Source organism: Sinohyriopsis cumingii, unplaced genomic scaffold (genome assembly GCF_028554795.1).
Source record: "Sinohyriopsis cumingii isolate HCF-2022 unplaced genomic scaffold, ASM2855479v2 utg001727l, whole genome shotgun sequence".
Taxonomy (NCBI): Eukaryota; Metazoa; Mollusca; class Bivalvia; order Unionida; family Unionidae; genus Sinohyriopsis; species Sinohyriopsis cumingii.
In genome coordinates this window covers 296,821-368,909 of record NW_028316040.1, presented here as the reverse complement: position 1 = coordinate 368,909, position 72,089 = coordinate 296,821, and the positions used below count along the sequence as shown (strand labels likewise).

Genomic DNA, 72,089 nt, shown 5'->3' with positions numbered 1-72,089 from the left:
TAAGAGAACTGATTCGTCAGAAATTCTTTCAATGGTCAGACATTGTTCAAAACTTTGAGGTCGCTAATGATCGACATGTTCATGATTATGGTTACTTCGAGATTCACCTAGTGCAACGCATTGAGGAAGACAAGTTAAAGGATTACCAACATTTGTTACGTGGAATCTACTTAGCGGAAGAGGAAACTTCTAAACGAACTCTGACGTTTCGGTTACAGTATGCAAGATTTAGATTCCCTACTGGAGAACGAAGATCTCTGGCTAGAAAGTACGTGTATTGCATCCGAAAAAAAGAGAATATAAAAACAGGCTGCCATGCCACGGTTTATGTCACATGTCATTCAACAGATTCCGTTTAAGGAACTCAATGACCATATTCAAACCGTGGATCATTACCATCGATTATTACAAGAACTGTATCCATTCAATTTGGGACGACAAGTGGTGTGTGTCTTAGTGACTTGTTTTCTGGGATTTCGTTTACCAGCCGATTCTTTGTGGACTCTTTACGATCAGTACTTACCACCTCCATGGCCTTAAATGGTCACGAAAAACTCCTTTTACTCAAAGCCTTGCGTTTTCATCTGGATACTTCTCGACCTCAACAGGAAAAAAAGATTCGTCAACTTTTAGCTACCCAAGACGTGTATGACGATGTGTGTGTAGCTTGTGACTTACATCCCCATTGGACAGATGTCCGTGCCTGGAAAGAATGGGGTTTTGAGGCTTGGACCCAAGAAGTGGCTCAGTATGCATGAGAGTTGTTCAAGGAAAAAAGTTACTTTTCAACCCGTGTTAGTGACGGTGCCAGAAGAACCCGTCACCCAGGACAGGACTGTCGTGGACAGACCTGAAAGACCCTTTCGGGAGGACACTTGTGTGACCTTACCCCCTACTATAGAACTGGTTAGAACATTACCCAAAACATGTGGTTGTTGTACAGACACTTGTGTTTATTCCACGTTCATCGTTATCATGTGCCTTTTATCCTTGTACTTAAGCCTTTGGCTTTTATGTATTTTTGTCTTTCGTATTCATGTTTGAAAAAAAACATTCAATAAACGTGTTCTGAAAAAGTATATAAACTCTTGTCTTGTTTGTTTTCGTGTCACAAGTGACATTTTTCACACCATGGCTACCTCTACTGTCTCTGCTCCCTCTTCCTCCACTGTCAAAGTCATCGACGAACACTTAGATCGTGCCAGTTGGGAGGCTTTGTATCTTCGCCATCCCTTTAACATGCTCATTGCTGGACCTAGCGGTTCAGGCAAAACCGAATTCGTCAAACGTTTGATCGAACATAAACATCATTTGATCGATCGGCCCCCTCAACGGATCGTGTGGTGTTACAAAGAGTGGCAATCGGCGTACAGCCTCTTGCGAGAAAGTCAAGGCGATTCCATCGTGTTTGTGGAAGGCATTCCTAAAGAAGACGACGGCATCGTCTCTGACTCCCGTCAAACCCATTTGGTCATTTTCGACGACATGTTAGGAGAAGACGATGAAGAAATTAAATTGTGGTTCACGCGCAAAGGGCATCACCGTAATGCCAGTGTCGTTTACATCGCCCAAAATTTGTTTCAACAAAGTAAAGCCCATCGTACCATCAGTCTCAATGCGCATTACGTGGTCTTGTTTAAAAGCCCTTGAGATAAATCGCAAGTGCAAGTCTTAGCCAAACAGTTAGGAACGCCTTGGCTGACTCAGGCGTACGACGATGCCACTCAAACGCCACACGCCTATTTACTCGTCGATTTGAAACCTACGACCCCCGAGGATTTGCGATTTCGTACCCACTTGTTTCACCACTGGTGCCAAGACGGAGGGCCTGTCCTGTACACGTCTCCGTCCTCGACTTCATTTCACTCCCCATAAAAAAAAATCTATAAAAACCTCAGACCCTTTTTCGTCTGTCTCACACAGTGTGAACATGACGTCCCTTCAGTCCCATCTTCCCGTCAAATTGATTCGTGCCTTATATGGCATCAGTCGAGAAAAAGATCCACAAACACGAGCTCGTGTCTTAGAAGCTAGTCTCAAAGAAGTCTTACGATGGTTCACGGTGACGGCACGTCAATTACTCCAAGGAATCATTCAGATTCCTCATCAAACCAAACGCTTTTTCGATCGAAACAAAGTCGCTTTGGTCCAACTGGCCGATCCCCGCATCGACACTCAAACCAAAAAACAAATCATTTTGAAACCTGGAGGGAGCGGTACTCTAGGAGGGGTCATCATTCGCTCACTCTTAAGATGGGATCCTAATGCCCCCAAAGTTATCCCCAAGACAAAAGTCCAACGAAGCCCCAAGAAGAAAAAGAAAAAGACCAGGTCCCCAAGAAGAATAACTTCTCCAGTGGCAGGACCCTCCTCTTACCAGACACCACCCCGGAAAAAGAAAAGAAGCCCCCAGAAAAAGAAACAGAGAAAAAGTCCCCAGAAAAAGAAAAGTCCACAGAAGAAAGCTAGTCGCAAGAGAGGCACTTCGGCCAGGACGCAACCTTACACTCGCAAGCCACGACCTGCCACGGCAGTGACTGCGTCTCCGGCAGCCTCACGTTTGTCCACTTCTCCGTTGATGTCACCAGGAACTGAAGAGTACTTGGAGACGTTGATCACACCAAGAACTTCTCCGTTGATGACCCCCAAAAGAACTTCCCCAGTGGCAGGACCTTCCCATTTAGCGGCAGTGGCTGCTGCTCACAAAGTACCTTCTCCCAAAATCAAAGTCCATGAAAGATCGGGCATGTTACAAAGTTTACTGGATTTGTCCAAGCAAGAACTGGCTCGATTTAGTCCGTTACGTACCCCTGCACGACGTGTCATGCCTGTCCTCAAATTGATACGCCGTAAAGACAATCAGTGGCGACGCGTTCCAGTATAAAAAAGGCCTGTGACCGAGTAGGGTATCAGTGTTTTTAGGTGCTCCTAAAGACTCAAAGATGTCACCCTCCAGAAAACCCCAAGGAAAGAAAAGGAAAGGACTGCCACCACGTTTAGCCAAACATGGGGACCTGTTATCTGTCCTGTCCAAAGCTTCTCCACCCCTACGAAAAAAACTCATTCAAACGGCCTCCAAAGAGGTCATCGATACCGTGTGCGAATGTTGTTTGAACGTTTTGAAAGGCACGATCCCTTTGTCCAAACACCAGAAACAATGCTTAAGCAAACATCGTCACGTTCTTCGCCAAATGGTTCAAAAGAAAATTCCCATTCGTCAAAAAAAGAAGATGTTGGTCCAACGTGGAGGCATTTTACCTCTCTTGTTAGGCCCCATACTGAAAGGAGTCTTGGGAACCATGTTGGGAGGACTGGTGGGAGCAAGATAAAAAGGCCTTCGGAAGTCCCAAGATCTCAGAATCGACCCCTGACAACCCCATGGAAGGACGAAAACTAGCTTTAGTGCCTTACAAACGATGGATGGAATACCATCGGTGGCAAGAACAACACACCCCGCATTTACCTCCCAATCCCCATTTGAGCGAGATGTCCCAGTTACAACACGAATTGCAGTCCTTGATGGATCGCCATTATTTGTCCGAAACAGAAAAATCGCAAAAGTACGGTCAACTCTTGCAACGACTGCAACTCTTTCACCAGAAAGCTTTAGACGAAACAGCTTTACCCACTCTGAAAGATTTTAAGACCTTGATGAAAAGTCCAGCACCATCATCATCATTACCACCACCGCCACTACCATCCCCAAGGGTCACCAGAGATGCTACCCCACAAAGACCTGAGGAAGAAGAGATGCGCGAAGTGTTTCAAACACCGTCAGCAGCTCCCATTTCGAGTAAGATTGCAGCATCCTTGTTGACCCCGTCCCCCACACCCCAACGAGAAGAAATGAAAGCTTGGGTTAAAAAGATGATGTCCACGCCTCCTTCGACAGAAGTGAAAAAGAAAGAAGGGAAACCAGAAGCGAAAAAAGAAAAGAAAACCAAAGCCATTCCATTGCCACCTCCACCACCAGCACCACTACCTTCGACTTCTACTCCCGTAGCCCATCGGACACGTAAATCCGTTTCCAAACCACCCTTTCGACCCACCCAAAGTAGCATCACCGAAGAGTGGGTGACTTATTAACACACCAACACAAAAAATGGGAAAAGTCTTAGCCAGCATTTACTACGATCCCTCGCATCCTGCAGGTTACGCAGGAGTTCAAAAATTGTATCGTGCTGCCAAAACTCGACTGAAAAGTCTCCGTTTACCTCAAGTGCAACGATGGTTACAAGAACAAGCTACCTACACTTTACACAAACCCATTCGACGCAAGTTTGCCAGAAGTCGCACCCGAGTGGAAGGCATCGATCATCAATGGCAAGCCGATTTAGCCGATGTCTCTCATTTGGCCAGCTACAATCGTGGCTACAAATATTTGTTTTGTGTCATCGACGTCTTTTCCAAATTTGCCTGGGTCGTGCCCTTGACTTCCAAATCGAGCAACGAGTTAGTGCAAGCCCTGCAACGGGTGTTGAAACAAAGCGGTCGTCACCCTCTTCGATGGCAAACGGACAAAGGCACCGAATTTCTGAACCAAGCTTTCCAAAAAGAATTAAAGAAACGTGACATTCATTTTTTTACCACCGAGAATCCCGAAACCAAAGCCAGCATCGTGGAACGTTTTCAACGCACTTTGAAAGAACGCATGTGGAAATATTTTACGCATCACCACACTCTGAAGTACATCGACATCTTACCACACCTGGTGCAAGCGTACAACCAATCTTACCATCGAAGCATCGTACGTGCCCCGCAAGACGTGACTCCCGAGAACGAAGTGCTGGTGTTCGAGCGTCTGTTTGGTACGTCCCCGACGAGGGCTGTCCCCGAGAAAAGTGGAGAGTTGACCGTAGGAGATTGGGTGCGCATTGGCAAAACCAAACGCACTTTCGACAAAGGTTACTTACCTAACTGGACGACCGAATTGTTTCGCGTCACTGGACGAGTGCATGGCCGTCATCCTACCGTCTATAAATTGGAAGACATGAACGGAGAAGTACTAAAGGAACGTTTTATTTGCCCGAGTTCCAACGTGTCACCAAAAAAGAAGACGACGTGTACGACATCGAAAGCATTCTCGAACGCAGAACCCGTAAAGTGGGCAAACGACGTGTCAAAGAAGTCAAAGTACGCTGGAAAGGATATCCACCCAGTTTCGATTCTTGGATCGACGCTTCGCAAGTCATCGACTATAAAAAGAAGAAGTGACCATCATGCCCTTTCACACAGCAGACGCAGCTACGTCGACCACTCCTTCTTCACCTAGTTCTTCTGTGCAAGATTTACAAAAACAACCCTTGTGGGTGTGGTGTGGAGAACGTGTGCCTAAAACGCAAATCGTCTTTTTCTGCCAAATCTTCGTGGTGTATTGTGTCATCGGGGCAGCCATTGCCAATTTGAGTTTTCAACAAGGAGACAAACAATTGTGGACCATTTTATTGAGCAGTTGCATCGGTTACCTGCTTCCCAATCCCTCCCTGAAATTCTCCTCGAACGGGAACCACGGGAACCTTGTGTCCAGTGCCAGTCACCACTCCAACCACAATCAGAACCCCATTTTAGACGGAGACACGCCTCTGACGTCCAGTAACTCCTCGGAGAGCCACAGAACTCTGGAATTATGAGTCACGAAAACCAATTTTACTTAACCTTACCCAGTGACAGTTCCATGGAGGTGTTTCCCCACAACACGTTGTGCTGTTACACGGCTAAATTACCTCAAGCCATCCAGTTAGATCACGAAGCCCATTGGGAAGTGGCTTTAGTGGAAATGATTCACCCTACACAAATCCAAAACATCACCGAAAATCAAAACACTTTTGAGGTCGAAATCCTGAACCAACAATTACAAGAAGCCATGAATGACATCGGGTTTTCAGGGATCACAACAACATCCACCAGCAATCCAGCCTTCAAAATCTACACCGTGAAAATTCCAGCAGGGTTTTATTTTAGTGGCCAACATTTGGTGGACACCATTGCGGACAGGTTCGAGTTCGCCTTTGGCAAAGCCCTGAACAGAGTCAAAAAAAGTGTCACCCTGGAGTACCATAAAGTGGCTCGTCGCTTACTGATGAAATTTCAGGATACCCAAACGTTGTCCATCAGTTTTAATCGTGACTTGTTTGATATTTTAGGTGGAGACACAAAAATGGCTCCAAATTTTAAACCGAAGATCAACAGCAATACGGAATTTTACAAGTATTTTCGATTCCCTGTAGAACTGAACCAAGGACTGAATTTGATGTTCGTGTACTCCGATGTGGTGGAATACAACGTGGTGGGACACACCTCCGTGCCATTACTGCGTGTCATTCCTTTCAAAGTGGATAGTACCACGACCAGTGACCAGGAAGGTGGAAACACTTACCACGTCCACCGCGAATTTGTACATCCTCATTATTTACCCGTCAGCAAGTCGTATTTGGACACAGTCAACATTGCTATAAAAGGAGATCTGGGACAAAATATTCCATTCACCAAAGGAAAAGTCACGGTGAAACTCCATTTTCGAAAACGGTTCTCTCACGACTCGTAAGTAAGTCATGTATCCAGTGTACCAAGGGGTTGCACGACAGCGAGGACACGGTTTAGGAGACATGTTAAAATCGGCCTTTCGTTCGGTGGCCCCGGTGTTGAAACCGATGGTGACACGCGGATTGCACGCCTTGAAAGATGCGGCACTGACGCAAGGCAAAGAATTTCTCCAAAATGTCATCATCGACAAACAAAACCCTAAAGAAGCCTTCATGAGGGCAGGTAAAAATGTCTTGCTGCAAACGGGCAAAGACATTTTAGGCCGACGAGACACACCTATAAATGCCCTGCATGCTACCGAGTCAAGCATTCAGCAAGGACAAGGCAGAAAGAGACGACGACGAAGAAAACACCCTTTCACCAGACTTCAAGCTAGAAAGGCCAAGAAAAGAAGAACCGTTCGAGACTTAGACGTTTTCGATTATTGAGAAAGAACAGAACAAAAAAAAAAAAAAAAAAAAATGATGCACCGAGAGTCTTGCGCTTGTTCCAAGACGGAACTGGATCTGTTTGCCATGCCCCCTACCATGATGACCATGCAAGAATCCCAATGGGTGGAATTTCACCCCGTCTCCTCATTGACCGATTCCGCTCCCATCGAGTTTGAAATCAAAGGACAGCCCGAAGATTACATCGATCTGAATAGCAGTTACTTGTACCTGAAAGTCCAAGTTGTAGATAAGACAGGAGGTGCTATAGACACTGAAGCAGTAGCTCCCGTCAACAATTTCATGCATTCCTTGTTCAGTGGAGTGGACTTGTACTTGAACAACAAACTGGTCAGCAGCAGCATGGATACTTACCCTTATCGGGCCTACCTGGAAAATCTCTTGACGTACGGAATAGACGCCAAGAACACTCATCTCAATGCCTGTGTGGTATGGGAAGCTGACAATGCAGGCCAGTTTGAAGAATTGGTAACTGATAAAACTAAATCAACAAATGATGGATTTGTAGAACGAAGAGACAGAATCAAAGATGGAAAGAGTTTAGAACTGATGGACCGTTTGCATTTGGACATGTGGTTGCAAGAGAAATATTTGCTGAACGGAGTGGATGTCCGCCTGAGACTGAATCGGAGCAGTACCGCTTTCCACTTATTGGCTAATGATGACGATTACAAAACCAAAATCCAAGAAGCCAAACTCTACGTACGCCGTGTGGAAGTGTTACCCAAAGTAGGTAACGACATCAGTCAGACGTTGAGCAGAACAACGGCCAAGTATCCCATACGACGCGTGGAAGTGAAAACTTTCACCATTCCCAAGGGACAGCGATCCATGATCCAAGATCATCTGTTCCAAGGACAGCTACCCAAACGTTTAATCATTGGTATCGTCGAGAATGAAGCCTTCAACGGAGCTATCAATAAAAATCCGTTCAACTTTAAACACTTTGACGTGACCAAGATCGAAGTCAGTCGCGATGGCAAGACCTTGTGTACCCGACCTTTTGAACCTGACTTTAAAAACAAGAATTACTTGAGATCGTACTTGTCCCTGTACGAAGCCACGGGACAGTTAGGAACCAACACCAGTCACGGCATTACGTACGACGATTATGCAGGAGGCTACGCTTTGTGGGCTTTCGATTTCACTCCAGACCAAGGCAGCGACGAGGGACATTTCCACCCTATAAAATCCGGCCAGATTCGTGTGGAAATTCAGTTTGCAATCCAACCAGACCCCGCTACTGCTAATCCAACGTTGAACGTCATCCTGTATGCAGAATTCGATAATACCATAGAAATCAACAGTTTGAGAGAAGTCATTCTAGACTATTAGAAGCCATGGAAGACTGTTATCCCTCTTTACCTAGTGGAGAAACTTTGGACATGAAATGTGAGGAGACCGTGGAAAAAGAAGAAGTGATCATGATGAAGTCGAGATGGCCAGAACAAGAAGCCCATTTAGTCTCCTGTTTTGCCAAACACTTGGTCGACAAAATGACGGAATTGATCAAGAAAAATTGCTATGGATGTCAAAACGATCATCCCAGTCAAATTCAACACGATAAATGCCTAATGTTAAGTCAAGAAGAAAAATTGGACGAGTATCTGGACGAAGCTTGGAGTCTCATCTCGAACAAAGACGTGTTGCACCAGTGGTATAAAGACTTGCGTGAACATTCTTGTCCACCATTAACCACTCAAGAGATCCATCGTATCGAAGCTCTCCTGAATCAGAGTGAGGAAACAGAACGAATAACCGTTTATTCGTCAGACATTTTCAAGCAAAAAGTCAGGATCGAATTGACGACTTATTATTACCTGTGAAGAAGAAAAAAAGCACACACAAATCAATGGATACCTGGGAACTTTATTACCTTTTGAACCACAGTTCGTATACGGCTTCTTGGAATCCCGTCGTCTGTGCTAAAGATGAACTCCCTCATCGCAAACCTAAAGACCATCAAGCTTACGTGATCAACACGGACGACAGTCATCTCCCAGGAACCCACTGGGTAGCCGTTTACTTTCCTCAAGAAGGATGTGTGGAATATTTCGATTCGTACGGATTGCCCCCTTTGGAAGACGATATCATCGACTTTATGAGAAGAAATGCTCAAACCACCCGATTCAATAATGTGAAATTACAAGGCACAGATTCCTTGGTGTGTGGACAGTACTGTGTGTATTTTCTGCATCATCGCAGTCTGGGCTATTCCTTAGAACATTTAGTGACTCATTTCGATCCTCGTTCTTCTGCTAGAAACGATGTGAAAGTAGATCGATGGTTTTGTGACCATTATGCTTATCTTTTGTCTCAAGCTAGGAAACGTAGTGTCCATCAATGGCCTAATGATTTCCAACAGTGGAAATCACAATTTCATTCACAACGTTGTCAGCCCTGTTCAAAGTAGATTGTGCATTGAGAAAAATGTTTGTGATTTGAAAAAAATTGTTTGATGTTATAGTGTTGGATTATTGTTAAAAATGTTAGAGTTGTTGTTTAGTGTTAAGTGATTTTTGAATAAAAAATGTTGTGTTTTGAAAAAAATGCCTTTGTGGTTTGTTTAGCTATAAGAATGTTGGATTGATGCTCTTTCATTTCTTACTATCCCTCTCATGACACTCACTGAACGTTGCGACTCGAAAACCGTGTGGGGATGTTTTCCTTCACGTCCGCGCTTTGACTTTAAGAACCGGGGTTGTTTCCAGTCTAACCATCCATTGTCGACTCATCCTCCTACGAAGATGTGCTCCAAACTAGCTAAGCTCAACGAAGCCTACGTGAATTTGCATAGGGTCAGACACAGTCTGATACCGAAGCCAGAAGAAATAGAGAATGTGAGAATGTTAAAAATCACTGAAGACCTGATAGAAGAGCTCTTCAGAGAAGAAATGAACAGGGAAAAAGAAGAATGGACAGAGAAGTACAGACTTCAGAGACAGCAGCAACAGCAACAGCAACAGCAGCAGCAGCAGCAGCAACCTGAAGCTGACAGAGGCTTTGTCGATTGTCGTATCGACACCAAAGAGTTCTTCTTCTCTTTCCGAAGAAGCAGACCTATCGCCAGAAAGTCTATCCTCAGAGGACATCGCATTCTTAGAAACTAAAAAAGAATGCCATAGCAAACAAAAAAACAGCCCTTTTCAGGGCTACCCAATACTCTAGAAAAGAAATAACCATCAATTTGCCAATGTGTGTAGGTAGAGTAGTGTGAAAATAAACACTAACTCTTTTTCAAAAAATGTGAGGGTATGTGTTTGTGTATAGGATTGTGTGTTTGTGTGTTTGTAAGTGATAAAGTAGGTTGGTGTGGATAGTAGATTAAAATTATGTCTTTTCGGTGTGTGAGGTGTATATTTGGGGTTAGATTGGATTGCTTTGCTTATGTGATAGTCTATTGAAGTGATTTATAAAAAATTTTACAATAGTGATGGGTAGCATAAAAAGTGAGTGAGTGTTTCTTTTAGGTCCGCGCGTTGTTGTTCTTTGGTCATGATCTAGGTAAGATCAATTTTATGTTATTAGGGGATGTTTTCCATCACGTCCGCGCTTTCACTATAAATTGAAACTCGCTGGGCAGTCTAGCTACCCTTGTTGATTGATCAACACAGCCAGAAGAATGACTAGCAGAATAATGAAACTGTTAGAACTCCAGATGCACCTGGAATATGCCAGGCGCATAGTAAACGAACTATCAGCGGAGGCTATAGTAGAAGAAGCAAGAGTAAAGAAGGAAGAGGAGGAGAGAAGAGAGAGGGAAGAAGAGGAAAAGAAAAGAGAAGAGAGGATGTCGTTCAATATTCCCGAGACAGAGGATTGGGGTGTTGAAGCGAATCATCCTCCCTATGCGCTCCCCAGAAGAAAGGTGAAAGAAGACTGGGGAAGAAGATGCGTGTGTGGCGCCAGGCCAGGAAGGTGCAACCATTAGATAGGTGCATCAGGAGATAAAAAAAAAAACAGCCCTTTTCAGGGCTACCCAATACTCTAGAAAAGAAATAACGATCAATTTGCCAATGTGTGTAGGTAGAGTAGTGTGAAAATAAACACTAACTCTTTATTAATAGTGGAAGTGTGTGTGTTTGTGTGTTTGTGTTTGTAAATGATGAAGTAAGTTTGTGTTGGTGTTTGTAAATGCTGAAGTAAGTTTGTGTGAATAGTAGATTAAGGGTTTATTTATTGATTCTTAGCGTATGTAGAGAGTATAGTTAGGGTTATATTATATGAAATGAGAAAGTAGGGGGATGTTTTCCTTCACGTCCGCGCTTTCACTATAATAACCCACCACGTTTGTCGTTCGAACCATTCTACGGAATAATAAAAACGAAGATGGTGGTTGCAAGTGACTTGTTCAACAATTTGGTACATATATACAACTGGATAATAGATGGTATCTATGTAGTGGAGAGACTGGAAAAAGAATGGAAGATAGCAGAGTACCTGGACTACGCTAAATGTCTAAACATAGCAAAAGAAGTGATAGCAGGAATGATTGAAGAGGAGGAAAAAAGATTGAGAGGTATGATAAATCCCACCTATGTCAGAGTGGGAAGCCTAAAGGAAGCACTTGACAATGCAAGCAAAGTCAGGTGCTTTCTTGAAAAAATGTCACATGGGACAGAGTGCTCTTATGTGGAGAGAGGCCAGGAAAGACTGAGGAAAGGAGAGGAGTTGATGAGAAAAGTGATGGAGGTAGAAGTCAAGAAGATTAAAGAGAGATGGTATAAAGAAAGAAAAGAAGAAGAAAAAATAGAAAAAAAGGGATGAATTTGAAAAACTGAACACAAACTGGATGAAAATCCAAGAGAAGTTCAGGGCCATGGGCCACCCGGACTGGCTGCCGGAAACAGAAAAGAAAAAGAAGAAAGGAATGATGGACAAAATAAGAGGATGGTGGAAGAAGTTAAGAAGTTAAGAAGTTAAAAAGAAGAAGAAGAAAAAAACCCAAAGGCCCTTTTCAGGGCCCCCATATTTCTCGAAAACAGATAGCCTTTCCATTGCCTACCCCTTTTTTATTTTTTTTTTTTTATTTTTTTTTTTTTAAAAAAAAATAGAGACCCTCCCTGTTTCAATTTTACATAGACCCTATACAGTCCCACGATTTTTGGCCATGTTAAATATACATAGACCCTATATTGTCCCAAGGTTTTTGGCCATGTTAATTCCCATAGACCCTATATGTTCCCACGATTTTTCTCCATGTTAAATTTACATAGACCCTATATGTTCCCAAGGGTGTTTTTAATGATAAATCCCATAGACCCTATAATATCCCCCTTCACTACTGAGAAGTATAAGACACAATTAAACTCTTAAGAACTAACATATTATTCTTAGTTGTATCAGCAATGAAGTCTTACAGGAAAATAATTGCATCCAGCAATAAAGTTTTATAGAAGAAAAAAATAGATTGGAAAATACTCTTCAAACTTTTCTAAATGATGAAGTTCGACCTCTCGAATTATTCAAATTTTGTCTCGTACACTATCATCTCTTTCTTAAAAGATGATTTATAATTGTTTAAACAAATGTTTTCACTGGATTTCCTATCTTTGTTTTGTTTGTCGAGAAAGAGCATTTTCTTCGTCGCTCAGAATCAGACAATTCAAATAAGGAAATCAACATGAAGGTCATCTCCAGCAAAAATATATTTATGGTACACCGACTATTTTCCAAAAGTTACATCTGATTAATAATTCTGCCCGAGCGCTTCGAAATTTTATATTTTGTTATGTGACTTAATCTAATCTTTCATCACCATGGTATTTTGTCTCTTGCATTCACTTACACACTGTGTTTTTGTCTGAACTTTGTCATGTTAGTTTTACCATATTGTTTTTGCGATCCTTTTTTTTTAAATCACATCACGTTCTTTTTGTTTGCTTAATGACAACATTATCAATAATTTCTTTTTTTGCTACATTCAATGATGTCTATGTCTTTCACTTCCTTACATGCTGAATATTCGTTTTTATCCAATGTTTTAATTTGCCCAATTAAATTTTTAATTAATTTCAGTACTCAGAGTAACGTTACACGTGACCTTTTCAACATCTTGAAACCATCGCCGAAAGCGAGATATTTAGGAGAAATAATTTGTCTGATATATTGTGTACCATCTAAACAACTTTGTTTTATTTATGTTTCCGGAATTAATTACACAAAAATGGAAGGTGACTGTCGTATGATCAAAAGATCCAGAGACGTGCACTTGACAGCCAACTTGACAAACGTTCTAGAAATGTAAAAAATTATAGGCTGAGAGAGTAAAAACGCAGCAAGAAAACAGTGACACATTGAAAACTATGAAAAGTAAAAGTCACAATATGCTGCAAGCACAACAACGTGAAACAAATGATACGAGTTCACAAGTTAGACTTTGTCCCGTGTCGAAAGTTCTAGCAAGATACGTTATTTGATAAGGGTTTTTTTCTTCAGTTTGAAACATATTGTTCATTTGGTCAAAAACAATGTGAATTCTGCTTTTTAAGCTGCAGAAATTACAAGCTCTGTATACAACATAATGCTAGAAATAACGGGAATCAACAAAAATACAGAACAACCGAATTATGTAGTACAACATGAAATATCATGTATGCTTACAATAAATCCCATAAATGCTTGAACGTTTGCCGGGAATATATAGTCTGTGCAATAGTCAGACATAAATATTGAACATGTTGACTGGTACACCGTCAGGCATAGAAATCACACCGTCAAACAAAGATATCAAAGATAATTTGTACACCGTCAGACATAGATATGGAAGATGTTGACTGATACACTGTCAGATATAGACCTATAATAGCACTTTGGAATTCATTAACAAAATATGGAAAAAGGGGACAAATATAGCATAAGGTACTACTAGAAAAATAGAACTAAAATAATAGCCATTAAAGAGGAAACAAGTCAAGACAGGGCACACCCCGATCCACAACACAAGCTATCACTAAACAACAACAATAGGCTTTAAAGTTATCAAACAAATGTAGATTCACACAAAATAATCAGGGGCCATATTAGCTACCATGGATGTCTTTGATACGTCGATAAGGGACCTGATTATTCAGCAACGATATCCGTCTTTTACAAGTTAAATAGGGTTTAACATAAGGTCCAACCAGCTAGATGGGTGTCTTTGAAACGTCAATTTGGGACCTGATTACTCAGCAAAGACATCTGTCTTTTACAAAGATAACGCCATCTCGTTTACCCAACAAAAATAATAATGATAATTAAAAATAAATACATTTAAAACGAATACCAGGCCAAAATATACACAAGTACTAAATAAACAACAACAATACGCTATAAAGTTACCAAAGAAATGTAGAGTAAAACAAAACAATCAGGGGAAAACCAAAACCAATAAAAGATGAAATAAACATAATCACATCTAAGGACACAAAAAAATAAAAAAAAATAAAAAATAAATAAATAAATAAATAAATAAATAAATAAAAAATAGCAAACGTCCTAGACGCACAGACATTTCACATCAAGCATGGCAGTAGTAAAGAAGATCAGGAGACAGGCAAAAGACCAAAAACATCAACGGACACGGGAAAAGAAGAAAAGAGCTGAAATAAAGAAGAGCAGGAGCAGGAAAAGAACGCAACACCAGACAAAAGTACTTAACACTCACAGCAAGAAGGAGGTCTAAAGGTAGACCAGAAATAGAAGATCACCTGGCAGAAACCTTCTGAAGACTTGGGGAAAAGAAAGTATAACTGAAAAGAAATTGGCACCAAATAATCGGTGAAAAGCACCCCCTAAGCCTGAAAAGAATTGCCATCCCTGAAGAAAAATAACCATGGCCCGTACAAACATCTCTCCTTCACCCCACCCCCCCCCCACCCCACACACAACCCAATATGTATGCGAGAAAGTGTCCGTGAACTTGTGTCAGAATGTATGTAAAAACTAACAGAAACACGAACATGAATATCTATATCTTGTACACAATATATACAATATATATATCACACACACCTACCCCCTCTCCCCAACAAAATAATGCACGCACACACAAGTTTGTCACATAGGGCTTTCATTCCGACCCACGAAAGCCCTCTTTAGATGAAATACTCGCTGGCCCTGAAAAGACATTGGTTTAAATTCCCACCTGAGAAATATTACACCCAAATTGAGATCTCGAGAAGAAGACAAAAACGAGAGGCTACTTAAACCTACACGATGTGACGAACGTTTCAGAAAATTTAAGTACGCACAGTACACGACATTAAAGAACTAACATAAGATAGTAAAATTCACAACTCAGAAATATTTGAACCGAATGTGACAATCACATGTTTAGTGAATATCATAGGAACAGCCCGATATAATTGTGGATTGATTCCAGATATCGAAGATTTATAGGTTACTGCATTTGTGTGGGAAAATATGAACGAGTTTTTCGGATGGAATACTGCATGACCTTTATGAGTGCAATATGAAGTTGCGCGCGAGTTCAGTATGGTAAAATACTGAACGATTCTGACAATGCAAAGTTAACGTAGAAACAAATGAACATATAATAAGTTACGGTAATCATTTGCATTTTCCTTTAGCCAGTTCACAATTGACTTCCTAATGTCGAATAGGCTGTTACCTGATGTAATTACAAAATAAATAATAACAAGTTACAATTCTAATAGAGGTATATAAAAATATAACGATAACAAAGCCTATTTAAAAAATCCCATAAAAGTACTTGGTAAACATTTTTGTTATATAAAATGGTATTCCTTAAAAAATTGTCAAAGATATTCTTCGCTGGTACAGCTATGGGTACATCATGATAAAGTTCGTTATCTGAGTCAACATACAAATTTATTTAAATAAAACCCGCATGATTTATTGAATTAAGTCGAGACACTCGACAAAAATGTGTTAAACTTTCCGTGGATACTGAAAGGGTATGCACTCTGGTCGACGTTCATCCTCAATATATACGACTCAGAATGGTGTGTGTGTGTGTGTGTGTGTGTGTGTGTGTGTGTGTGTACTATTAGAAATTTGCGCAATAATACCTCATCTCTGCGAGTTAGTATGAGGGCTGCCACTCTCCAATAATGGGTTGTAGTATTTTGAGGCTTGTTGAGTTTTCGTTCAAAATACATGTAGAACACACGGATTGCCACTCTTTAGAGTGGTCTGTTGCATTTTGTTGCCTGGATCGGACCGCTTTAATCTAGTTAATGTTGGGTTTCTTATTTGTTGCATTGAACACTGATACCAGTGGTGTGCTGCTCTTTTTGAGCGGGAATTACACGTTTCTTTGGTTTCTTATTTGCTACATTGCTACAGTGATGATCTGCTTTACTCCTCCATTTAAAAAAAAATTAATCGCTGTACATCTGGTTTCACCTAAGTTGTGCCCCTGTTAGTTTGTCTTTGCGTACCGTTTCTTCTTGACTCTAGCTGCATTTTCACAGGAACTGCCAATTATGTCAAGTGAAAGTGTGCTTCCAAAAGTTTTCTGGCCTCAGGGAAATTCAGTCCTTTTGATATGTGCCAACTGTATATTTTCTTCTGCTTTTACTAAGGGCAGTCTTCACAGCAAAATAATGTGCATCCTGGCAATTTACACGAGATTTTCTCTGCGTAGTGCGATTCATCGTGGCCCTCTTGTACACATCTGAGATAGAATGGCTTCCTCTAGCTGGCGGCCATAGTTCTCGCAGTTAAAGCACCACAAAGGATTATGGATGAAGGGGTCGACAGGTATATTCAAGTACCTGGTTTTGACCAATGTAGAACAGACTGCTGAATTGTACTTGTAGTACAAATGTATGGGAGACTTTTTGTCAGTACACTCCAAGACCATCGACAACATTTTGATATTAATATTCAAAGTTTTTAAAATGTTAAAAATAGTTTTCTCCTTTCTTTTGTTATAAATTATACCTGTCATGGAAATAAATACACACATAAGGAGAAAAGGGTGAGAATAATAATTCATATGATGGATGGACGGTAAAACTGAAGAAAGGAAGGACAGATAGCTGGGCAAATGGAAAGGCACCATTCAAGATCCCCTTTCTTCTATAAACGCGGTACAGACACCTTTCATACAGTTCTTCTTAGAGAAACAACTCTGCGTTGTGAAGAGTTTACTGTTCACCTCCTCTTTAAGGTCCACCAATATAATCAACCTTAGGAAATCAATGTAATAAAACTGCTGCTTCAAATATGTTTGCCTGTTTTAATCACAAAACAATAAGAATCAGATATATCATTCTATTATTATATAATAATAACACAAAATAAACACTGAAACTGTTAATATATCATGGCAAGAAATGTATTATAAATAAATGAACGACCATTGTCAATCTGTCTCCTCTTAATGACGTTATTTTTCAGCTGTTGCAGTTGTTATCCCTGTGCTCTTAGAAAATGCGTGTATTATTTATAGCTCTCCAACCATGTACGTATGCTTGTGTGTGCATGCTCATGTACGATGTGCTGCTGGAGTTGTTTTGTAAATTTCAAAACCATTGCATTATACATCAGAAAAGGTAACTTAAATCATGTGCTACTTTCTGTTCCCTGGCTGTCCTTATATTGATGCAAGGAATACACCAACTGAGTTACATCAAGATACAATACCATCAAACGAAAATGAGCCAATAATCTTATGCTTCAAAATAGTTGTCAAACTGTACATATCATGATCATATGTGTAATACAGTCAGGTCACAATGACACCCTTTCCTTGAGGAAGAGGCATGGTGATGTAAGTAACACGATAACAATATTCCATGTAGTTACCATGCACGTAGCTGCAGGTAGTTGCTGGAAAAAGAATTTCAATGCTGCGATATGTTAACCTAAAACAGTTACTACATAAATAAAGGTATATCACCGATAAATACTTTACACAAAAGCAGTTCCAGACTATTTTTAGATTTTTTTTAAGATGGGCATTGCCAGCAGTTAGGGATGTGCTGAGACGACTAAACTTGAACACTGTGATTAACATGCAAATAACTATTCCGTGAATGAAAAGTTGGGCCTCATGGTTCCCTAGACACAAAGTAATATCCAGACCAATTTACATGAATCTACCATGCCTAAAACTGATCTTATGCCAAGAAATTACAAGTCAAATATTAATCTGTCAACACGAAAATCATTAGTACTATGACCTTATTTTATCCCATGCTAGAGCTGGAGGTAAGGGATGGAAAACAAAGCTTTTACACCTGTCAACCAGACTCTGAATGATGGTGATTGGGGTTATAGCGCAACCTTTGTTGTACTTCATTCAGGCAAGCTATAAAACATTGTAACACAGTTTGATAACAGCATAACCTTGTCACTGAAACTTTGTAAAAAATTTTCAAACAACAGAATCAATTATTTTAAATCATTAACTATGCAGTTATTCTCGAAGCGTGTGATATTAATCATTTAAGCTATTTGGTACATCATGCATTCAGTTATGATGATTATGCTAGAATTGCCATTTCAGAAACTCTCCGGAACAATGTGTTGATAAAAAATATGCATACAAAAACTTGCTGAGATCATATTTCAAACGTGTTCTTCAGGTATGAAATAATGTTTGCTAAATTAAAAAAGGACTATATTATCTCTGTGCACAAGATAAATAACGCCCATGAAAAATCAGACCTATTTTATGTCCAGGTAAATTATAAAATAGGTATTGAATGCCGACATGACATTTGAATACATTTGGCTACAGCTAAGATAACACGATGTATGCGCATGTCTTTAACCTTCAACGAATCCAGAGAGATGTGAATTTGCTTTAAACACAAATTTGGTTATGAAAAACACAAAAGATTATATAATTTCTTTCTGATTACTGTAACAATTATTGTAATTTTATTTCTGTCATGTGATCCTGAAGGTTTAAATAGACCCCTCTGGTGGCCTAAGAGGTTACAGCGCCACTTTAGATGTGGGGGATTGTGGGTTCGAACCAAGGCTGAGTCATACCAAAGACTTGTAAAAATGATACTAGCAGCTGCCTCACTTAAGGCTCAGCATTAAGAGGGGTTAGTGCTAGGACTGGTTGGCCTGGTGTCAGAATAATGTTACTGGGTGGGACATGATGCCACATCGCTGCGGCATAATGCCCCAGTACTAGACATCACTGTAAACTGCCACAATGCAGACATTACAGTGATGTGACTAAAATAAATTTTTTTAAAAAAATCATCAAATACATAAGGTTTAAATATACAGCTGTAATTGACCCCAGTTTCTCCATTGAAGATTACATCAATAACAACTCAGAAATACGTTCATACTTAAAAGTCACAACAATAAGAAAACTGACAATTGTATCTATTAAGATTAACAGCGAATGCTTCCGCCGGTGGAAATGTCAAAGAGCATGAGACTCAAGTGCACACACACACGTGCGTACACACACACACACACACACACACACACACACACACACATATATATATATATATATATATATATATATATATATATATATATATATATATATATATATATATATATATATATATATATATATATTATTACATTCCTGCAAATATGCATGTACTGTGAATGTATGTGGGCTTCAAATGTAATTTAAATATCTACATTATAACATCTGGCTAAAACATGCATTAGTAATCCCAGTAAAGACTATTTGAACTTGAATCTATGAAGTAGGCAGTCCAGAAAGGTTTCTCCAATTTTTATATCTTGACCCATAATAAGTTTCGCAAGACTGCAGGACCTCTATTGCCAGGAAACTCTATGCCAAATTTAATCAATTTATATGCTCTTTTTAGATAAAATTGTAAAAATGTGCGAAGGTTTTTGGTAAAGGTGGCCATATTTGATGATAGGCCATCATTATTTGCATAAATGTGAAAGGCTTTCAAGCAAGGACAATTTCTGTTATATTTTTTTAAATTTTGTGGAGTAGCTTTTTAGAAGTTATTACATTTTTGTATTTTTAGCAAAGTAACCATATTTGACAACAGACTAGCATCATTTATATAAGCCCTGTCAAGCAAAGATGTTTTCTGTCAAATTTTATTCAGTACTTTTTGAAAGTCATTTAATTGAATTTCTGTTCCAAGTAATGGTGGCCACATTTGATGGCAAAAAGGCATTATTTTCACAAAAATTGAAAAAATCCTTAATGCCAGAATGTTTTCTGCCAAATTTGGTCAAATTATGCTGGGGAGTTTATGAGACGTCCTTTAAAGTTTGTTCAACTTTTAGTAATGGTGGCTATATTGGATGACAGATAGGCATTATTGATCGGTTTTTATGCTAGGATGCAATTTTTGTTGATCGCTTTTTGATTTTGGTTTTTCAATGTTAGTAAAGGTTGCCATGTCTAAATGTGCATCAGCCTGACTGAATGAAATTGGAAGTCCTTTTACTAGACGCCTCATGTCAAATTTGGTAAAACTACTTTTAGCAATTGTAGACATATTTGATGGCAGATTGTCATCTTTAGAGTCATTGGTGCCAGGACGATGTCAGTTCTGTTTAGCAGTTTTGTGTAAAGATTTGTTTGTATGTTTAGTACTGGCAGCCATATTGAATCACAGATTAGCATCCATCCCTCTGCGAGCACAAATATGCTGAATAGGGTAGATGAACCTTTCTGGTGAATAACTGAGACAACCATTTTGCACTGGGATGCATTTCAAAATGTTCCAGCTGAGAAGAACGCATTATCATAAGGTATGTCTTGTATTCCTTTCTGGGGATACCTGTCATGTTTGGCAATATAAAGCCATGCGTTTGCTGATGTGCCATTATCACCTATATATACATATAGTGTAATGTATATTTAATTTATGTTGTTTGTTAGGTTCTTTTTTAAAATAAGTTTAATATTTGATTACATACTATTTTATGTTGGACTTGACCTTGTCCAAAATGTAGTTCATTTCTGCTTGATCTGAACTGATGTTTGTTCTGTAAACAACTAATACATAGCTAATTATTCTCAATGTGTTTGGGTTTAAAATCAGAATTATTATTAATAGAAGTAAATATGTTTATTTAGGCATATGTCTAGGTTGGACTTTCCTCAGTGTATTTGACATAATCCAGGCTCTGGTTTCTAATAATAACTAATACTTTTATTTTGTAAACATCAGGATTGTTCTAGGTTATTTTCCATTAGGTTATATTTTTTTATAGAAAATGCTAATTGTGACATGAGGTCTAGTAGAGAACTATATACTATTGTAAGTGAGAGGATTGTTCAGTTGTGCTTTAAGATCTAGCACTTTCAAGTTGTATTATATGCTGTGTCCAGTTGGGCTGGAATCTATTTCTTTAAATTATTGAATTCAAGTGATTATTTTTTCTGGAATACAAAAGTGCTCTGATAAAATTCTTGGATAGAGACATTCACTGGAATTTATAATGAATTCAAACCTGGAATTATATTACTGTGATCCAATAACAGACTGTTGGCACATCAATAATGTAGGAGCTACCACAGACACATCTTCAACTTCAGTTTTGGATTTAATTTGGATTTCTATTGAATTTTCTTCAGGGCTTCAAATTATTAGGACTTGTATCTGTAATTCTAGGATTATTCGGGATTTATTTCGTAATGCCATTAGGTTCCTTTTTATTACATTTTTACTTTTGTATTCAAGGTTAATAAATTTGTTGAATTTTACAAGACTTGTTGTCTTTCACTCTTTTCTGTTACTTATTTTAAGAGCATAGACTGGTAACAATACTAATAAACAAATTTCAAGCATATTAATGCTAGTATGCTCTCCATAAAGTCCCATGCAAATTGGTTAAACAGTTGTTGAGAAGGTGTATATATCAACTGGAGATCATAAAACTGACAAAGGACCACACTGTTCACTTAACCTTATGGCCAGGTTAGATAACATAATGTCCAACATAAAACATTAGTGTTGGGAATTAAATCACATTTTATGATTATCATTTTCAAGTTAAAACAGAAGGAATGGTGCAGACAGGAATTCCTTCAAATTTTGTTCACAAAAATGATAATGGATCAATTGGTTATGCCACTTAAAGTGATCACTAATTGACTAAATTAGTTAGCTGGAAAAGCACTTCAATAATGGATACATGCTGTGAGATTTAGTTTCTTGCCTTAGTTTCAATATAGTGACAAGAGTGACAGACATGAAGTTTAGAGAAAGTTCATTGGTCTAACTTTGTATGTGCTTCAGGCATACAATGGACCTTTTCATTTTCAGATGTATCAATATTCAAGGTGTTGCAAACAGTGACATTTTATGATATTTAAATTCAAGGATTGGGGAATGGGGGTGTCATACTGTTTCCACTGAAGGATCACTGCTTGTTGGGTCTTTAACTTCATTGTCTAAAGTGATATTAAATCCCTGAAAGGTGGTACCCCAAGAAAAATAGTGAATTCATGGTAATCTTACAAAGGTATAAACAAGAACTTCTTTTAATTAAAACCTGCAACTATTTGCCATTTTTACATTACATCCCTTATAATGCAAGTAGCCAAACTGTATGTTCAGATTACCAGCTAATAAACAGTGTTTAGCAAAGAAATTACCAATATTACAAAAAAGAAAACGAAAAAAAGATGTCCCTCTGAAATTGTTTCAAAAGAAGCAATTTCAAACTGAAACAAGATGTATGCTGAAAGTGGTATGTTGCCTGTGGCCTGTGCTATGTACAATGTATCCCTACTGTATTTCATTTGCAAAGACTTCAGAAACAAAACTTACGACAACACTGTTGCTAAAACAGATAGGTGATATCTATGTTTTGTCATCAGCTAAACCCAATCTTAACAAGGGTCTTCCCATCAAGATTTGTCCAAGGTGTAAAAATCAGCTAAACCCAAGCGTGACAGCAAAGATCTTCCCATCAACATTAAAAATCAGCTAAACCCAATCTTGATAGCAAGAGTCTTCCCATCAAGATTTGTCCAAGGTGTAAAAATCAGCTAAACCCAATCTTGACAACAAGGGTCTTTCCATTACGATTTGTCCAAGGTGTAAAATCAGCTAAACCCAATCTTGACAACAAGGGTCTTCCCATTACGATTTGTCCAAGGTGTAAAAATTAGCTAAACCCAAGCTTGACAACAAGGGTCTTCCCATTATGATTTGTCCAAGGTGTAAAAATCAGCTAAACCCAAGCTTGACAACAAGGGTCTTCCCATTAAGATTTGTCAATGGTGTAAAAATTAGCTAAACCCAAGCTTGACAACAAGGGTCTTCCCATTAAGATTTGTCCAAGGTGTAAAAATCAGCTAAACCCAAGCTTCACAACAAGGGTCTTCCCATTAAGATTTGTCCAAGGTGTAAAAATCAGCTATATCCAAGTTTGACAACAAGGATCTTCCCATCAAGATTTGTCCAAGGTGAAAAATCAGCTATACCCAAGCTTGACAACAAGGGTCATTCTATCAAGATTTGTCCAAGGTGTAAAAATCAGCTAAACCCAATCTTGACAACAAGGGTCTTCCCATTACGATTTGTCCAAGGTGTAAAAATCAGCTAAACCCAATCTTGACAGCAAAGATCTTCCAATCGAAATTTTTCCAAGGTGTAAAAGTCAGCTCAACTCAAGCTTGACAGCAAGGATCTTCCCAGGAAACTCTAAGGATGTAAAAGACCTTATATGAACACTTTTTTTTTGCAATGAAATTTATGAAATTTTATGAGATCCAGTGAGCATCTGTGAAAAAACAATTGAAATAATTTATAATGAGCTTCATAAATTATATTCAAAAAATGAGCAAAAATGTAAGATTCTATTTTTCATATGAAAAAATACATATACTAATTTTATTTTACAAAGCTGCAACTAGTAGTAAAATGACTTTAAATGCATTTGGATGCCTCGGTCTTACACCACTGACTTTTGTAATAATGTGTTTTAATTTTAGGGGGGGTCATGAATGTTATTATAGATGTTACAAAGACAAAAATGTTATCATGGATATAATAAACTAAATAACAGCTGTCATGTGATAAATTTATTTTTGAGGATATTTATATATGACGGTTAAGGTTAAGTAGTCTATTATACACATGTATATAAATATGAATTATTTTTATTTCTGATAACAACTCTTAAGTTAAATCAGCGTCTTAAGTCAAGAGGAGAATAACTATATCAAATTTGTCCAGAATTAGACAAGTGTGTAATCAGCTTACTGTACCTCCATGAAACTACAGAAGTATGTCAAATTTAATTCACTTTTTTCGAATGACTTAGATAATTATACTGAAATGATCCCAAGAACTGATAGACAAATGAACAATGGCTGAACAAGGTACAAATAAAATGTCAATTCTGCTTTGAAAGAACATAAATTCCTCTGCAGCATGATAGGAATGGATCATATAATATGAAGGGATATAGTGGATCATCTATTATAGAGTCACAAAGGATCATCTAATATAGAGTTTGAATCACAAAGGATCATCTAATATAGAGTTAGAGTCACAAAGGATCATCTAATATAGAGTTAGTCACAAAGGATCGTCTAATATAGAGTTAGTCACAAAGGATCATCTAATATAGACTTAGAGTCACAAAGGATCATCTAATATAGAGTTAGAGTCATAAAGGATCATCTAATATAGAGTTAGAGTCACAAAGGATCATCTAATATAGAGTTAGTCACAAAGGATCATCTAATATAGAGTTAGTCACAAAGGATCATCTAATATAGAGTTAGAGTCACAAAGGATCATCTAATATAGAGTTAGAGACATAATGGATCATCTAGTATGAAGTTAGGGACACAATGGATCATCTAATATGCAGGGATATAGTGGATCATCTATTACATAGTCACAAAGGATCATATAATATAGAGTTAGAGTCACAAAGTATCATCTGATATGAAGTTAGGGACACAACTGATCTAGGTAATATGAAGTTAGGGACACAATTGATCTAGGTAATATGAAGTTAGGGACACAATGGATCATCTAGTATGAAGTTAGGGACAAAATGGATCTAGGTAATATGATGTTAGGGTCACAATGGATCATCTGAATTGCAGTTTGGGACAAAATGAATCTAGGTAACATTAAGTTAGGGAAAGATCTAAGTAATATGAAGTTAGATACAGAATAGATTATCTGATATGAAGTTAGGGACACAGCTAATCATTTAATATGCAGTTAAGGACACAATGGATCAAAGTAATATGAAGTTATGGACACAATAGATCTAGGTAATATGAAGTTAGGGGCACAATGAATCTAGGTAATATGAAGTTAGGAACACAATGTATCTAGGTAATATGAAGTCAGGGGCACAATGAATCTAGGTAATATGAAGTTAGGGGCACAATGAATCTAGGTAATATGAAGTTAGGAACACAATGTATCTAGGTAATATGAAGTTAGGGGCACAATGAATCTAGGTAATATGAAGTTAGGAACACAATGTATCAAGGTAATATGAAGTTAGGAACACAATGAATCTAGGTAATATGAAGTTAGGGACACAGTGGATCTAAGTAATATAAAGTTATGGACAGATCTAAGTAATATGAAGTTAGTTACAAACTGGATCATCTGAGCCAACGTTAAGGACAATGGAGATCATCTGATATTAAGTTTCGGACACACTGGATCATCTGGTATGACGTTAAACACACAATTGCTTACCATGGAAAAAATCAGAATTAGGTAACTTAATTACTGCAAATGTAAAACATGGCTCAACAGCAAATAGCATTTACTCCAGATTCACAAATGCAGTATGCACCAACTGATCAAGGTTAATCTAAGTGATTTGTTTCAGAAAAGAATTGAAATAAATGGGCTCTGATCTGCTGACTCAATATGCAATGGCAGATCTGGGTCTATGCACTTCATGGATGGGTGTATGATATGCAGGTATAAATTACAATGGATCTCCATCATAAAAAAACAGTAGACAAAATATTCGAAAGAGAAAAGCCAGTTATACATGAATAAGCACCTTTATTTACACCAATGTACTGTTCTAACATTCTTGTTAAAATAATAAGTTTCAGCCTTGATGAACATTAAAAAACTTCCAATTTGCAAGAAATGTCATGCTATAAAAGCCCTTTATTGATCAAAATATTTCTGTGTTTTCATCGTTTACTTCTAATTAAGTGTCACTTTTCAAATAGTTTTATAAAGTCTTGCTAAAATTAATTTATTACTACACTGTATTGACAAAGGCAAATTAGAATTACAGTTACCTAATTTCATTCGACACATCTTTCCTTGTACTTACAAAATGGGCTTCTTGATGACAATTTGATAATGGGGATAACTTCTGTTTTTTCAGATTTGTTGACATGGTTATATTGTCATTGATGCATTAGCAGACAAAATAAAATGCTGAACTTGTGACTGTAATGACAATCAATATCAGCAAATCATTCCACAAAGTGAAAAGTGCATTCCATTCAGAGACGTGTTCAAAAACTTAAATTCACCAGGAAAGTAAAACTGATGCCTTAATGTTTTTTATTTTATTAATAGGGTAGGGAAGAACCAGAGACATGGACACAATTAAATTTTCCTATTGGTAGTGAGGATAAAATGGGTGATATTACAGTTGTCATAATTAATTCTACAAACTTAAGGCTACTGTCAAGCACAAATTCAATGAAACGTATAAACAAGATAATTACATGTCTTTTTTCCATTAAACTTGCAAATAAGTCAGGCATATGAAGATTATTTATTTAAATCTGTAGGACTTTGATATTGTTAGTGATGAGATTAAGATAAAAGATGCTTTGTAGTACTTTGATATTTTACTGCTGGACGCAAACACTGCTGGACACAAACAAACACATATTCCAGTTTCAACCACTTTTACACATTTGAAGAATTCAGTGTAAGGCAGACACAAATTTATTGCCAACATATGCAACGTATACAAACACAATTTTACTACAAATCAATTTATGCAAATTTGATGTCCTCATGAAATTTTCATGAATTTTATGTCTGTTTAGATGATGTAATTAATGAAAATTACCCATTTCAGTACAAAAGACATAAGCAGTATCACTTTTAGGCCTAGCTGTATGAACCATGGGTCATTTTGATTTAAATCTATCCTTCAATTTCTTACATGCATTTATATAACTAGTGCAGATAAACAAGCCTTATTAATTACCAATAATAATTTTGATAGATAATGCAAATTATATTGACCTTGTTATATCCTAATTCATATTATACTGAAGCGTGTTATAGCAAGGGATCTATATATGTAAATAGAGTATCATCCACAAAATATGGAATCATCTTTCTCCCTATTATTATTTCTTTTCAAATCTGTTCATGTGTTACCCTTCAATAGTTATATCAATATTTCTTTTAAAATCTGTTCATGTGTTACTCTTCAGTAGTTATATATATGCAAAATGGATAAAACAAAATGAATATACAAAACAATATATGTCATACACGTTAATTGCTCTCCTACCCCATTCCACACAAATGTGATGGAAAAGAAAAAAATGACAGCATTTGACATCTGTATATTAAGTACAGCTGATGCTCAATTTATGCTATAGATGTGTTTCTGAGGTTATAGCCTAAATCAAGAGTGATGTAAATGCATGTACTTGAGCTACATAAGAGTCACAGTACATGGTGCAAGTGATGGCGTTAAAACAAGCACGGTGGCACAAATTGAATATTATTTTTTATGGATCAAAACGAGGCCTGGGCCTGCATGTCAAGCCAATGGCTGAAGCAAAATGTGTGACCCTGACATCAAAATTAAAAGGCTGAGCAAGCCTGATGTAGAATGAATGGCCATAATGACTCATCCTAATTACCAGCAAAATTAATGAAGGTTTTAGAAATATAAATGATAAATAAATTGAAGAAAAAAACCTTCGTTCAAATTTTCTTGATAATTGTGACATGGACCTAAATGTCAAAGGGGCAAATTAGCATGTCACTGAATAAATTGTCTAAGTTTTATAATTATTCACATAAAGTATAAACAAAATCTATCATAGGGTTTAAAAATTATAATAAATAAAAATTGGAACCAAAATCTTAATGCAAATTAAGAGTGCGATCTTGACCAAAAGGTCCAGGGACTAGCAAGCAGGTCACAAAATTAGATATGTGAGTTTCCTGACTCATTCCAAGTTTAACCACAAAAAATCAAGTGGTTTGGAAAATATAAGCAAAAATGTTTTAAAATGTTAACCAAGAACCAACGCAAAGTTTCTATGACTATGACCTTGACACCATAGTCATAAGGGCAAGCAAACATGTTGCAAAGTGAATTGTCTTAGCTTCATGATGGTTTGTGCCGAGTATGATGAGAATCTATCAAATAAATGAAAATGAAAACAGTTAACCAAAAACATAACAAATTTTTAATACCACCACCAGAAAAGTGAGATTGTCTCCCTTTTACACTAATGAGGGTTCAGCAATAAAAATGCACACAGCCACAGAAAAAAATACAGACACCTATTACCTTTCATTCATCTAATTATAAGGCTTACACAATGAAAAGTAACACAACAAATCATTTCTTATCAACCAGTAGATGTTAATCTGATAGTTTTATGTTTCAACTACGACTTCAGCTTCCAGTCCTGGACCCTCAATTTTAAATATTCTGGTTGACAGTTTTCTACATATTGCACTAAACTCTGTTTCTTAGGAAATGTAGTCAAAGACCTGCATTTTCAAAATCCTACAGAAAGGTCCATGTGCAATTCTACACTAGTTACTTATTATGTATTTTTGCATCCATTGCACATAATAAATGGACATTTACTGTGTTTTAATAAACGTGAAGGTGCGTTACAGTAATATGTGCATGTGATTTAGATTTTTAACATAGCTTTAACAATTTTTCAGTCATATCGCTATGATGTCTGCAGTGTGGCAGTTTATAGTGATGTCTAGCACTGGGGCATCATGATGCAGACATGTAGCATGATGTCCCACCCAATCACATTATCCTGACACCAGGCCAACCAGTCCTAACACTAACCTCTTAATGCTGAGCACCAAGCAAGGCAAATGTTAGTACCATTTTTGTAAGTCTTTGGTATGACTCAGCTGGGGATCGAACCCATGACCTCCCGCATCCGAGGTTAATGCTCAAACCACTAGGCCACAGGAGCGGTTGAGGTACAGTAACAGTTTGACTAATCATGTCTGATTAGTGGTTAGCCAGGGAGAGGGCTACTTTAAGTTGTAAGAACCTGTGCCCAACCCCACTGCATCATATTGCAGCAATAAACTTTGTTTAAACTAAATCAAGGAAAAATAAAGACCTAGGTCTACCATTGCATAATGTGCTGGCAGATCTGGGTCTATGCAGTTTACTAGGAGTAATCGGCAGAACAAACAACTGCAAAGCATTATACGAGTCTATCCTGTTTGCAGTTGGACTTGACTTATAAGTATAAATGTACATATCTGACAGGTTTATCCTCCTTAATTCAACCTGTTGTCTTTAGCTGACCTTAACTCTAGCTGGATTTAAAAAAACAAAACATGAATATACATAAATATCTGGCTTATCAACATTTTAAAGTTTGATATAAAAAAAATGTTTAACACATAGAGAGTTATGTGCCTTTGTGAAATAAACTTAGTTCCAACTTAAGAAGATATATGGTCAACCACATCAGGAGATTAATGGACAGAAAAATGCGAAATCTCTCAAATACTAAAGATTGGATTGTGTTTTTCTTCTTCTTTTTTTTTTTGGGGGGGGTGATTATCCTGACATAAGATGTCCAGTCTTTACATGGATCCACATCAAAGGCGTACAGATAATACAAATTATAATCCTTTGCAAACTTCACTCTTTGTTGACTCGAGTCTTTGCCATTGCATTAACTCTATATGACTATGGACAACTTGACAAAGATGACTATTCTGAGATAACCATGATAACATGGTAACCATTTATTAAAATGTATAATGCATTTTATTTGGTTCCGTTTGAAGTTATTGTTGGTGATTTCAAGATATTTTAACTCTTATTTACCCAAGCTTTACTTCATATATACCCACTAATTTTACTTATACAAGTCTGCTGACTTTCAAATATATATTTATTTTTAGAAAAATGTAAATGCCTTTATTAGAAGACATATCCAATTATATTCTTTTGTCGTTCTTTTCAATGATGGGAAAAGTTAACAGAAATATTGATATAATTACAACTTAAATGCCAATCATATGGCTACTAGGTAAATCAATTATGTTCTATAAGTTTTGAGGATGTCATTATTTCAGTGATGTACTTTGTCCATACCAGTGGCACTGACCATCTCTGCTTCATTAAATACATTTGGACGCAATTTTTTAATCTGGGATTCAGAAAATCACTTAGGCAGTTGTCTTCCACATGCATGTAATAGGTGGGTGGTAAAATTCCAAGACTTGCCAGTTCTGCTCCAGCCACCTGCTTTGTGGGAAAATGTGTTGACAAGTTAGCTGTGCTGATATTTACAATGACAGAATTCTGTGGCAGAAAGATCCCATGATGTACATGTTGCCATTATAAGAGTACATCAAAAGATCACAATGCAATAGCTGGGCAGCAAGTTCAAAGACTTTGACATGCTGCTGGGTGGGAAAATGTCCTAATATTTACAGTGATTTTAAAAGAGTATATCGAATAAACGACTTTAGCTTTCATTATTGTGTTCATTTCTGTGTAGCTGAAAAAGCATTACATGTGAAACTGGAATCAAGACATGTTGAGACTTAGACAAAATGCCATTCGCAAATTTGGATAAGTTGGCAAATTGACGAAGACTGTTATGAGATTCAGAAGAGTGCTAAAGTTGCTATGGCTGATAGTAGTTTGGATTAGTGATGGGAATACATTTGGACGCAATTTTTTAATCTGGGATTCAGAAAATCACTTAGGCAGTTGTCTTCCACATGCATGTAATAGGTGGGTGGTAAAATTCCAAGACTTGCCAGTTCTGCTCCAGCCACCTGCTTTGTGGGAAAATGTGTTGACAAGTTAGCTGTGCTGATATTTACAATGACAGAATTCTGTGGCAGAAAGATCCCATGATGTACATGTTGCCATTATAAGAGTACATCAAAAGATCACAATGCAATAGCTGGGCAGCAAGTTCAAAGACTTTGACATGCTGCTGGGTGGGAAAATGTCCTAATATTTACAGTGATTTTAAAAGAGTATATCGAATAAACGACTTTAGCTTTCATTATTGTGTTCATTTCTGTGTAGCTGAAAAAGCATTACATGTGAAACTGGAATCAAGACATGTTGAGACTTAGACAAAATGCCATTCGCAAATTTGGATAAGTTGGCAAATTGACGAAGACTGTTATGAGATTCAGAAGAGTGCTAAAGTTGCTATGGCTGATAGTAGTTTGGATTAGTGATGGGAATCGGTCAGAAATTCATAATCGATAATTGGTTCCACTTAACCAACTGATAATCGATTATAATCGATTACTAAGAGCAAATTTTAATTTTTGTTTGTTATTCAGTTATATCTTTGATCAATAGTTCAAGATGTTAGAAAATGTACAGAAGTAATCTCTTTTAATGACATGTATACTTTAACCCGACAATAATATTACATTTTTGTCTATTGTGTTATTTTTTTCTACATCTTTGTTAAATGAACGCAACTTTTTATGGCTGATAAGTCATATGCAACTGAAATACTGCACAATCCCCAAAATCATTTCATTCATATGTGATGTCTATATTTTTAAGTGTAGAAGGACATGGTTTTCTTGTTTGTCATTGTTTACAAATACTACAAATAATGTTGCATTTAAAACTGAAACAGATCATCAAAATGTGTTTAAATTTATTAACTCAACTATTTAACAACTTATTCAAGTAATAATGGCTATACGTTCCCAATTATGAAATTTTGCACCTATGAAATATCATATGGTTTTATATTTGTAGTTGTGAAGGGAATTAATAAATTTCAGGTCAACTTTAGTGGCTGGGAGTTTCACTAACCTTTGTGCTTTGCATACAACTAAAAAGTAGTCTCCCTTTACACACAATCGATTATGGAGTTTCACAATCGATTATTTTATTGGTTCGCTGAACCAATTGATTATCAATTATAATCGATAATTGGAACAACACTAGTTTGGATGGAACAGTAGCCAAGTGTAAGAAAGCGTGCTTAGCTTCTGGAATAAGACCTTTCCTTGGGTTGACAAAATTCAGTCTCACTTTGATAGTCAAACAAGAGCTACATGTCAGTGTTATAAAGAATGTAGAAATTAAACTCAATGGTTGCCAATAGTTCTTCTAATCTGCAGTCTTCTGGGAGGGGACTGCAACTTTTGCTGCTGGACTCCTATTTTAACAATATGGGAGTCATGGATTCATAGTTTTATAATCCTAGCCAGACCTATGTGAACCCATGTTCACATTCTGTATTTCATACCAGTTTGTAAGGATGGATAATCAGGGTACTGCACACAAACAAATCTCACAGGTCTGTTAAAATGCTTACTTTTATTAAGGCACAACATTTAAATCAATAAAATTATGCAAAACTATAAGTAATTTGTTGGGGTGTGTGTCATTGTGTTGGCAAATAATATAAGGAGAAAATTAAATCTAGAAAAGTTAAATGGTTACAAAACACATCAGTCCATACTGATAAACTGATCAGAAGCTATGGTATGGTCTGCTTCCCTTTTGCTCTGGCCTTACTGTCCCCAGTTTTATCACAGACGTCCTGCAGAAAGTTTACATCGATTCACTCAGGCTCAGACTGGCTTGTACATGGCTGTGCTCAGGTTGAAAACTCGGCTGCTTGGCTTTATGAGCAAGATGTCTTGTTCCAGGGCTCTGTTTAACCAATGCTTTACACTTTCTACTGGCTCAAAGTCATTTAAGCTGGGTACATTGGCAACAATCCTCATCTGACTGATTAGACTTGTCTGACTGAGAGTACAGTGAAGTGGGATTTTAATCTGGTTCAATTAATCTTTCACACTCTGTTGCACAAGCTGAAAGTGTGAGGATCAATTCTACCAGAGTCTTCACATGCATAAACTGTTCTTTGGATTGAAGTAGCTAAGACAACTGTCAGTGGATTACCTGATTTTTGCATAGACAGTCTCACCTTGAGGTTCTGCCATTCATCATGAATGCTCTGTCTAATATCCACTGGAAAAACTTGTTGGAACAAAATACACAAGGAACCAACAGCTTTATTTCCACACAAAGGAAGTTCATGTAAGGAGTGTTGCCACACTTAGAAACCAACTATATGAAAGTGAAATAGTGCAGCCATCACAAGATTCTGAAAACTGTCCAATATGTGTTGACTCACTTGCTGAATGTCATTGTCATCAGTGATGGCCTCTGGTAATGGACCCTTACATTGCATTTACTTATCTCTCTGTGAAAATCACTAAAATTTTTCTCAGATTTGATCATTTCTTTACCAAATTTTAACTGACATGCATTGTGCTTTACACTTTTTTGGAGTGTAACTGTCTTTTGTTGTGATAATTTGTCCTGCAAACAATCCACTAGTTTTGTCCACAGTTAAGGGTATCTCTTACATATATTATAAGATGTGATTGTTCAACCTTCATTGGCATCAAGTCAAGTAAGTCAATTAAATAATTATCCCAATACCTATAAAGTAAACAACATTTGTTATTATTTTACTACTGCCTTTCAAAAACTTAAAAATGAAAATGCTGCATTCCATTGGCATGCTCAAGGTTTTGTCAGGCAAAGCAGGTAACATGTTTTCTTTGGTGGACAAGCCTGAATGGCAAGTCATTTAGAATACTGGAGGGGTCCAATCTAGAGCCAAAGGGCCCAGGACATCAGGTTATCTGATGGGCAAGTAGAATATTTGAGACTTTTCAACCCATCCCACCCCGGGGTATCTTCACTTCTAAGAAGTAACGCTGTCATCAAAACTGTGTGGATAACTATTGAAAAGGGTTGGGGTTTTTCTTTCTTCTTTATTATGCTATCATCAAAAAATGAGTTAAGAGAAGATCTAAATTATTTTTTTGTGTGAGAGTTATACGAAGTTATTAACTGAGGTGTTTCACTGCTACTATCGACTAATATCGCTCTATTTTGACAAATCATCAAATCAGTATGGGTATTACTGCTTAAACTTGCTGTATTTTTTCAACAAATCATCAAATAAGCCCAGACTATTACTGACTAAAATCCCTGTCTTTCTGGACCAATTCATCAAATAAGCACAGGCTAATACCAACTAAAATCACTGTCTTTCTGGACCACTTCATCATACAAGTCCAGATTATTACCGACTAAAACCCTCGTCTTTCTGTATCTATTCATTAACAAATGTCCTGACTATTACTAACTAAAATCCCTGTCTTTCTGGACCAATTCATCAAATAAGTCCAGACAATTACTGACTAAAATCCCTGTCTTTCTGGACCGATTCATCAAATAAGTCCAGAATATTACCAACTAAAATCATTGTCTTTCTGGACCAATTCATTAAATAAGTCCAGACTATTACTGACTAAAATCCCTGTCTTTCTGGACCAATTCATCAAATAAGTCAAGACTATTACCAACTAAAATCATTGTCCTTCTGGACCAATTCATCCAATAAGTCCAGACTATTACTGTCAGACTAAAATCCCTGTCTTTCTGGACCAATTCATCAAATAAGTCAAGACTATTACCAACTAAAATCATTGTCCTTCTGGACCAATTCATCCAATAAGTCAAGACTATTACTGTCAGACTAAAATCCCTGTCTTTCTGGACCAATTCATCAAATAAGTCCAGACTATTACCAACTAAAATCCCCGTCTTTCTGGACCAATTCATCAAATAAGTCAAGACTATTACCAACTAAAATCATTGTCCTTCTGGACCAATTCATCAAATAAGTCCAGACTATTATTGACTATATCAGTGTCTTTTTCTCCAAATCATCAAATACATTTAAATCCAGGCTTTAAACCTGTACTGGGAACAGCTTTCCACATTTCAAAAGACCTCTGAAGCAATGAAGAATCAGAAAGTTTTCTACGCATTTTTAACACTTAGAATGTTTTCATTGTCTGAGAATTGTTGTATAGATATTCATGGTCACCTTTCAGGTTTTTGCAACTTTGGACATTGCTAGTGGCAACAGAGACATGGGCTGACATCCACTAATGAAAAAGTTGAAGGCATATTGTTTGATTTCTTTACTGACAAAAAACACACATCAACGTGGGCAAACAGGGTAAAGAGGGATGTTGGACAAAAGAATATGTGAAGGCACACTGGGTAAAGAGTGATGTTATTGGTGAGACTGCAAGCCCTGTGTGTTATGTGGAATACACACACAGGTGTATATTAAAACTACTGGCAAATCTTAACTGACATACATTTATTTCATCGACTAATACAAATCAAGTTCTTTCATTTTGTTGACTTTTTTGTAATCCAGATGTTTAAGAGTAAATATTAATGATTATGTTTTCCAATAAATAAATATTAAATTCACATGCTACTGGACAAACTACAGAAAAATATTTACTATGATAGTCATTATGTTTCCGAAAATTATATTATTATTTCAGTTTGGACTTGTTGCCAAATAGTCGTATATTTATTTTCCATATTAGCTCATATGAGAATTTTTTTCTTCTCAAGTGTTTTTATTCATACGACTAAAAATGTCAATTAAAATTTGTCAATATATACACTTGTATGCTTTATTAATTACTGGTGTAGACAATTAAAACATGCACTATTGTCTGCTGTGTGAAAACTTGTACACACAAATTTACACCATTTATTCATCACAATTTTATTTACAAAAGAGCATTCTTGCACACTACAGATCAAAATGCTTTCTCCTCATGCTTTTTTATAAATTCTCCAACATTCCTAAGCTTTCTTTCAACTTAAATATAGGCATTCATGTGAACACAGCAAAAGTTTTGTAATTCAATGGCATGTTATAAACTCAGCAACGATACCTTAATATTATCAATATAAACTGTGAACTCTTTTGTTAGGTATTTTAACAAGTTTAACATTTGGACTAAAACATTTTTTCTATTGTAAAAGTTGAAGACAATTTGAGTCACGATATATTAAAGAAAATACAAACACATAATATCCAGCAAAAACATGTACTGACATCTCGACACTTTATTGAAAACAAAGCACTTATTACACCTATGTTATGTGGTACCTGGACAATCTAAGTCAGAAAATTAGAAAATGTATGTTTAATAAATTGAGAAAATTCAAAGCATGGCTAATCAGACAAAAAAGAAGTTAAATATAACTAGATGAATGGTAAGTAATTTGCTCATGTAAATATACCCTCGCCTCTCTTGCTTTCCAGCCCTATACCATGGTTGGAGACAAATCCATAAAGTTCTTAACTCTTCTGACAATCGAGCAAGTATAATTTGTTCAAACGCACATCTTCTGATGATGAGCATAATATGTACTAAGTTTTACAGTGTTCCATTAATAACTTCAAAACACATGACAAGGGTTGATGCACTAATGAGATTGTGTCATGCACCAAATTAATCAACAAAGGGTAATAACTCTAACAAAAATTGTGGAAGTCATGTGATTTTTTTAAATAAATATACACATCTTCTGGTGAAGATCAATTAATATTTACCAAAGTTCAAAGTAATCCATCATAAAATGTGGGACCTGCTGCTTGAATGAGATTGTGTCATACATTGTAATGTTTATGAGACTGTTATACACTGCTACAAAAAGAAAAAGGACAAGAACTCACACATACATTGTATGAAACAAAGTAGTTTTTTAATATATGCATCCTCAAGCGATGACCATAATAATTATAAAGTTTCATAACAAGCAAAAAAAAACTGGGAGTAGTTGCACTGATGATTGTCGGACTCAAGGATAGACACAAGGGTTACTATAAACCATTACAGAGGCGGGGGTATATAAATATTTAAACAAAAATAAGTAATTTTATCATGATTATTACAAATTCTAAACAGGAAGTCATTTATATGGCAACTGACACTGTCATCGGTTGCATGTTGAAATAAAGCATAACAAATACACTACCTTCCAGTGTTTACAACAAATTATCTACTATAAAAAAACTTATTATTGTACAAGAATAAACTCAAATGTGATGCCTAATTACAGACCTAAAAGATAAATTTTGGACAAATAAGGAACTTTCAAACTGATCTGCATGAAAGGGGTAAAGCAGAAACTGAAGGGAAATGTTTTCTCAAACAGATAAACTGACCAAGGTCTTTTGAATGTAAAACTGTAGCAAATTTAGTTTCAATCCATGAAAAACCTTCAAAAGTTAAAGAGCGAAAACACAAATTGCGATAGACCTGATGTAAAATGATGGGACACGATGGTATGGCTGGACAAAAGTAGCACTATATACCCCTCTATATGTTTGAAAAGTGCATTGAAATGAAATTTTAGACAGAAATCACATTATTTTCACAGAACACATCTTTGAACTTTATTCTCATGTAAAATGAAGGTTCCTTCTATTGCACTTTCTCTGAGGAATATTAATAACTTTAAATGCCCTGCAAATTAGCCTTGTGACTGATTTATGTTAGGCACTATATTCATATTCAAGTTCATTTTGCATATTTAGTTTCTATACAATTGGGCCACAATGCAGATTACGTGATGACTAAATACTTTAAAGAATATATACTTCATTATACTTCTTAAGGGAATGAGGATGAAAGTGTGTTCCTTTGACACAAACATAACTTGTTTTAGTCACTGATATGCATCTATTTGCAATGAGTAATATATTCAGCACATGAAAATAAATATGAATTTCAAGACCTTTTGTGATGAAAAAGGGGGAAAATTAGATAAAATCACAGATTGTTCTAAGTCTGTCTTAATCAATGGGTCGCTTTTCGCTGTATTTCTTTGTAAACTCCTCTGCATTCTTCATAAATTTCTTTTTGTCTTTTGTGAATTCCTCGGCTAAATCGGCCCTTAGGGGATGTTCTGGCTCTGGGTCATTGATAAGTGATGCAAGAGCTTGTAACACTGAAAATGAACCAAAATCCTGAGATCAAAAGCAAGGTCTTGGGTTTTTTTTTTTAAAAATTGGCATGAACTATGCTAAAAGAGGCAATTAAATCTAGTATGTTGAGCCCTTACTCACTCGAAAAATTTTAATAAAAAAATATACTCGTTAAGTCTTGATCACAAAGCTATTATCAGCACTCCTGGATTAGTGACTGCCCTGTCTGTCACTGATGCTGGCTCAACAAAAGAATTTTAAATGTTTTAAATGTTTTTCTGTTGCAGAATGTCTAAAGTAACAGTAGGACCAGCTAATCAGATCCAGAATTCGTACTGATTATCAATTTCATTATATCCATAGATAATCAACATCTAATGATATTTCAGCAAGTAAATTAAGAGATTCCAAGCTTTGATAATAATTGGATGGGTGGGTCCTACATAATCACTTTACATGACATTGCTACTGCTTAACTTCTGATAATCATATACAAGAATTTTTTTTTATTGAAAAGTCTATAGAAAGAAAATTTTAATAGATTTATTTCCATGTTTATTTGCCTTACAAAGCAAGCAGTGTACTTCAGATAAACATATTGGGTGTGAATATGTCTAATAAAATTTTGATTTGATTAAAAATCCAAGTTCTCTCCAGGTCAGGATTGACGTAGCTGAGAGAGAACTCAACTGTCAGTGGATTACCTGATTTCTGCATAGACAGTCTCACCTTGAGGTTCTGCCATTCATCATGAATGCTCTGTCTAATATCCACTGGAAAAACTTGTCGGAACAAAATACACAAGGAACCAACAGCTTCATTTCCACACAAAGAAAATTCATGTAAGGAGTGTTGCCACACTTAGAAACCAACTATATGAAAGTGAAATAGTGGAGTCATCACAAGATTCTGAAAACTGCCCAATTTGTGTTGACTCACTTCCTGAATGTCATTGTCATCAGTGAAGGCCTCTGGTAATGGACTCTTCAGTTTTATGTCTCAATACTTATGAGTCAAACTGATAATAAAATTCAGACAAACAGTCACCAGGTATCACCCTCATGGCATGCAGATGTGTGTATAGTGTTTCTAGCCTCAATCACTTAAAATATTTGAAGATTATAAGTCTGTAAAAACTGTAGTTACATCCTTGAGGACATCAAGCATTAAGTGCAATTATTATACAAATTTAACCAGAGTCTTTCTGGACCAATTTATTAAATAAGTACAGATTATTACCGACTAAAATCCCTGTCTTTCTGGACCAATTCATTAAATAAGCCCAGACTATTACTGACTAAAATCCGTGTCTTTCTGGACAGATTTATCAAATAAGTCCAGGCTAATACCAACTAATATACTTGGTTTTCTGGAGTAATTCATCAAAATAAGTCCAGACTATTACCAACTAAAATCATTGTCTTTCTGGACCAATTCATTAAAAAAGTCCAGACTATTACTAACTAAAATCCCTGTCTTTATGGACCAATTCATCAAATAAGTCCAGGCTAATACCAATTAAAATCACATTCTTTTTCTCCAAATCATCAAATACATTTAAGTCCAGGCTTCAAACTTGTACTGGGAACAGCTTTCCACATTTCAAAAGATCTATGAAGCAATGAAGCAGCAGAAAGTTTTCTACGCATATTTAAATGCTCAGCAGTAATACTATAATATAAGGTTGCAATACTGTATAATGTTACATATATTTGATTAAATTTGATTTAAGCTGTGTTTGATTTCATTTGATTGTTTGTGGGTTTTGGAATCTTTTTATTTTTTTTACATTTCATTGTAATGTAATTTTATTTAATAGGAATTGGATATTTTCTAGAAAATTCAGTTTGACCTGAATCTTTCCATAAATACCTAATAATAGAAACACTTGTTTCTATTTTTGACATAGTTCTTGGCCTTGATTGAGGGTCAAGTAAACAACTTTTTCTTGGAGTAAAATGATTGGTTCTTATCAAGGATATAAAGGAGCTATGTGACTTTTACATGTAAACATGATCACATGATTCTCTATTTCACAATTAGGCATTAAGTGATGTTTAGAGAGAGAGAGAGAGAGATCAGAGTCTGGGCATTTAAACACCTGATCTCAAGTTGTTTTCTTCTGTTGTGACCCACTTTTGAGTTTTTGAGTTAGATGTTAATTTTTCTTCAGATTACTTGGACTCTAAAAGATTAATTTGTTTCTTTGGAAATATTATTGTATTCAAACAGAATTCCTGAAGAAGGACATTTCTTGAGAATTTTATTTGGATTTCCAAGACCAGAGGATAAATTATTGTGTTTGTACAAGGAAATGTAGACTTTACAGTACAGGCTACAGCATACATCATAGGCTTTCATCTTGGATTCTTTGTCAGGACTCGAATTTGGAATCATTAGAACATTTCAATATTAGGACTTTAAAAGTTTTATTCGTGGATTATTCTTGGATTCTTTTTGGTATTGATTCTGGAAACTGTAAGTTCATATATTTTCATTTTTAAAGAATTTTTCCAGGGAAACAAATAAATTATTATATTTTTTCAAAGCTTTTTGTTTTCACTCTTTTTGTGTTACTGTTTATTCTAGCCTAAACATGTAACATAAGAATACGGATATGGTTGCATGTGTGTGTGTGTGATTTGGATTTTAACGTAGCTTAAAAAAAAAAATCAGTCATATCGCTATGATGTCTGCAGTGTGGCAGTTTATAGTGATATCTAGCACTGGGCATCATGCCGCAGACGTGTAGCATGATGTCCCAACCAGTCACATTATCCTGACACCAGGCCAACCAGTCCTTATACTAATGTCTTAATGCTGAGTGCCAAGCGAGGCACCATTTTTATCAGTCTCTGCTATGGCTCAGCTGAGATCAAACAACGATTTCCTGCATCTGAGGCATACGTTCTAGTCACTAGGCCAATGAAGCAATCTGTATAAGGTTGCAAAAATACTAAGCTGAATTCTCAAAATTACCTTCTTTAAAAATGTTTAACAAATGTTTCCTCAAAATATTCTTGCAGAACTACATGGACCACATACCTAAGTTAAAACATAAAATCCTCTGAGTGGGGTGTGAGGAAAAGCAGTGATAAACTTACTACTCAAAATTACCATTTTTTTCAATAACAACAGAAACTAAGCTTTAAAAAAATGGGCCAACAGGAAAACATAAAAGCACAATGAACATCTACATGAACCACATATCTAGCATATGAAGTTTCAATAAAATTATCCAAATGTTATGAGAGAAGTAATGACAAACTCAATTCACAAAATATCCCTTTTCTGACAACTTTTCATGAAATTTCCCAAAATATTAGCCAGATGAAAGTGTGACATCTACACCAACCACATATCTATCCTTCAACATTTCAACAAACTCTTCCAACCAGTGTGGCAGTAAAACTGATGATGAATGAAATTCTCAAGGTGCTGCTTTTTAAAAAACAGTTTGCAATGAAATTTATCCAGAAATGGACAAGCAGAAAAAGTAAAAAATGTTACAGTGCATTGAGTGTATACACCAACTACATGTCCAGTCTACAAAGTTTCATTAACATCCTTCAAGGAGTATGAATGACAACCTTTGTCATAGCTGCACAGACAAATGGATGGACAGACTGATACATTGGGAAAGGCAATATCCCTGTTCTTAGATAATATGCAGTGTTAAAAAGCATGGGATAATCATATTACGTCATATCAAGACAGGATGGTACAATAATAAAGTTAATCTAAGATAAAGATTATTTTTATTAAGCTTGTTGATAATAGCATAAATAATGAGTGTGTGTATGATTTAGATTTTTAATGTAGCTTTAACAATTTTGCAGTCATATCGCTACGATGTCTGCAGTGTGGCAGTTTAAAGTGATGTCTAGCACTGGGGCATCATGCCACTAGGCCACCGGAACGGTCCATAAATAAATAATGAAAAACAATCCCTAAAATGTAGTTCATCATCTAATTCCTGCATTTTCAAACATCTGAGTAACAATAAATTGGATAGAGACAAAATGCAAACATCTACTGTCTTCATGATAAAAAACTCACCCTGATCTGTTTTGGTTGCAGGTTTCCAGTTCTCAGCACTAATTATTGGCAAACATACTTGACCCTTCTCATCTATATTAGGATGGTATATCTTTGTCTTAAATGTGATCTTTGGAGGTTTAAATGGATACTCTGCTGGAAAATCTATCTGGATCTTAAATGCCCCTTTGTTATAAGGTGGGTTTTCCTGCAAGGAATATACAGAGGACATAGTTTTATGCATTCAAAGGTGATTATACTTCCGTATATACTCATTTATAAGTTGAGTCCAGCTGCAAACAGGATAGACCCTTATCTGCATAATGTGCCTGCAGATCAAGGTCTATGCTTTTCATTCAACTGAATATTCATAACAAACTGCATAAACCAAGCTCTGCTAACACATTATGTGATGGCAGATTTGGGTCTGTGCAGTTTGCAGTTGGACTCATCTTTAAAATCTACATGAATGTAAGATTAAGTGGACAAGTTCTGACAACACTGCAAAGTATGTGTGTGAGTATTTTGAATTTGTAATATAGTTTTGAAAATTTTTCAGTCATATCGCTACAATGTCTGCAGTGTGACAGTTTATAATGATGTCAAGCACTGGGGCATCATGCTGCACACCTATAGTATGAAGTTCCACCCAGCCATATTATCCTGATACCAGACCGACCAGTCCTAACACTAACCTCTTAATGATATCTTTGGTATGACTCAGCTGGGGTTCAAACCAGAGACACCCTGCATCCAAGGCGGATGCTTTAACACTGGGCTACACTGCAAAGTACTCTCTATAACCCAGCTTGATGCAGCCTTCCAAAAAGGAAGCATGTGCAGGGAATTCTATAAGCACTTCTGTGCCTTCAAATGCTATTAGGACTACCAATATTCTGTCTGTGCACCCACTGAAATTTTAATGCCCAGCCAGTGTCCTTTATTTTTCTGAATCAGTGAATCCTATGGATGCATTTTCCCTCAAAAGATTAAAGAAATAGGCTCTAGTTGACAAAGAAGGTACATGAACAGAAATAATAAATGTCATGTTAAAAAGTGTGAAGATAAAGGTGAATGAAACCAAAACATAATAGTTAAAAAAAAATTGTAAATTGAATTGACTTGCCTGTATAATGATTAATGTCCACAAATGGACTCCCTCGTTTCTTACTTGGACCCCCATTTTACCTATCAGGACCCTCATTTTTGAAAACCAAGGGTTTAAGACAACTGAAAATAATCAATGACCATAAAGATTTCCTTTATTTAATGTTAAGAAGTCTCCAGTAGCGACTGAAAACAATAATTATTACGCGTTAGAAAAATTCAGTCTAAATTGATCCTAACAATGAAATGTTAGCCCATGTGACATGGCATAAAAGACATAAAATGGGACTTTACTGGACAGTGACCAGAAATCGAAGACCAGTAAATGTTGCCTTACCCAATGACCTTTCAATGACCAATTAGGTGGCTCTGATGTTTCTGATGGGAGACCTCTCCTAAGAACTTACAGAACAAGACTGCTACACAGCCGTCTGAAGGACTCATGGTACTAATTCAGTTCCCACAGTAAACCTATGCAAACACCATGATATTAAAAATTCAACAACTTAAAATGTTTGAGTGCTCATGATCAAACCTATATTAGTATAGATGAAACCTGGATGTTAGCTTCTGTGTAGAGGAAAGGATATGAGCCACGGCATTCTCTGGACCTGCATGTGTTTGAAACATGTGCATTCAATTCTGCACCAAAGAGTAAGGTGCTAATTTTAGTAATGAGTGTTCCAAACTCAAGACTGTTAAAGAACTGAAATTCCATCAATAAAACAAGGTCTCTATTTTTTTCACTTACAACCAAGATAAGCTCTCAAAAGATTCTTTTTCCTAAAGCATAACTTACATTATTAACCAATCCTGGTCAGCCTAACCCATATATATTCTATTTTATGTTCACCCATTTCCAGGCTGGTTCCCATTTTCCATTAGTACCGTGTGTCCATTATTTAACCTTGATTTTCTTGACAGCCCCAGGAATAGTAGTTCAATACATAAGAAATGTGCACAGTTCTGCTTGACAAAGATTACATTAGTGCATATTAAATTATATTGCAAGTTCATGTTCACCTAAAAAGCAGTTGTGCATTCCAGGCAACATTTAAATATTTGAGCTTTATTTAAGAAAATCAGAAAAAAATATTAAAATAAAGCTGTCTAAAAAGAGACATCTTTATTAATTTCACCACTTATTGCTCTTCAATTCAATACTGAAATATATTACCAGCCTTGTCATATTATGTAATGAATGAGTAAAAGGTCAAGGTGACCATTTATATGTACATGTATTATTACAGAAATGATATTTAAATGTCAAAAATTACCTAAAATTCATCCCAGAAGACATATAATTTAAAACTAAAGTAAAGTAGACATAAGTCCATTAAAATGCAAAATATAATCTTTCAAAACATTCACTGAAAAAAAATTGTGGGATTCAAAGTCATGAGAGGTCATCACCATTACACATGGTGGAAGAGAACTAAGTGATCATATCTGAAGCATTATGTTTCAAAAGACAACTAGGAAATATCATATTGCTTACTATAATTACTCTATAAATGGTAAATTGTATAATGTTTATATACGTATTGCTTAGATATAAACCAAAGTGCAAAACACTCCACCTAACATAGTCAAATCTACACTGTTCCCCCTCCCCCTTCTTGGCAACAGTTGATATATCTGAATATGTGTTTAATATTCCACTGAAAATCACTGTGGTTTACAAAAGGTATTAATTTTGCTTGTTATCCACAAATAGATCCATATGATTACATTTATAGTAAAGTTAATTGCACCTGCATATGTGGAGTCACTGTATTGCTGTGGCTGTCTATAGGATTCATGGTACTAGTTCAGTTCCTATTGTAAACCTATGCAAAACACCATGATATTAAAAATTCATAACTTAAAATGTTTGAATGCTCATGATCAAACCTATATTTATTAGTATAAATTAAACCTGGATGTCAGCTTCTGTGTACATGAAAGGATATGAGCCGTGGCATTCTCTGGACCTGCATGTGCTTTCAATTCTGCACCAAAGAGTCAGGTGCTAATTTTAGTAATGAGTGTTCCAAACTCAAGACTGTTAAAGGACTGAAATTCCATCAATAAAGCAATGTTTCTAAAAACAAAATTCACTTACAACTAGGATAAGCTCTCTAAAGATTCTTTTTCCTAAAACATAACTTACATTATTAACCAATCCTGGTCAGTCAACCCCATATATACTCTAATTTATGTTCACCCATTTCCAGACTGGTTCCCATTTTTCCACATAATTAGTACTCTGTGTCCTGAAGGGTGTGTGATTTGTTCATTGCCTATAATGGGCTAATGGCTTTGTAAGGGTCCTTCTCTGCCATTATAACTGCAACTAACTCTCAACCCTATTACTTCCTTCCATAGCATAGATCCTGTTTTTTGGGGTAATTTTGTTTGGTAATTTACGGCACTGCAACAAAAGTAGGTTATATAATGCAGAGGCAATTGGAGTAAAGTGTCTTGCCCAATGACACACCATTGTAGCTGACCCAGGCATGACCAACAGTAGGTTTCAAACCTAAACCCTATAGGTCAGGAGTCTGGCATGCTAACCACTGGGCCACTTGGTCCTGGACTGAACCTTCACGAGCACCGACTGCATCAGGTCAACCATCATGTCAACTCTCTCAGGAAAAGGATACCATACCCTCCTGAGATAAAGGATTGCCCTTCTCTGGAAGAGACACATGTCATAACCTCCTGGGATAGAGGAGTCTTCTCCTGAGGGAGAAGTATGCCATACACTTATTGGGACCATGGAGACACGGAGGAAGAAGGGCCTGTTTTCCTTTTCTTTTATGAGTGCCATCTCTCATCAAGGTCTCATACCTCATTTTAGCAAAAATACAAACAACCATAATCTGTGCACAAAATGCAGGTTTGTGCAACATTTAAATTCTTTCAGCAGAAAATATTCTGTGTAAATTATTTTAAAAACCAATGGCCCTGGACCTGTGTCAGCAAATCTTTCCTCTAACCACAGTTAATACTTTTCACCGTACCAGTACTTAAAAAAGAAACCAAATTCATACCCTTCTGTAATATTATAATATTTAATAATGTAAGCACTTGTTTTTAATAAACTGTATGTGCACTCCCACCATGATGCTTTCAAAACTTTCTGGGGAGAATCCTGAGGCCTGTTGTGGAACAGTGTTTGTCAAAGACAGATCAACTCCAAAACATGTGATTCAACCTAAAACACATGATAAGTTCTCACCTTAGCCCTTAAAAACCAAGTTCAAAGATCAACATCAACAACAGCAACAATCGCCTTGGGTTGTCATAAACATGCAATTCATGGCTAAAGAGAAAACCAGAACATGCATTTTAAAGAAATCTCTTATCCAGCCAATTTTACCTGTTCTAAATGCACATTACAACGCATTCCATCTATATGGATGTAACTGTGGAAAGGCTGGAAGGGTGTATGTGTATAATGGTACATTAAAAAAGCAACATATTTTACTTGAAAAAAAAAGGTTTCTTTTTCAACTACATTACCCAATCATAATACCTTAGGAGAACAGACAAGAAATGGAGGGAGATGCATCCTCATATATCAGACAGACCATCTCCAGTCCTCTGAGATTTGTTAAGCAGACTCCATATGTCAGGAGCAGCTTTGAAAGAGAATAATTTTCCCTCTCACAAATCAAGTGCAAGCAATGAAGCAGCATCCTTATTAAGGTGTCAAACGACCTAGGAAGGTAACCTGTTATGCCACATGGGGAAGAGTGGGTCGGATTGTCTGTAATCTGCTCAGTTAAGTCTTATAGGAGAACCAAAATTTACCATAAAAAAACAATTTGCTTTCTCCATCAAATACATGAAGTGATCACTTTACATTAGAAGAATAGGAAATAAGTTGTGGAAATACTGAGCATCCTACCTGTGTCCCCTAGTAGGAGCATGAGTGCTCTACTAAATGAATGAATGTTTCCCAGTGTTAGTTTAGCTCAACATGAGACAATTATATATGTGCATAAGAGATCCCTGTGGCATTCTGCACTTGATTATTATCTCACCATCAAAAATTTCCCAGGCAAATCCAGTGAAAGTGGCAAGTTCATGTCTGGATCAAGGTTCTGATTTCCTGAATAGGGAGTACTCACCATCTATGCAGCTACCACAAACCCAAAGAGATTCAGTTTTCTCCTTAGAGGCACGATTTACACAAATGGAAGCTAGAGATGGCAGACTGGGCATGACAGTCAGTCATCTGTTTCTCTGTCTCAAACTGAGATATTACATTGTTCTCTGGAATATTTATTAGTGTATCTATCATATGAGTGCATTGATTTAATAACACCATTTAGTCAAATGGCCAGCGCTTGTGGATTTATGTCTTCTATTAGGGCCTTTAGTGGTAGGAATACCCTTTACAACTGCTGCGGATATTGTTTGTGCATCTGATCTGAGGTAACATCTGAGGGTAAGTACAGTGTCCTGCTTCTCTCAACAGATCAAGGGGAGGTAACAAATAATTATTGTTTTGGTTGACTAGTGATAGCAATCTGTTCTTAGGAAGGAATCAGGTTGTGTCATTAGGACAACTGACCCGTCAGAAACTGCATGAAATCAGATCCGTGAATATCTTTTGACAAGGTTCAACGTCTATAGTGGAAGCATGAATCGGATATGTCAAGACTGATCATGTACTAACTGCATCTCTATTGCAAGACTCAACTGCTGTTTAACTTCATAACCAGAAATGTTCTGGCATAAAAGCCCTGTTTGATAGTTTTTTGTACTATATACAATGCCCTTTACATGCAAAAAAAACTACATTTTCTTGTGTAAAAACATAACTCTTCATGAAACCACCTGAGACTTCCTTCACGAAGGTATGATGAAAGTCATGGAGTTTCGATAACAAAATGCAGTGAAATCAATTAGGGTTGAAGTTAATAAAATGTTCCTAACTAACTCTGACTTGGCATTAAAGACATGTCTGTCCACTTTATCAACATCTATACAAGGTATGTGTGGAGAAAATATCTTTCTACATGACTTTTCCTTTTCACCAACTGGGTGAGAAAGTTGCATGTAACTATTTTACCATAAAGAAACTCTTGTGTTACTGGGACTGCAAATGTTCCAAGAGATGCAAGGTAATTTCTACCATCTTTAACCGCTATGGAAAGATTCTGAATGACACAACATAATCATCATCATCAACCAAGGTACTGACCTTGTATGTAGAATGGACTTAAGGTGAAGGATAGTATTCCGATTTAGACAAAATCATGTAGATTTAGTCTATCACTGCACTGAACTAAATCCCATATATTCCATTGCTGGATTGTGATGTTCTGGCATTTTCATTTGATCACCTTCATTAATAGGATATTATAACAAAGTTTTCATCATCATAAATCATCAATCTGCCAGAAATCAATCTCTCTCTCTCTCTATTCTCTCTCTCTCTCTCTCTCTCTCTCTCTCTCTATATATATATATATATATAAAAATATATATAAATATGAGCAGCCAATAGAGTTAACATTGTGGATTGCCAGTCTGGCATGACTGGTCTGGCTCAGTCAGATGGCTTCGTAAGTGCAGAGGGTTCACCACTGTGTCATGGTTGGTCTGTCAGCCAGCCCACCAGTCAGAGATACCGTATTTTCCCGCATATATCCCGCAGACGCAGATAATCCGCACCCTCATATAGCCCGCGGGTTTTGGGGTTTTGTGTAAAAAATCGTTGGCATAACCCGCACCTTTGTATAACCTGCAACCATAGATTGATGAACTTTTTTGTGTATGTTCACATTGTCTACCATTACTATTTTTAGAAGGACTGAATTCGTCAATGCTCACATGTGGATGACGAATGATACTACAACTACTACATTTTCACTCACCCGCCCAACATGCAACTTTGCATTTACACTATCAAGTCAGTCGGCCCCGGTCCATATTCATCCCTCTGCATCAGTTCAAGTTAGTCACCCTGCCTCCACTATATTCCGGCTGGCAGCCGGCAGATTTGAATTTTGAAGCCAGGTACTTGTGAGCTGGATATGCAATGGTGTGAGGTCCTGAGGCTGAATGCCACAATTGTCAATTTCGAATGTAGCTCGCATGACGTCAATTAACTACCGGTATTCAGGCTCGGTACACAGTGCTTGTGCGCGTTGGCTGTCTATAGGAGCTGTGCCTCAACTACAGGCTACATAAACGCGGACATTTCTAAATAATCTTGTATTCTTTTTAATTGTAGATTCGAGTTTAAATAATTTCTTTCTGTTTGATTTAAAAAATGCCGAAATGAAAGTCTTACACAGCCGACTTCAAGCTAACTGCCACTGCGTATGCTGAAGTGCATGGCAATAGAGCCACAGGCAGAAAATTTGATATTGATGAGAGTGTAATCCGAGGTTGGAGAAAAGAAAAAGGAACGTTGGAGAAGATGAATCCACGAAAACGTGCTCGTCGCGGACCTAAAGCAAAATGGCCTCACCTTGAAGCTGACCTGAAGCAGTGGATCGTGGCCCAGCGGGAAAACAACTGACCAGTCTCGACAGTTGCCATCAAACTGAAGGCCAAACTCATGGCGGCAGAGAAGCACATTGATGATTTTAAAGGAGGAGTGCATTGGGTATATAAATTTATGAAGAGGAACCAATTGTCAGAACACAAACGACCGTCGGCCAACGTCTACCCGAGAATTGGGAGAAGAAGATGGATGACTTTCGTGAATTCATTGCCAGGGAAATATATTGAAATATTATTACGTGTAAAAAATTTGTGATATAGCCCGCACCCTTATATAACCTGCACCCCCCCCCCCCCCGCGGGGTTTGTAAAATCTGGTATAACCCACGGGATATATGCGGGAAAATACGGTAACTGATTCCTGACAGCTATAACTTGTTTGTACAGCTGTGGGTGGCAGTCATAATGGTGTACCAAAGATGGTATATAACTTGTCTGCTGCCTGGTTGTTGATGGACTGAACTACATCCTCAGCATAAAGACCACTGTAATCTTACATAGCTCATTCATACAGCTGGACTGGTTGATCTACAGCTGAAAAAGCATGCTAAAGACAATATATGCTTTGCCATAAGGCCAGATGGTGCAACATGGTCCGTATTGATCGTCCATCCATACCATCAGTGCGCTTGCATTACAGGCGAGGATCGTCTAACCATACGATTAGACAGACATTCTGGCACTTTTTCTGCTTCTGCATGAGGGGTGGAGAAGGCATCTCGAAGTCATTCATGAGACTACTCAACAATTCTACTGTACTCACAGATAGTTTACTGTGGCACTATTCTGAATCTTCATGGGTAGTGGAGATGGCATCACAACAACACCCATACCAATAATCAAAGATTCTACTGTATTTGCATATACAGTATATTCTGATGCTATTCTTACATCTACATGGGAGACCTGCCAACCCTGATGAGTCTGTCTCAGTAAGATAGTTGATTTTTTCCATAAGTCTGAGCAGTTTTCAGTAAGGTGTAGCAAAATATCATAAACTGCTATTGTAAAGCTGGAAAACATAATTAAAAATTCGCTATTTGAAACATGCAACAAAGATAAACACTATGTTCAACTGAAAAATTTGTAAAGTACAGGTAGACTTCATTTACCACTAGTACAGTTGCACAAACTTTAATTCCACACCCTATGCAGCTCAATGGCTTGTTGCTATCTCTCAACTTCTTGTAATTCAATTCCATTTCACATAATGGTGGCAATCATATCTCCCACCATGAGACATACTCAAATTGGCATGTGATGTCCAATAAAAGTAACTGTGTCCCTTCCAGCTTTTATTCTTAAGAATCTGAATATTCCTTTTTATTCTTCTGTGTTGATTATTAACACTGTTCAAGAGGATTATTTTCCGTTTCATCTTAAACATGCAATGCTTGCTCGATGCCACTTGTAAAAAAAATCAACAGTTTGATCAAGCACATGCTTTGCATGAACAAATAGGTGTAGTTTAAAGCATCTGAGGTGTGCTGTAAAGTTAGTCTGGTTCCCTGACTAATTTCACTAATTCTAACACGAAACCCAGATCCAAATCAAACATGCATGAACAAATTTTCCTGACTTTTCGGCAATGATCATTTTCCCATAGTTTTTGCATCTATGCCGTAAGTCCATATTTTATGGGTAATTTTCGTAAGACTTACGGCCAAATCGTAAGAGTTGGCAAGTCTGACAAAGGGGTGGAGAGGATATCTTGACATCCCTCATGAGACTAATCAACGGATCAGACATGAGTAGTTAACAAGCACATATTTTGGCAGCCACTGACCCACTGTTTAAAAAGACCAAGTATTTTCATACTAAAGTATGAATGAGAAATCATATATGTAGACATATCTCATGTCCCTTCTCCACAATCTTAAATCATTTATACTTGGTCATCATCTCTATAATGAAAAGGAAGAAACAAGTGTTTACAACAAATATATATATATATATATATGTGTGTGTGTGTGTGTGTGTGTGTGTGTTTCCCTTTACCCTCCTTTGCACTTCAGATATCCCCAATTTAATTTGACCCCCAGTTTTGGTACCAAAGTTTGTTATTTTACTCAGTCTGACCCCCATTATTTATATACATATATATATATATATATATATATATATATATATATATATATATATATATATATATATATATATATGTGTGTGTGTGTGTGAAATAATGTAAACCATGTTATCAATACAGTGTGACCCCCCCATAACACAGCAGTTGGGAGCCATAGAAAACGACCAATGTTATAGACCGAACCTTGTTATAAGCAAACAGGTCAGTTAGCTGAAGAAAATGATGCATGTACTCCAAGAAATTGTTTTCGGAGGGTAAGTAATAAATGCAGGTGGTAAAACACATTCTTCACTTGCATAGTTACCATCTTAAATCAATGCATATTAAATGGGGAATACACCTGAAGTGAAAACTGAGAAGGCATATATTATATTTTACTTTATTTAGAGAACCACAGATTGGTACAGATACGTGTATACTGTTGATATTTACATGTCTAATGTATATCATGAATAGAGTATCAAAACAATGTACTCACCCGCAATCTCATCACATACATTGAATCCACAATACAAGCAATTCCACAGAAAAAATGCACACACACACACACATTTTAAATATTCAATAATTTTGTCACAGGTCATATACGTCTGAATTCAGTGGATAAACATAGCACAATCACACAACGAATTATGAAGCACATTTACTTTTCAATGTGTCCCAAGCCGGTAAAAGTTAGTTTGCCTTTTAAGCTGCTGTTGGTAGTGTTCATAAGCATAAACTTTTTCCCTGCATAAAGAAAATTTTCACAGCACAGTTAACATGTTCCAGTCACGTTAGAAAATGAAAAAATCCATCTGATTCCATTGCTTTTATTTAAGTTTGGTACTGACTTCCTTTGAAGAAAAGTTCTTTGTTTTTACTGAAGATTGTAGTTTGCTTTCTTCGATGAAAGGTGCATGCATTATTGAAGTCACCGCTAAAGGACAGCTTTGGAGAACCAAACAACATGCCCATTTCTTATTGTGGCGGCAACATTAATAATTGTATTGCATAATTGAGACTGATTTTTTTTCTCCATTTTCATAACAGTCGGTGCTTCAAAGGTAATGTTTTCTTTGAAATTTCAGCAAACTATTTTATCTGGGTATATTTTTAAAAAAGGAATTGGCTGTCGGTTGGTCAGTTGTAGTTACTGTTCCTCCATGCCTATTGAATAGACCAACAAGTAAGTTTTTTTTTCCTTCTTTTTTTACATTTGTGGTAGCGGAGTGATGCTGCCTTCCACGCATGTATCAGACATTTAACAAAGGGTTAACGGAAAATAGAGATGCAGGTGTTCTGGTCTGATGACAAGGATTACTACAGAAAATGTGAGTGTTCTGAAGGATATAATTCTGAGTGAAAAGAAGAGGAATTTTACTTACAATCCACATACCAATGTCAGGCAATGTAAATATATTAGTTACTAGCTAGTGGCCGAAAATCTGACAAAAGATAGAATATGAGGTAATGCCTCATCCAGTTTACGTCCGCTACAAAAAATGTCAACAAAAAAAAAGAAGCAGATATCTCACAACATACAGTACTCATGCTTGATGTCAACATAAGCAGAGTATAATATAACAATGCACTGTTAAGAGGGTTTGTCAATATGGACAAAGAAATTGTTTATTTTTTATATTTTTTTGTGTACGAGAAAAATACACATAAATGTTCGGAGCTATGCCACGATCATCTTGTATTATTCATGCGCGATCTCTTCCCCAAAAAGATAATAAACTTTTTACGTTTTGTTCATACTTTTAAGAAAGATTTTTTTCGCATGCGAGAAACATAATGTATATAAAATTTTGTGAGCCACGCCATGACCGAGTTATATCCGAAATCGTGTTATAATGGAGCGTGCTACAGTGGGGTCACAGTGTACATCTTAAAAGAGTAAAAGTTAATAAAAACAGTGCCCTAAAATTTCTCCAGTAAAAATAAATATTACCAATCAAAATCACATAAGACAATACTGAACAGTCCAATAATTTTAATAAATTTTTGTATGCTCCATATATAACAAAACTTTCACTTAATACAACACTGAGAAATATATGTGGATGATAAAATTTAAAATCAAAACCATTAAACAGTGTTTGGACTAGTACCAATGTACTTTGGATAGTGCTGTAATCATTACACAGCGATGGGACTAGTAAAGGTGTACTCTGGATAGTGCTATGTATATTTCATTGTGTGGAAGCTTGTAAAGCAAACAATTTAAAAGTGACTCAACGAATGATAGAAAAATAACATCATCATTTTTGTATTTTTTTATCTCAACAATGGAATAAAACCCACTAAAATGTGACTTCTTTATCCTTTTGTCTGCTGAGAAGGTTAATATCTCTCTCTCATTAAAATTACTTTCATTAAACTTTGCATATTTTGTGAATCACCAAAATGATCAAAGAGTCTTTGCTCAGAAAGGTATTAATCACCTCTCACAAATCAAGTACATGAATGCATTTTAGATAACGAGTCGTTGAATATTTAACACTGGATACAACTTAAAAAGTGCATTCTGTACTACGTACTGTAGCTCAGCCAACACGTATATTCCATGTGATATAGTGGGCATCCTGTATTACATAATTATATTGCTGCAACTTTCTAATTGGGGTAATACAGTTTAATCCACCACTATGAGCCATGTTGTGGATAATCAACGTCAACCACTTTATCTGGTCTGTGATACAGTGCGGATGGCTTAAGTTCCACCATGAAAATGTGGAGTTTCCATAATTTATGATTCATGTACTATATACTACCCAACGGCATTGTCAAAAATGGATGAATGTGTGTTTTGTATGGAATGTAATCATGCATGATGAATGGCTTTCAAAATAATATCACACAAAATCTGTACACTACTGTTGATTAGCAATATTGCAGGATGTATCAAGAATTTCTTAAGGAGTCCCAACTTTATTTATATAACACTTTTCACTATTTTCCAAGCAAATTTCACCCATTTCTGAGAATAAGAGAATATTCCTACTTTTTGTATTGGGATACCATATAAAATGTTGCCAACCCTGCCCATGCCACAATGCTGCATTCTGCTAACAAATGACACATATATAATAAAAATCAGTTGAAAAATACTTCACTGTCCACTATGAATCACTCTTAGCTAACTTCCAACTTACTGGTACAAGCAATCCCTGCCATAGCAATATGTTTGATTCATCCACTTGAATATTTTTAAGTATATTGTTCTCTGATTTCCTGATGTCACTCAGTTCCTGCAAAAGAAATTGCAAGTCTTTTATTTTCTGTAATACACAAAGATAAAACTTTTGCTAAGGTACATCTGACACAGCTTTTTGCCAGATTCTGGAATACTATACCTACTATCTATGGATATATATTCCATACTTCAATCACCAGGCAATGTTTCTCTTAAAATTAGGATTCAGTGGATTCATATTTCGGGGCAAAATGACTGCTTTAAATATAACACAATAGATGATGTGATGGGCATATATATAATGAAATAATCTGATACAGTAAAATTGCTGTATGACTGTTATTGCAAAAGATATAATCTTAAACATAGGTTACTGTCAAAATCAGCTGACATGTATTGAGGTACATGTTCTTTCTTTCCACTTTGACAGGCTGAAATACAAAATAAAAAACTGCTAAAATGCATGAAATTTTACCCATAAATTGATATTTTGGGACAAAAATTATGGCCCCCCCCCCCCAAACCAAGCATCTAGAACAATAAACTCTAATGCTGATTTGTAGAAAAAAAAGAAAGTAATTCTATCTATTCCCAAGATAAAAGAAAATATAATGGTTGAAAAGACCCCCCCCCCCCCATGATCATATGTTTGGTCCTTTACCTTTAAGTGTAAATTTTCTTGAGGAATCTCATTGACTAAAATAGAACTGCAGATAAAAATAATCAACCAACATAAAAATTAACCAAAGCACAAAAATGGTGTTAAAACTGGATTTAAAACAAAAGAAAAGAGAATGACTGACACTGTACATAGAATACGGAAATATTTAGATGCCTGAAAAAAAGAGTGGATGTTCTAAGCAGATAAAAGACAAAGTCAACATCATTTTCTGTCAATATTTTGGAAAAATCACAGGTTCTGGGGTAACCATTACACCTGAATTGCATCCTAGCATGGACCCTGTGAAAGCCTTAAATTTTTACAAACCAAAAAATTATAATCATCTACTTTACACTAAATTTATTTTATTACTTTGGTGCACTGACCAAGCCTTGTTCCATTAATTCTTAATTTGAGTTGGCTATTTCATATCACAAGGAGAAAGCCAACTTTGTATTGTAACTATGGTCTACCAATATTCAATGGCAAATAAAAGTTTTCACTGGTCACATTTATCTTTATATGATAACTGAAAGTTTTTAATTGCTAATTCTGTTACAGCCTAAGGATGATCAAACTTTTTTCACCCACCACTTGTCCAGGACAAGTAGTTTCAGCAAAATTAAATGGTTCCACATGCCTTTTCACTTGTCCCCAAATTTCAATCAGATGCCTAGCTTTGATGAGATTGTATGCATGTTAACAGACTTTAATCCAAGAAAATAGCAAAGTATGTACAAAATATTTATTTCCTCAAAGATCTTAATTTTTTTAACACAGATTTATATTATAGATTTTGCTACTTTGGTGATTGATGTTTTAGAAACTGATAGATCAAATGCAGTAATTGCAAAACATAATTTATTCAAATTCACTGAATTCAAGCCATGGCTAATTATCAGCCCAATGCATCCAAAAATTTCTTTGTCTATGTTTTATCACACTTTACATTTTTTACCACCAATGAGTGTAGCTTATATCATTTTAGAGAATAGTTATCTCAGACTCAGTGGTAGCCTTACATTTTATCCATTCACTTGCATGCCAAAATGTGGAACGAATCCTGGTTTCTGAGCATACAAAGTTTGGGCTTGGCCTAAAGATGACATTATATGCTAGAGTAAAGGATAGTCCAGTAACGTAATGAAGAGTCAATTTTGGTATTATCTCAGGTAAAGTAATTGTTCTGTTTCTCACACTGAGCCTTCCTGCTAGAAATCACTATAAACTGCTATACTGCAGACATCATAACGATATAAATAAAACTGTTAAAGCTACATTAAAAATCTAACACACACACAGAGATCTTACCAATGACCTGCATAACTAGAGCAATACCTTCAAACTGCTCCCCAATCTGTGTTTAACATAACTCTTTTTAAATCTAGGACTCTTTAAGATTTGTACCTAAAATATCTAATATGTGGAAGGAAACTCATCACTCAAAATTTGGTCTCCTCTGCAACAGGAACAAGACACACATCAAGATAGAGCGTGGGGTCATCATGAATATGATGCAGTTGGCACAAGTGTATACAGTTTTAGATTTCAAGCATTTGAGTCTGGGGTTTTTTTCATTTCTATTTAAGCTTATCTGTAGTTGACATTCTAAAGTATGCATTCTCTTTGGTTTATATTAAACAGTCAGTTACTGGGTTAAGGCATTTCAATAAGCTGTTATTTTTTTTTATACTGAATGGGGTGACATCCCATGAGGTACACCAATCTCCTTAAGATAGCTTTCCAAGAGTGCAACCTATTTTGACCATACATTTTCTACCTGTCACAAGATTTCAAATAAGGTTATGCTGGCAACCCTTCAGGACTAGGTTGAAAATGCTGTTTATTATGCCATGCAGGCAGTCCCTCTGGCTGAGGTTGATTAGGCTGTTTATTGTGATATGCAGGCAGCCCCTCAGACCTAGGCTGACAATGCTGTTTATTATGCCATGCAGGCAGCCCCTCATGCCAAGGCTGAAAAGGCTGTTTATTATGCTGTACCTCTATGTGGTGTCACAAACTTTCCCAAAGTCCAAAAAGATGGCAACTATATCTTCTTACTTTATGAAAGCACTCAGTCTGACAAGATGATCTATTGTGCTTCTCTGGTGTCTGAATCCACCCTAAATCTTTGACAGTAGTTTGTTGGATTCAATAATAGTGGACACTATAATTTTCCAACCATTCCATTGGTTTTGTTAATACAGATTGTTAATAATGTGGGACGATATTCGGAAGGATCAGTTTTGGTACTTTCATGTTTAGGCACTGGTCTCAGCAAGACTACATTAAGTTGCCTGTTTCCCAAATTTTGCTGAAAAGGTTTTAGCACTTAATGCAGAGATAATTGCAACTGCATTAGTAAATGTACCAAAGACTTCCACTTCTCAGAATGCAACCTGTGATCAGGCAAAGCTGCATTTAGTTCTATATAAACTGTACAGAGTACTATTTTATATCAACTTCTATAAATTAGAGAAATGTGCAAAGTAACTAATGTCAACACTGAAACAGAAAAGCAGACATGCTGCATCTTTTAAAATGAAATAAAAAATGGTGGATTAATATCTTTTTCTGAAAATACAATAAATTCTTTCTTTTGATCAGATAAGATCTAAATGTGCATTAAAAAAACCTGCATGTAAGCTAGATCTTGGCTTGTGTAACAGGTATTAACTGCATGTAAGCTAGATCTTGGCTTGTTGTGTAATGGGTATTAACTGCATGTAAGCTAGATCTTGGCTTGTGTAACAGGTATTAACTGCATGTAAGCTAGATCTTGGCTTGTTGTGTAATGGGTATTAACTGCATGTAAGCTGGATCTTGGCTTGTTGTGTAACAGATATTAACTGCATGTAAGCTGGATCTTGGCTTGTTGTGTTAAGGGTATTAACTGCATGTAAGCTGGATCTTGGCTTGTTGTGTAACAGGTATTAACTGCATGTAAGCTGGATCTTGGCTTGTTGTGTAACAGGTATTAACTGCATGTAAGCTGGATCTTGGCTTGTTGTGTAACAGGTATTAACTGCATGTAAGCTGGATCTTGGCTTGTTGTGTAACAGGTATTAACTGCATGTAAGCTGGATCTTGGCTTGTTGTGTTAAGGGTATTAACTGCATGTAAGCTGGATCTTGGCTTGTTGTGTAACAGGTATTAACTGCATGTAAGCTGGATCCTGGCTTGTTGTGTAACAGGTATTAACTGCATGTAAGCTGGATCTTGGCTTGTTGTGTAACAGGTATTAACTGCATGTAAGCTGGATCTTGGCTTGTTGTGTAACAGGTATTAACTGCATGTAAGCTAGATCTTGGCTTGTTGTGTAACAGGTATTAACTGCATGTAAGCTGGATCTTGGCTTGTTGTGTAACATGTATTAACTGCATGTAAGCTGGATCTTGGCTTGTTGTGTAACAGGTATTAACTGCATGTAAGCTGGATCTTGGCTTGTTGTGTAACAGGTATTAACTGCATGTAAGCTGGATCTTGGCTTGTTGTGTAACAGGTATTAACTGCATGTAAGCTAGATTTTGGCTTGTGTAACAGGTATTAAGCAAGCAACTGGAAGAACAATAGGACTACTGTATTTTCAGTGCAGCTCATTACAAATGAAACTAAACAACAATCATTATCACAACCGGACCCATAGTCCTACAATGTAAGGCTACAATGTAAGACACCAACTCTGATAGTTATGATGTGGATGTGTATGTGGGAGATAGATCCTGCCCCATCCCATTGCAACTGTCAGGGTTGATGTCTAACTTTGACTATTGGACCCCCTAACAATTTACCAACAGTCTTGATTAAAATTGGAAGTAGCCTAAACTGTTAATGAACATAAAAACAGATTTAAAGAAATGAAAATAATGAACATAAAAACAGATTTAAAGAAATTAAAATTGTTTACTCAAGAGTCTAGTCAATAATGAATGTGCAAAGTCACATTAAACTCATCAATAAAATCATCAAATCCAAGAGTCATTTGTATGTCCAACAAAACAACAGATCCTTTACTTTGAATATTGAGCTTCTACACAGAACACATATGCCATATTGAAAAAAAAAATATTAAGACTATGCTGTGGAATGTTTAAAACCTTAGATTGCCTACCAATAATGTAATTACTTGTTTTATGTTGACATAGCTATTATATTGTTGATGGAGAATCCCCAGGTCTATAAATAGCTACTTAGCAGTAGCCCTCAACAAGAATTCATATACTTAAATAAAATTTTAAAACTAATAGGAACTATAACTAAAAAAAACAATATAAAAATAAAAGAAATAATAAAATTATAAAGAATTGTAATCGTAATAATTTAATGTTGCTTTTATTTAGTTTATCATGGTATAAACTGTCAGTAACTGATTTATGCAGCTAAAATAATGACCTTCAGGCAATATTTTTGCTGTGTAATTCAGCAGCTGATGATTAGAGTACCACGATCAGAGCACACCTCCGTACTGCTCTGTACCCTACACTGGCTATCCATTCGATCCAAAATCAAACACAAAATTTGTTCTCTGTGCTAAGTTTCACTGACGGACTCTAGTCCAACATACCTATCCGACCTCACCCATGTGTACACACCAGCAAGATACTTATGCTCCTCTTCTGACAATTGTATACTCATTATTCCCACTATGAAAACAATGTAATATGGACAGCGTTCTTTTGTATACCAGGGCCCAGCAACGTGGAATGAATTGTCCAATGAACTTAGACACAAAGACAAAGTGATCCCATTCAAGAGTGCTCTCAAAACTCACTTATTTCGACTGCAAGAACAAACTTAAAGACCTAATAATGTTTCCTACCTTAAATATTCTAAGCATGTTTTTTCTATGTTTTCTAATTTCATGGTGTTTGTGTTTGTAATCATATCATTATATATGTTTTTTATCTTATAGGTGTTGTCTAATGTTGTAAAGCGCTTAGATCTTCTAAAGATTAAGCGCTATACAAAGTCCTCATTACTATTGTTATTATTATTAGAGTCATTTTGTCCAAAATATGTCTATGTACTTTAACATCAATTTTGCTGTATGCATCTCTCAGGGCATCTAAATAATAACCTTCCAAAGGAATATGGACGTATATGAATCTAAACGAAGTGAACACTTGCCACTTAAAGGTATGTAGAATCAAATTCTAAATAAATGACAAACATTAGTAAAAAAAACTCGGTGTTGAATGCCTACATGACCCGTATGACTTGTATTAATCTACTACAGCCTTTCATCCATAGAAAAGTGTCAATATTGAATATGGGTGCAAAAGGTGTGAGATATTCCGAAAAATCTGACCAAGCTTCACTGTGATACGACGCAATAAAAATACAAATTAGGGTGTATGTCTTACACTTAGTCCTACAATGTAAGACACAGCACATGTTTTTTTTTGTTTAAGTGCTATGTCTTACTATCCAAATAACAGGCTTGTATAGCATGTTCCAATGTCGTTGAAATCAGAATGAGTAGTCAAAGTTTCAGGAATATCTCACACATTTGTCAGCATATATTGACACTCTTCCACTAATTTATGTGTAATTAATATACTTACTGTGCTGTCTTTATCCTGGCAGAATGAAAATATGACACAAGCAAATGGACGCATTTTCATGTATTCCATTGACCTACATTTGAATTTGTTGCTATGCGATGGTAGTTGAGGTATGATGAAGTATGTTTAAGTAGGTTCATGTGGCAGATATGTTTCTTGAATGAAACGAAACGTTAATTTACAGTTCCAATAGGCATAATATATATTTATTCATTCGTTAAAGAATAATATTTCAACTTAACCTGATTTCAGCATTCCCAGCCTTCATCACTTTCCAGCCAACTGATATGTAAGCCAACGAAACTTTAAAACAGGTCCATTTCTTTTGTGAGAATTACAATTTCTTAGAGAAAAGACATCAGGGTAAGTAAAGTCTGACAAAAACATTATAACTATACTTTGTATGAAAGCATCATTATTGGTTGCCAGCTGTGTGTGATATTTCTGAAAATTTGACTTTCGTTATACTGTTAGTCGACATCAAAACACACTACACAGTGCCGTTATTTTGGCAGTAAGACCTAGCTACGATGTCATAGCCTCAACTTGATTTGTTGTGGTTGAGGCTATGAACTGATCCCATATCATGTAATGGAGCAAAAAAATCATCACTAAAGTCAGAAAAACAAACTGTAGAAATCTACTACATAAGTATAACCATGTTGTGAAAGAAGTTTGGCTTATTTTGAATTTATTAAGCACTAGCACGTTAAAATAAACTGGCATGGTTACACTAACCTCACCATGTCCGCTATGATACATAACGCAAGACTCTCACCGTGACCCCTTTTCTATGTAAGGCTTGCCAGATCATGTTTGGATATTCTACGCTATGTTATTAGCAATCAAGTGGCGAATAATGGCTTCGTCGTGGAATTTCAAAGTTGCCGATAAACCATATTTGCTTTCAATGCGCATTATTTCTGACTCAAACCATGCCATATTTTTACTACGATTTGTTTACGTTTCCAAATAACGACTCAGTGTCCTTATATGGCACACAAACAAACGAGGCTGAGAATGGAAATAATCATTATCTGAACTAATATGGCAGCCGATCTAAACGAAAATATCGGATAAAAAAGGTAAACAAGATTTTACAACAATTTCTACAATAAGTTTCGATACTTCCGGTATTAAATAAGAGGACTACTCAATATATTGGATTATATGCAAGGAATATGTTCAAATTGATATTTGGCTAAAGGAGCGCCGGCTTGCTCCATTGACACGTATATGCTCATCTTAGTACCCTGTCCACGATGTAGGAGTAAGGTTACTAATATTAGTACTAAGTAAGACCCATCACCCATCCCCCGAACAAAAATATCGGGTGATGTTACGTTGTAGGACTAGTCTTACACTGTTCGACCACACGTTATTCACATGATGAACTTGCATTAATGAAGATTTGTTCAAACGGCCTACTGTTATCTCATGAAGACATGCCGAAATTAAATGTTCATTTGCCGGATTAGATTTAGATCATAATCTTCCGCGATTTAAGTGTAAGCACATGAGTGTCAATTTAATGTATATTATTTGCAGACTTTCTAGACGATTCCGATGAACAGAACAGGGTGTGAGTCAGCCAAAAAGCAAACAGAAGGTTTACCGCAAGTTTAACAATAATACTATACTCTATTTCTTCAAATTCATTCAAATATAACTGAAAATATGACACAAACGTCTATTTCAGTGTCAAATTTGTGGAACTTTCATCAAACATGCATAACCGTTTCTACCTTTTGAAGCCGCCTGGTCGCTGCCATCTTAGAATTGTCACGTGACGTACATAGCAAGCAGTAACGGAAAAAAAGTTGTTGTTGTACACTAAAATCCTCTATTTTATCATAAGAGAACCCAATTTCCCTTTGTCCTTTGTGTCTTTTATCAAACTACGATTGAATAACTGTATTACTCTCGCAGATATAGCTCACGGACAGCTAAGATTACTTAAGCTCTCCAAGTCGCTGGTTATGCACATGACATAACAATATATATATTGAAGTACAGAAAATTTAAAGTTGAATGCATTTAGCAATTAAAGTTATTGCAGTTAAGCCAGGAAAGTCTTTGTGAAGGGTCACTCTGAACTTTCTTCGTTCATCTCACCCATGTCAGTGTAAACTTCATAGGAACAATATTTCCGACCCAGTGAAACTGACCGGGGTATCTTAAAACGGTCTTTAGAAAGTACACATTCGAGCTACCAACCCTAACCACTTGGTAGGAATCTATGTCCACTTATCATATTTTCAAAGGGAAAATTGTCACGCACTGTCGTACACGGATTATGAGCTATCTAAATCTGATGAAAGAAATTATTTCTATTGGAAAGATTAGGGACCCTAGCCTACGATTGGGTAGAATAAATTAGGGTGTACACTTTAGAGCAATCTGACTTTAAAGTGACGATCCTAGTGTAAATTCTTTAGTCTGAAATTTTGCTAGAAACTTAGTCGACTCCGTGGAGTCCTAAAGATTAGTGCTTTCCTCGTGAAACAAGAAAGGGACAAGTTGGTCGTCGTGTAAAAGAAAAGACATGTTTAGTGCTAGGACGCGCAAGTCCTCAAACTACAGCGACGAGGTACGCAATTTTAATTTCACGTAATATTCTATTATTTAAAGATTGTTCTATCCCAGCATGTATCTCATCTGAATTCAAACAGTCTTTTTAGCAATGTACAATCTGCATATCGCCCTTGCCACAGTACTGAAACTACTCTTCTAAAAGTAGTTAATGACATTCTCTATGCTTTGGATAGCGGAACGATTACAGTCATCACCCTCCTTGATTTGTCTGCAGCATCTGACACAATATCCATGATATATTACTTCACCATCTCCAGCATGTATTTGGCATTCAAGATACAGCCTTACTGTGGTTCAAGTCCTACTTGGTCAACAGGACAGAAATTGTATCTGCAAATGGAATACACCCCAGCCCAGTTGATCTATGTTGTGGTGTTCCACAGGGGTCTGTTCTTGGACCTGTTCTCTTCATTCTGTACACTCAGCCGCTCTCAAGTGTCATAGATCATCATCCAGTGTCTCACCAATTGTACGCTGATAACACCCAAATATACAAATCTAGCCACCCAATTGAAGTTGATGCTACCATCCAAGGTGTAGAGAGGTGCATTTCTGATGTGAAATCATGGATGACATGTAACAAGCTGCAGATGAATGATGATAAAATTGAGGCCATTCTGATCACAACACAAAGACTTTCTCATGTACATCCTTTACCTCAAACAATAAATATCAGCAACACCAACATTAAATTCACACAATCAGTACGAAACCTAGGTGTTACTCTGGACAGTACTCTCACATTGCACCAACATGTCATGAACAAATGCAAGGCTGCATATCTTGAGCTGAGACGAATCAGCTCCATTCGCAAATATCTTTCAGTTGATGCCACTAAAACACTTGTGTTTCATTGGTACTTTCAAGACTGGACTATTGTAACTCAATTCTGTCTGGTTCATCTCAATATCTGCTCCAGAAACTTCAAAAAGTTCAAAACACAGCTGCTCGGATCATACTTAAGAGTACCACGATCAGAGCACACCTCCCCGCTGCTCTGTACCCTACACTGGCTATCCATTCGATCCAGAATCAAACACAAAATTTGTTCTCTGTGCTACGTTTCACTGTCGGACTCTAGTCCAACATACCTATCCGACCTCCCCCATGTGTACACACCAGCAAGATACTTACGCTCCTCTTCTGACAATCGTATACTCATTATTCCCACTATGAAAACAAAGTCATATGTACAGCGTTCTTTTGCATACCAGGGCCCAGGAACGTAGAATGAATTGCCCACTGAACTTAGACACAAAGACAAAGTGATCCCATTCAAGAGTGCTCTCAAAACTCACTTATTTCGACTGCAAGAACAAATTTAAAGATCTAATAATGTTTCCTACCTTAAATATTCTCAGCATGTTTTTTTAAATATAGTTTTTATGTTTCCTAATTTCATGGTGTTTGTTTTTATAATCATATCATTATGTTTTTCTTTTATCTTATAGGTGTTTTCTAATGTTGTAAAGCGCTTAGAGCTTCAAAAGATTAGGCGCTATACAAAGTCCTCATTATTATTATTATTATTATTATTTGATTGCTTGTTTTATGCAAATGTGTTTGCTATGACTAGGTTTCTATACTATGTATCTTTTATTTAGTTCATGGAAACGTGTTGATGTTAGAGTTGTTATACAACTTGCTTTATTCAATTTCATGAAAATATGCTGATGCCAGGGTTATTATGCGATATATTTTATTCATTTTCATGGAAAGTGTTGATGATAGACTTGTTATGCAATTTATCTTTTAATTAAACAGTTATTAGTTCATTGGTAGAATTGATTGCATGCGATCCAAATGTTCATATGTGTAGGATTTCATATGGTTATATGAAATAACGTTCTTTGTTGTTAGGATCATACAGATCATCGTGAGTTAACGATAATTACCTAATTATATCTGATTTTGTAATGCTTGGATAATCTTGTAGTTAAGAAATGCCACGAGTTACATTTCTTTTGAATTTCATGCAATAGTGATCGAACATGTAGTAGCAAATGTAAATTAATACGGCAATACATAGTAGTCACGTGGCAATTTAAGACTTGCCGCTGGAAAGCGAGGTCATTATCATCCGTACTGTCAGAATTTACGCGGTATGTGGATAGCAACAGGCTCTGCATAACGATTAAGTGAATTGTATTCATGTCTATACAGTGTACACAGTATTATGGGGTAGCTTTGTCCTTTAAGGAACAGCTTTCGGAGAGAATGACGAGACAGTCCGAAGACAGGAGTACGGGGAAAAGAAAGAAAGAAGGACGAGTCAGAATAAAGGGACCAGGAAGTTCATGAAGGGGTGAACCTAGAGTCCAGGAAGGATGAACTAGGAGACTTTGATATGCAGTCAAAGTGAATGAAGGTGATGCAATCAATCGTGGACATTGCGCTCTTTCCATCTCTCGTTATGATGATATAATAAATCCAAATTGGACACACCTGTTAAATTCTACTTATATAATCTAACTTGAATTTGAATTACCGTTTTAATTTCTTCTGATTAAATTTGTTATTTTCTTGTGAAAGGGGGCTCGTATTGTTTATTTCTCCCCAGTTTTCTCGCTCAGTTCTCTGTTGAAATACCATTCTTCTTTCACCCCCGCCGGGCTATAATATCGTGGGAGGTCATCCTCTGGATAACGCAACCAAACCAAATTAACCACCCATCTTTATAAGAGGGCGAAGTTACAATACATATATATTATAAATAAAAGGGGGGATGGGGGAGGCCTCCGGTACATTTGCTAACCATTGTTGCAAAAAATTAACGTTAACAATCGATGGACAAAATTAAATAAATAAACAAATAGTTGTGTACTGTAAGTGACCTCCGCCTAAGGTCAGCGACAGTTGTGTCTAAAGTATCTTATTTATAGGTTATTGTCTTTTTTAATTAATTATTGTAGAATAGCATGATCAAATTAATACTGACTGACATGTATTTATCATATCTTACATGTTTATGGTGCCTCTTTATTAATTTGTGTTGTTTATTTTGCTTTTGCTTTTGCTTACATTTTGTCTGGATTTGTGGTTTCGGATCGTCTATTCTGGTATTAATTTGCTTGACCTTCTTCCGGGGTACAGTTTCTAGGACTGTGTCCTTTACCGTACATTTAAGAATTTCTCATGGAAGATAACTCTTCTATACTAGTAAGGAAACCATATATATCGAAGAATCTTTTGAGACTGGTGGCCGTATCTTTTTACATGATTAAAATCCTCGCCCTTGTTTGCACAATCGGATATCTCGGAAATAGCGCCATTTTTGATTCCTGGATACTAATATCGAATCTATGCTTGAATCATTCCACTATTGCTTCTGGTGGTATTTCAATGGATATCTGAGTGAGATAAACGTCTAAAAATTTGACTGATATCTGTCTTTCATTCTTTGGGGCTTCCATTACTCTTAGTATTTTCAATTTGACCATTTTGTGTCTTCTACCAGCAGGGGTTGTTTCTGTCTCGGATTTTTTCATGAACACCCCCTTTCCATTACGAATAAAGTTTTGGGTATCTTCTATTTTCATTCTTTGTATTATTAGGGCACTTCACAGCTCTGTCTGTCTTCTGTTAACAAATGTAACGTATATATCCCCTGCGTTCCGGTTCTACAGTTTGCCACCAGCAGATTTTCTTTCTCTGTTCCAGTGGCCTCTGTATGGAAAATATCTTTAAGATTATAATTTTCTCAGTGATTCTTTCTGTTCTCTCACGTTCTTATATTTCCTTATCTAATTTACTGAGCGCCCTCCCCCAATGTTTTTTCTTTGTTGCACTTGCACTATGTGAGCATGCTTGCATATTATTCCATGTCTTTGTTATTGTACCCATGCGGGTTTCTTTCGCAAGAATGAGTGTTTGATCAATACCAGTATAATTAAAGCAAATTTTGTACTATTGTAGAACACAAATGTAACACCGACTTCAAATAATTGTGTAATCTTTCACAGTGGCGTAGCTAGGATATTTGGGCCCCATGCTGGCCCTTATGCTTACAGATATACTGCATTAATTACTGCAACATTTTCAATGGTTGGAATGAAATTAAAATAAGCTGGATTGTTGGACTGAGAAATGCTTCAAACCGAAGAGACAGTGCTTCCATATTGGGAAGTGTACGCAGATGTTAGCGGTATAAGTACCAACCAAACGTACATTGTTCAAGAGTATTGACCAAACGTACATCCTGTACGAGTATTGACCAAATATTCATTCTTATTGTGAATATAAATAATTCTTTGGGAGTCCTTGACACTACAAATGTAGATTTCTTCGTAAAAATAAGTATTTGAATGAAAATAAAAGAACTAAAATTTTGCATAGGTCGTCAGTATCAAGTCCGATTTCTTAACAGTTGCTGTCAATGTCGATTGAAAGGAATTCATATCAACAACTACAGCTGCTACATCCATTCGTTTGATAAAGTGCTGACTGTTTCTAAGTGTACAAGATATTGATCATATTGATATCAAATATGCTTATAACATTCCATTATATAATCTTACCATTTTTAACTGCTACCAGTAGCGGCAATAGCGACGTGCGAAATATGCTATCGGACCCCGAAAATTTTGTAGCCAATTATTTAAAAATAAATTGATTTAGAAAATAACCTAAATTTATCTATGAATATTTTACAGAATTTCTTTATTGATATAGAAATTCGATTTTATGGGCCTAATGTCCTCAATTAGCACCGGGTCCGCACAGCCCTAAAACCGCCGCTGAGTTTTTATTACATGTAATATATGTTTGAAATCAAACTACTAGTACTATGACCATTCGTACTTTGTATTCTAAAAGAAATTATTTAATACTTTCTATTGGATATTTCTCCCATGATCCCCTCCTCGGCCATTTACTCACTTCACCAGATTTTGACCCAGGGGTCAGAGCACCAAATTTTCACATATGACATGCGTGTTCCTTGCATGTGTTATATATGTCAGAATGAGAACAAATTTAAACTGTGATTGTAATTCACCCGACAACTGTCAGCAAATGAGCTCCAAAGTAATTACCATTTCGTCACTAAGTCGTGTGTTACTGCATCGGTAAAGATCAGTTTTTGTTTTCACTCAGTTGTATGCTGCTTAGTTTCATTAGTCTGAATATATTGTATTGTCCCAATAGGATACAATGGGATTAGGCAAAAGTTCTATCAACTTAAATTAACCCTCTTCATACATGATACAAGTAATACAACATATTCAACATGGCAACATAATAATGAAAAATGATAGGAGAGAGAGTATTCGCTTTTTCGTCTGCTAGTGTGGCATAGTTATACAGTTTATGTATTTCTAAAAAAGAAAATGAAATATGGAAAAAAATAATTCAGCAATAAATAAAACTTACATTACTTTGAAAAGAACAGATTTCTGTAAAAGAGCAAAATTATAAGAAAAATGTATGATAATGATAGCTAATAACTAAAATCGATACGGATTCAGATCGGAAACGGATTGGAGGCCTTTTCTGGTACACGAGATAATCATTCATGTCAGTATTTTTTAAAGCAATATTTGGCGACTACTTGGTCAAGTCTAGCGCCAACCTAAATGAGGGTCAGGAAGGGCAACTAATGATCTGCTTCAGGAGCAGAATATATTTTCACATTCTCCATGAAGTCTGTGAGTGAAGCTGACCGATATTGATGTTATTTGTTGAGAAAGACAGATATTTGTGCCATCAGTATCCACAGAAGTATCGAAAAGAAATTTACAAAGAAAATGTTTATAAAATATACGATGCATTTGTCTCAACATTCTTATCATTACTACTTATTATTGTGTTGAAATGGAACAGAAAAGCAATGCCTGTGTGCACAATTTTTTTACACATATATTGCGTTCTCAAAAATGATAACAATAATGAAAATATTTTTTGATATTGGTTATTTTATTAATATATGAGCTGTTTTAAATATGGCGGTGCACACTCATTGATGTTGCATTATAAAACGCTGCCAACAGGTGGCTTCGTAGAATACATTTGTGTTTGGCAATTTGATTTAATATATATTCACTACATGCTAAAATGTTAATATTCATCATGGTTTGGCTGTGTCACATAAAATACAATGATAAAAACTGTTGTTCTTTTTTGCTTTTGTTGTTATTTTTGCTATTGTTGTTTTTGTGTTTGTTTTTGTTGTTAGTTGCTGTTGCAGTCTAACAAATTCTATGGCATTCTCGAAAGCAAAGGTGTTACTCTCTAAACACAGTCTATATGTGTTTGTGCAATTGTGTGATTCAATATGTTTTATATAATTAAAACAAAGAAAAGAAAATTAGGGTGCAGATAATTTTTGCTGGTACACTTTGATCTTAAAAGTACAATTAAGTGTTTAAAAACGGAATAAAAACTTGACGATTGACGATATGTTTCATTATTAATGTCGGCTCGTCGATATTTCTAGACACACTAACAAGAAGGTTTATAAGTCCAAATTAGTTCTGAATTACATTCAGTATGTTCTGAGCTAAATATATTTCGAAAGAGGTGATGTGTAATAAATACAAAACAACGTTCATGTTTCGTTCCGGGAAAGAACTTGTTTGATATGGTAACCTGGGTACATCCCTGCGCCATATCAAATGCATATGTATTTTTGTGTATATATCGTCTACTGTCATCAGTAAAACTTTGTAATAATGATATTTTGAATTATTATTGCTAACGCAAAGCATTGAAAGATGCATGAACTTGTCAATATACACCTCTAATATGTATATTCCTATGTATGTCTATATTGTGCCTTTTACTTTTGGCACACCTCTGAAGATTGCATGTGAGCTATAAATAAGTGTTTAAAATTTTTAAAATTAATGTCAATAATAAAACAGTTAACAAATTTGGGGTAACTTACCACTGGATCGTTTAGTCAGGTGAATGAGTGCTGCAATGTACGTCACGTGGGTAAGTAGTGAAACTTGTCACGCAGGTATAAACTGCGTCACAGCATCGTAGTAGATACGTATGCGTGCAGATAAGGACGATAGTTCATTCTTGTCATTCTTAGTTCCTATGCTCTTGTTTAATATCAGTCTGCAGATGTGTTTAATGTAGTGTTTAGAAATAATTTTAGAGGAAACCATTTGTTTGGATTATTCATTGGAATTACAAAGTACTCTTTGACTCCATGGGCGTGACACCATGAGTTACCGCACATGACTGTCTATACAATTCTTGAATTTTTGTGCATGAAGGAGGTCCATGGGGTGTGTGTGAAAACATGAGCTACCGCAATGGGTGACACAAACCCTAGTGACACCGCTAAGTCAGCTTCATAGAAAATACGCAATTACCTATGGTTTACTTGATTTTTCCATACATTCAGTAGGTTTAGTGAAGTTCTTCAATGCGACTGTTCGGATCCGTTGTACAGGGTGTCGGCTTCATCCTGACCATCATGTCAAGATGGACGAGAAAAGAGAAGCAAGTTACACTCAGGAACAGACACCATTCAATTTTTTTGTTGCAACTATTTGAATCATAGAGGGTCTAGTGAAAATATTTTTATTCTAACTTATCTTGCGACCTTAAGAAGTGTGTTTCTTGATCTAGACGATATTCTTTACGCAAACTTCCCAAGTAATGCCAGAGTCAGAAATAGAAAGAAAAATGCTATCTTGTTAGTCTGCGTATCCTTTGGCATATCAGAAATAATAACAGTATATTACTGCTTAATTTGATGAGAAATACAGAAATTACCTCTATTTTCAATGACTATCACCAAAGTACCCAATGTTAATAATATGCAGTGCGAATTTGGGTCAAGGCTAATCGTCCTTTTATAGTTTAAATAATGAATACTGATTCATAATGGGAAAAGAGCAGCAAATTGACATAAGAAATTATCGGCATTGTTGTCCATTGATTGACTGCAAAGACTAATCAAATAAGTTAACCTCGACCAACATGTTTAGGATTGGATCAAGTTACCGATCTCTACCGTACATTTACCCAATCTGATGATGGACATTAGAATATATTAGAATATATTAAGAGATAGATACATAATAGATAGATAGATAGATAGATAGATAGATAGATAGATAGATAGAGAGAGAGAGAGAGAGAGAGAGAGAGAGAGAGAGAATGACTGTACAAATCAAGCGCTGTTGGGAAATGTATTAAGCAAACGCAGATATTTTAACCAAACTGTCTTGCTGTAGCTTTTCTGTAATTATGTTGTAGGATATGATAATGGTTTGTGATGATTATTTTTAGAGTATTTTCAAACTATAATGATTGTATGAAGTTAATATGAAAACAAAACCTACTACGATTAATAAAAGTATTTAGTTTTTTTACGTTTTCTGATTAAATAAAAATTTG

General features: G+C 36.3%; 1 protein-coding gene across 1 annotated transcript; it reads right to left on the bottom strand.

Annotated features, from left to right (window-relative positions):
• Positions 1-35,158: 35,158 nt before the first annotated feature.
• Positions 35,159-62,937, bottom strand: LOC149771686 (ubiquitin-conjugating enzyme E2 L3-like). Its single transcript, XM_089948226.1, has 4 exons — positions 62,885-62,937; positions 54,874-54,969; positions 42,055-42,241; positions 35,159-38,018 (listed from the first exon to the last, which is right to left on the bottom strand). The coding sequence occupies exons 1-4, from the start codon at positions 62,909-62,911 to the stop codon at positions 37,864-37,866; spliced, it is 465 nt and encodes a 154-aa protein (XP_089804352.1). The 5' UTR covers positions 62,912-62,937; the 3' UTR covers positions 35,159-37,863.
• Positions 62,938-72,089: the final 9,152 nt, after the last annotated feature.

Coding starts and splice junctions, on each gene's coding strand:
- LOC149771686 (XM_089948226.1), bottom strand. CDS start 62,911: ATGGCAGCGACCAGGCGGCTTCAAAAG. Junction 54,970..62,884: donor CGACCAGGCGGCTTCAAAAG/GTAGAAACGGTT, acceptor TTTCTTTTGCAG/GAACTGAGTGACATCAGGAA. Junction 38,019..42,054: donor TGCAACCAAAACAGATCAGG/GTGAGTTTTTTA, acceptor GTTCATTTTCAG/TGTTACAAGCTCTTGCATCA.